The sequence below is a fragment of the Magnolia sinica genome, chromosome 19 (genome assembly GCF_029962835.1).
Source record: "Magnolia sinica isolate HGM2019 chromosome 19, MsV1, whole genome shotgun sequence".
Lineage (NCBI taxonomy): Eukaryota > Viridiplantae > Streptophyta > Magnoliopsida > Magnoliales > Magnoliaceae > Magnolia > Magnolia sinica.
In genome coordinates this window covers 53,174,852-53,246,940 of record NC_080591.1, presented here as the reverse complement: position 1 = coordinate 53,246,940, position 72,089 = coordinate 53,174,852, and the positions used below count along the sequence as shown (strand labels likewise).

The 72,089-nt window shown below is 40.9% G+C and overlaps 1 protein-coding gene across 1 annotated transcript; it reads right to left on the bottom strand.

Moving 5' to 3' along the window:
* Nucleotides 1-31,743: 31,743 nt before the first annotated feature.
* Nucleotides 31,744-67,171, bottom strand: LOC131234861 (uncharacterized). Its single transcript, XM_058231844.1, has 5 exons — nucleotides 66,999-67,171; nucleotides 49,611-49,728; nucleotides 33,460-33,530; nucleotides 33,130-33,216; nucleotides 31,744-32,153 (listed from the first exon to the last, which is right to left on the bottom strand). Exons 1-5 carry the CDS (start codon nucleotides 67,095-67,097, stop codon nucleotides 31,917-31,919), a joined length of 612 nt encoding a protein of 203 aa, XP_058087827.1. The 5' UTR covers nucleotides 67,098-67,171; the 3' UTR covers nucleotides 31,744-31,916.
* Nucleotides 67,172-72,089: the final 4,918 nt, after the last annotated feature.

Here is a 72,089-nt window from a genome sequence, read left to right as displayed (position 1 = left end):
CTTGACCGGAAACTTTTGTGGCGGTTAGAAAATTTTAATGGTGGGCATCACTCTCTTCAATGTTTTCTGTGGTGGGTCCACTGCAGATTTGGATCTGACTCATTCTTTGGTTCATGCCCGAAATTTATATCTCCAAATGGATGGATATTGTGGATACAACGAATACATCATGGTGGCTCCCACATAACTTGGTAACATCACTTCAGTAGTAAGTCTCACTACTCAACCTGTCAGTATCTAATCAGCGTCCCTCTATGGATAACACAACGGTACACCTTTTGCGTTTAAACATTGAAGTCTTAAGTTAAATTTACCTTTTCCCCAATACTCTAAAGACTAATTGCACATAAAAATGTCAAAGCTATAGTAATGATAGTTCTTGCTATAGCATTTCTCTTCTCTCTATTCCATGCAGATCATCACTTTATTTTTTTAATTTTAAATGAGCTATTTAATACTATGGCAGACTGTTGATTGATAAGCAGGCACTTGAAAATTGTACACAATTAACTGAATTGCAGAACCACTACTGCTGAATCACAATTCCAAAACCAAATCAGCTTCAAAATTCTAATATCTGTTTAGCACACTTTATTTTTTGAAATATGACCATTGTTTTTGTTTTTATTTTTTCATTTTTGACTGTCCAATAAATGTTCACTAATTTGATGGTCAGATAATAAACAAATTACAACTTCTGGTTCATAATACATCTAAGCTAAATCCATGATAAGGAAAAATTAGGATTGACTCATTTGTACACCACGTGTGCAATTTTTAAGAAATTCCATCAATCTCTGACAGAGCATTATATTAAATTATCTTTGACTTACGAAATTTGGAGCGTTTAATATCATCCAAGCAGTGGTTCTTTAATTGCCGTCATGATTTTTCAAAAGCAGAATGCAATTTACTCGGGATTTGAGAAACTGTAGGAGCAGAGGAGACATTTCCCTGTTGGATGCATGCAATATGGGCAGCACAACATTGAAATGACTATTTTACCCCTTTGTGGCCTTTTAAGGTGGATATAGGATATAGGATTAGGGGCATCACTCGACTCAACTCAAAAAAGCTCGATTTGACTCGGTTCAAAGCTGAGTTCGAGCTGAGTCAAGCTGATTTTTTGAGCTCGAAAATGAGTTCGAGCTGGCCCAGTTCGACTCGACTCAGATCGAATCTAGCTCGAATCAAACTCGGATCGAATCTAGTTTGGTGACTCGGTTACTTTGCTATTGATGTTGCTCACTAAGTGTTTGATGAAATGACTCAACGAAGTGTGGCCGGTGGCAAGGAAGGTATGTACACGAAACAAATACTCTTTTTTCTTGGTTTTTATGTTGCTTAGAAGACGTTTGATAAAATACATGTAAAACCATTGCTTCTATTTTACATACAGTGGGATTTTGAAGTTGCAGTCCAGGTGTTTGTGAAAATGCCTTAATGGTGAACTCGGCTCGATCTTGGCTCGAACTCGGCCCAAGCTAAGCTGGCCAGTCAGGCTTGAGGACCGAGCCGAGTTCGAGCTAAGGTCAGCTAGTGGCCGAGTTGAGTCGAGCTAAGGCCAGCTCGACTCGGTTCAACTTGATGTACACCCCTATATAGGATTGACCAAACCTAAGGATAAAAATGGAAAAGAAAGAAGCGGGGTCATGGGAAAGATGGTGAAAGTAGGCACATGTATGAAACATAAATGAAACATCGGAATCTTATTGCTTTTTTTTTTAGAGGGCCATGTCACCATGCCCATGTCAAAGATTTTGAATGTCCAGTCAATGCTTTCTCTCTCATCCTTTGGCCATTGTGGGTCTATGTCATTCTCCAGTTGGAAGGTTGACCTAAGGCTAGCGTCACATTTGATAAGGTTGATAATGGGCACCCGATGGACCCGACCCGATTGTAACACGCGGCTTGGGCCCTTTTTTGGACCTCTTAAACCTAATAAAAATCAAGTTTGGTAGGGTTACGGTTGTGTGTGTGTGTGTGCCGTGATGTGTGTGAAACATCTACCCCATCAGCCAGATGTACCATTCCATGATGGATCATGGTCTTAAAAATCAAGTCAATCCATAGTTGGGTGGGCCACACCACATACAATGGTTGAGAGGGGTTACCCTCCCATTAAAACATTCATAATAATTTATTGGGCCCACCGAGATGTTGTTGGCAAATCCAACCCATCCATTGTGTGTGTCCCACTTGGATGAGGGGTTAGACAAAGTTTCATCCGTATCCAAAACTCAAGTTGGCCCCCACCAAGAACTTTTATATGTTTTAGGCATGTCTTCACATGGTTTTAGATGGTATGGCCGACCTGAGTTTCGTATACGGTTGATTTTTGGGATATCTCATAATCTAAAGGGGACCCATCAAATGCATGGTGTTGATATTCGACACACATCATGGTGGGGCCCACACAGCTCAACCTCATGGGAAGTTCCCATCAGGTTGACATCATAGTACCCTTTCCCATATATGTATACACACACATATATACTATAGTAATATACAATTATTCTAGCAAAAAATGATGTTTCTTGAGTCATACCATGTATTGCGATTTTACCCTAAAAATCAATGCAGATTTTGTCCTTTGATGACTTGGATGTGTGAATGATGATCTTGACCATAGGTCATACTGATCAGGGTCCTAAAATAACATTTTCTATTGTCATAGGCAATGTGTTAGTATACTAAATCATTTATGAGTACGGGTCAAAGGAGATGAATTTCTCTTATTATCCTTACAAACTTGAGATCAGACATAACGGTAACTAACCAAGAAAGACATATGGGTCATGGATCTTAGCACTCTGTCGTTTCATGACCACAAATTGCATAATAGATTTGTGGTCATCATTTAGTATTACGTGGTCATCTTGTATGAGAAAACTAATAATGAATTAAGATAGAAGGTCTCCACCATAAAGCTCTACAACAAGTAGGTACCTTGTCCTACCACACATAAGAGTGTGAGTATGTTATAGGAATGGGTCCCTGGTGTTGGATCTATATGACAATTGTTTTGATTGACCAAATTTAAGTCTGCTAAGATATATCATGCCTGGACTACGATTGACTTGAACATTTATTAAATCTTATTAGTCCTTAGACCTAAGGGCATATGGAGAGTTTAAGGTCTTGATTGCACGTCCTTTAATTCATTGTAAGAGGTCATCATGTGGCTAACAAAAGTGGGTATAACTGGGTGTATTATGTCCCTAACATACAAACACAAAAAAAAGTGTCATATAAAATGACTTAATCAAATGACCCTTCTTAAGAAATTTCATTTGCAATAAAATCATATTTCTAAAATATAGAAGAGTGGAGATCATACTTAGATCGGATTGGTCGTGAAAAAATTGTCTATAATGAAGATTTTCCAATGTCGTTCTCCTCTGAGGAGTCCCTTCCTGATCTATCCTAGTACCAGAGATTTAAGACAGCCTAACGTCTAATCATCTAGTAGTTGTTAAGAAAGACATTCCATCCACAAACGTGGACCACACGTGAGGATCCAAAAAAAGGATGGAGTGGAACTCCTCTCTTTCTCTTAAACTTCTCTCTTTCTCTTCACATTTACACATCTCATGGGATGGGGATGTCCATAGCTAGTACTACATCTTCTCTAGGATATGATTATATGAATAAGGAGAGGCAATGATTTTAGCGATGCACCCATTATGTTGCTTGGTCATCCTATGGACTTCGGTGTAACCTATTGTGAAGGAATTCCATCAATCTACATCTATCATACACATAGACATGATCTAATCCATCTAATATTAAGGCCATTCATCTATGATCTATATCCCATGTCGATCATAACGTGGATCACCAAATTTGGGCCATCAAAACAACATTAAATGTGATCAAAATAATTTTAACGGTTAAAACAAAACTTTAACGGTTAAAAACCTTTTAAAAGCCAACTATACTTTCAAGTGTTAAGCATAATGAAATATCACTTGATGATTCCTATTCTAATCAAATCTAGCCTCAAATAATGTCTTGTGATAAAATCAATGGATCCCTTGTTGGCCCATGTAAGAAACAATGAACCTTGATGGATGTAACCTGTATCACTGTAATGCCCCGAAAATCAGCAACTGAGTACAAACACCCCGGTCCCGAGTTCCCGGGTGTGAACTAAATGAAAATGCACATGTGAACTCGTTCAGATTCACATTCATTTCACACACAAGTAATTAGAGTAGTGCAATTCAATTAACGGATTCAAAGCGAGATAGAGATAACAAAAATAAATAAATATATGGCTAATATCAAAGTACAATTAAAAAGTGATGTCCGCCCAAGTAGGGATTATACAAGATATAATATACATACCCAAGATGATTAAAGTGTAAATTTTTCAGTTTTGCTCAATCCTCTAAAACATAACAGTGGTGATACAAGCCAATCTTAGCTTACTCGTTCGAGATCTTACTAGTATACGCATCGATAATATGGTCTGGTTGATGTTTTAAAACACCATCCTAGGTGGGAGTGAGTAGCTAACTCAGTGGTTCCATTAGTTCTAAGTTACTCATATTATCGACTCAATCAGCGCAATTAATGATAAACAAGAAATCAAGTATTTCTTAATTATTCTTATTAAATACACAAATGATATTATGAAATGATGCATGCGTCTTACGATCCAACACTTCCTCACAAGCGACTTTAACACCTATTTCGCAAATGCCAACACTCCATCATCAAGCTTCAATGTGAAATCACAACATCCTATTCTAGTGCAATGCGATTGATGTGCATGATTAGTCGAGTGATTATTAATTTTAATTCATATAACAGATTGACAAAGTTAGGATATCGACGTTATATCACGAGTCTTTATCTGGATCACGTGGCTCGTTGTATCACATAGTAGCTCCTTACCAATGTCCCTTGATGCAAATTCAAGTGTCACCCATTTATCTCATAAATCAACTATTCCAAGGGTACAGCATGATACCCAAAAGTATGAGGATCAACCTGGTATGGATCGTCACCCAAATACGAAGTATGATCACTCAATTTCAAGGTATGAGCTTATTATAAAAAAATCAAATCACCACAAAGGAAAATAGGTCGTCACCCAATTTTATTCACGCCCGGGTCGTTAGAATGGTACTCTAACATGGAACCATTGGCGTGGTAATTTGACGGGGGATGTTCGAATAATGATTTATAACCTCCATTAGTATTCACTGATCACTACGGGGAGGCTCATCACCCCAGCATAGGCCAACAACTCAGACACAGTGTCCCATACTGCCATACTCGGCTCATGAGTCTTAGTGGGATTGTATCGCACTAACGGTTATAAATGGATTCATCCACTAGGAATGGGGTATCTTAGATTCAATTTAGTTGTGTCATACATTATGAACATACATAATTAGTCGGTTGTTAGACTAGTTTGATTGACTCTGGAGAATCTCAGCGCAACTGGCATTGGGTGTAAGCATTTCGTCTAGTCCAACTATTGTCAGTTGTCTGTGTTCAACCCAGGTCGATCGTACAAGCCTAGGGTGGCTGACCTAACTCGAGCCACCTCTTGGTTCGGACGATTTACCGACTCACCCAACATCATAAGCAATTCCAAACATTACTAAGGGCTAACAATTCGTTAGATAATAATGATAAGATTTCATTGAGACCTAAATATAACAACACAATCACTGAAGCATTTTATCGAACATGTAAGCATCAATAACACAACACAACCGCATATGCATTTCATCGAACATGTGAGCATCAATGATTCACACAATTATATAAGCATTTCATTAAACTTGTAAGTGTCAATAGAACAACACGTTCATTCACTTAGGCATTATATCAAACATGTGAACATCCACAAACAACCAATAATACATGTTGCGATTAAATTGAAATGTGAACATCTTAGAATATACCAAGCTATCTACAAACAAAAAATCATTAATTGAGACCTTTAAGGGTTGATAAATGGCAACCTAGAAATAATGGTCTGCACCTTGTGACAATTTACCCGATTCACGATGCTCATAGGGTTAGGGTTTTAGAGAAAATCATTGAAAGATCTAAACATGCATACAAGCTTGTGAGATTAGGGACAAACAACTATTGAAACCCAAGATTACAAGTGGGATTCAACACTTACCTCCAATTGTTACCGGGAAAGCTCCAACGATGGCTCCGGTTACAGCGAGGCGACTAAAGAGGGGATGAGAGTGTAAAGGTGCACCAACACTCACACCCCAAGCTCTCTCTTCTCCTTTATCCTCTTTCTCTTCTCCATTTCTCCATTTTTCTCTTTTTTTAGGGCATGAAATTTATATGGGAAGATGGGCATGTCCAAATTAGGCCTTTATATAGTGCAAGAAGTGGTGCAAATGGATCCAATGGCTCTTTATTTGTTATATTAACCATTGAGCGGGTTGTTTCTAACCTTTGAGGGACACAATGGGGTGTAAGGGTCGACACCCACCCTAGGATAGTTGGCCATAGTGATGATTTACGCATGCACATAATCGGTCTGCCATTTGGATGCACCGATCAATGTGTATGATCAAAAGTCAGTTCGATGGTCACCGACGATCGATCGGACCTGCAACTATACGAATTTATGTAGGACATTACTCTAGATCATTGTCATAAATTTAGTAGTGATTGAACTGCCTGAAAGCCACAACTTAGGAAAAGACCGGATGTATAGAATTAACTTAAGTTCTTGATTAATTTTAAGAATATTTGCACATCTCATGCAATGACTTTGCGAGGCCAAGTTAAGCGATTCAAGGCATGATCTCAGCTCGATATCCCCCGATGGACGTCTAGCCCACTAGGAAGAATGTCTTCTATAATCTCAAGTTTAGTAGCCCACTAATGAGTGATCTAGAGCTTATTTGGATAATCAAGGTATTTTTGGAATGAATTGGGAAGCATGATTTCTTGTGCTCAATGATTAGGGTTTGGATTAATTCAGTTCATAGTGTGACCTATTTGTAATTAGCGAAAATGATAATTCAATCCTAATAACCCTAAACTGTTGGTTCTTAAGTTAGAGTAAATGAATTAATTTGGTTTGTTAATTAAGATCTGACCCCTAGTTGTATCGGCTTTTGATATGTCTTTATTTAGATGCGGTTGTCTTAATTAGTCAGTGATAGGTCAGCTAGATTTGGGCCCTATGGGAACAAATCATGAGGTTACACTCGATGTTTAAGTGATTAGGCAAATTCTTTGGCTTTTTACAGTTGATTAATCACATTTGTGCGGGTTTTTTACGGTACCACCAGCATATAGGCTCACCTCGAGCGTTAAGAGTTAGTCAGTGACAACGTGAGTTAATTTTAGCAAAATTTTTCAAGGGTTTTAAAAAATCCAAAATAGCAAAAATCTGGGATGTTACAATCACCCACTGTCAGTGGTCTTGCATTGACCTCATAAAGTGAGCCAAAGACGCTCAGTCAATATCCTAGATCCTCGATATCCTCAGGTCTATGGATTGATCAATTAATTTTCACACCTCAAGTCCTTGATCACATGATCACAACTATTAGTCTTCCAAACCGTTGACTGAATTCGATCCACCAATGTCAGTATTCAAGGGTCCACAACCAGATCCCATATCCATGACACACACCCCTGCATAGAGTAAGGGCAAAAAGGCACATCCAATTTCAAGTTTATTCCCAATGGTGAAGATTTTCCATCCTAACCCAAGTTAATCTCCTCTCACATGATGACCGTAATCTTAAAGACAGATGTCCACAAATGTGTCCTAAGCTTTTGTAACGGTCATTGCTTATCTGGGAATTAAGATCCATGGAACATGACTTTTTCTGTTCCATGACCATAGTGTCTAATCTCAAGTTCCCTACAACTAGAGGATGTATTGTGTACTCACACGACTCAATGAATATAATATTAAATACGTATAAGGCATACATCACATGTCCAAATAAGACACATGGCCATCAAGATCAATGGTTAAGATTCACCTAATCACATCACCTAATCACATCACCTGGTCGAATTCTGACAACTCGCGACACATAAACATCATTTGCACATAACCTTGAGTCGCTTTTCGTATTCCAGAGTCGGCTTGACCCGAGACTTATACCATTGCGACCGCACCATCGTCATGGTTCCGATGCCACGTCTTACACAATGATCTGATACCCTGGCTAGGAGATGTGGGCCCGCGCTCAGTTCGAGAAAAACACCACGCGTTTGCAATCCTAAGAGAATCTCTACAACATGTCCCATCAATCAATCACCTCATGTCAAGTATAAGAGCAACCCCAAAGTCAACTCTTTCTCTCTCCCTCTCTCTCTCTCTTACACACCCATACATGTCAAGTACAACTATCACCTCAAATCTATCACCTCTATTACAACCACCCTTTCTCCCTCTCGATCTCTTCACCTCAAAAACTTACCGAATATTGGGCTTGATGGGTCTGTCTTGGGCTATAGAAACCAATGGTTGGGTTGGATTTTACTGATGCGGACCCCACCTGTAGAAAACCGTAGAAAAACATCTTTTAAATATATATATATATATATAGCAGCAGGTGCTACTACTGACGTCCAGACACGCGTAGCACTTGCTGCACTGTGATGGGTGAAGAGGCAGGGACCGTGGGTCCCAGCCGTGGGCCGTGATGTATGTAGAACATCAACACTGTTCATTTAGTAGGCCCCCCTTCTAGCAGTGGGCCCCCCAAAAATCAACCGTATGGGGAACTCAGGTGGCCCACACTATAGGAAACTGTGATGATTGAGCGTCTGCCATTGAAACCCTTTTTGGGTTGTCACAGAAGTTTTGGATCATTATGAAATTTGTTTTCTTCTCCATCCAGGTCTGTATGACCTTATTTACAAATTAGATGGCAGATAAACGTTATGGTGGGCCCCACGTGGGACCCACTAATGTAAGTTTTTTACCCCCACCATCCCTGCGTGTGGAGGTGGGACGGCTGGTGTACCTCACTCCAACTACATAGCTACTGTAGTGGCGTCACCAAGTTCTGTGGGTCCCACCTGCTCCATCCACGCCATTCATCTATGGGAGCCACCATGATGCATGTGTTGCATCCAAACCGCCCATCCATTTGGTGTACTCGTCTTAAGGCTTGAGATTAAAAATAAGATAGATCTAGGATCATATGGACCCACCAATGTGGACAGTGACATCCATCATTCAAACTTCTAAGGGCCATAGTAGTTTCCAATAAAGCCGATATTTTTTTTCACTTCATCTATCTCTATGTTAACTTATGAATTGGTTGGACCTCAAACACATCACGTTGGTCCACTCTGTGATGTATCCACCCATTGATCAGGTGGACCACACTGCAGAAAATAGTGAGATTTAAATGTCTATCATTGAAACCCATTTGGGTCACGGAAGTTCTGGATCAATGGAGAATTTGTTTTTGCCTCTTAATACAGGTCTTTATGACCTTATGATTAGATTGGTTGGAAAATAAACTTTATAGTGGGCCCTATGAATTATTTAACCGTGAAAATTATTATCTCCATTACTAATTGTGGTATGGCCCAAATGATCCTTCAAAATGATTCTTTTGGGGATATGATGAGGCCCATCTTGATGTATTTGTGGCCCGTCCGTTGAGGCCCACCTTGATATATATAAGGCCCATTTGAGGAGACCCATCTTGATTTATTTGTGACCCGTTGTTGAGGCCCACCTTGATATAAATGAGGCCTGTTGTTGAGGCCCACCTTGATATGTATAAGGCCCGTTGTTGAGGCCCACCCTGATGTATATGAGGCCCATATGATGTGGTCCATTTGATGTATCTAAGGCCCATGGGTTGAGGCCTAATGGGATGTACATAAGTCCATTGCAATGGGTGATTCTACCATGGTTTATGTAATGATATTTATGGCAGGTTATGCCTTGCGAGTAATGATGGTTTGACGTCCACATTATAAGAATAATGTTAGTTAAATGTCTGCATTATAACTCTCCCTAAGGCCCATTGATAGGCCCATACTTATTGTGTGTAGGCCGTCTAGGCCCATCTTCATTGTGATGATAGTTCATCATCATATAACATGCTTAGTATAGCTCCATGATTCACACCCTTACGCATCATATGTATGCTTGATATGAGTAGTGACTGATCATAGCATATGCCGTTGGACAGACCATTCACGGGACTCCTTATGAGACGGAGTGCCCCCACATTATCGCGCGGTATGCACAGGATTGCTGCATGACTGGACGGTGTGACTCATGCATCTCGCATATGTGTGACATGATCATTCTATACCCTAGCGACATCAATGCCGTAGCCTCTACAAGCATGTCGTGGAAGGCCAGATAGGACACCAAAAATGTTTAGTTCGAGCATCTGGGCATGTTGGATGTCCGTGGGTGAAAGTCCATAAACTTCCGAGGCCAGGGGACGCCCCAACATCTAGACCAAGTGAATATATGAGCGCCCAAGTACCGAATAGTAGGTCACGTCTCTTACTGTGTCATGGTAGGTTGGGAGGGGGTGTGGCCTTATCCGCCCAAGTAAGGGGCCTATAAGCTGGGCTGAGTTTGACCAGCTCGTAAATGTGTCCTCGATCGACAAGCCGGGTAGGTATTGGCAGACTACTAGTTAGGCGAATAGTGTGGTCTCTTCCACTCACTAGGCTGTGCGGCTAAGGAGGCGACAGTCAGTGTGGAGTGTAATAGACCCAAGTGATTCCCCAGAGTGGAATAGTACTGATATGTGGACTTGATATGAGGACTGACATGACATTATGATACCCCGTCACTGTAGCACATGTGGGTGGACGCTCGTGGGCGGACGCTGATGTGGGCGGGTGTGATATGGGAGGGGCTGAGGCCTGGGCGAGCTACCAGTGGTTGGTAGGCTACTGTGCTGGCAGGTTACTGAGTAGGAGTTGCATACTCATTCATTCATCCATTCACTATCCACTCGGGCCGGTGGTACGCAACTATTTGTTATGTGTACCTTCATAATGGCCAGGATTTCGGTTGGGGCGCGTGACTAACCTGAGATCAAGAGTTTACCACATTGTATTTGACTATCCAAATTTAGGTATGGGACTAGTTTGGATAGAATTCTCTTGTGCTGGACCCCATAGCCCACGATACTACGTACTATCATCCCGACCTCATACTCCAGCTTGGTCATTTCATTCACATCACATATTGCATCCGCAGGCATAAGGCATTCTAGGTTATTATGTTTTCTGTACTTATATGGCCTAGATGGACTTGGCAGGATTTGCATATTGCATTGCATCGGTAGTATATGATATTTGGTTCGTTATGATCTGGATTGCGTACTCTGATATTATATGACTCATGGACGTACTCGTATATTTTCGCTTACTCTAATATCGTATGATTCATAATTTTATCAGTATTTCCACTTATTCTGATGATGTATGATTTATGGGCTTTATTGTATACTTGGCACTTACCTTGCGCACACACTTACACCAACCTCTAAGCTTTCTATAAGCTTATACACGATAGATGCGTGCAAGTGGCATAAGGTTGTAGCATCGTCAAGCTTGGAGCATGCAACCATCTTCTAGAGCTTTGACTTTTGATATATGTATTTTTCTTTCAACACCGTATTCAAATGTTTATATTAGTAGATATGTGATGATGATGTTGCCTTTGTGATTTGGGTAAACTTGTGGTTATGCTTATTATGAGACAAATGTACGTTGAAAAATCCTCCTTGTAGGATCCCAGGATCGAAATCTGGTGTATGCGGCTGGGAGCCGAGAATAGGGTACTACGGAGGCTGTCGGTACCGAATTCAGTGATTGGGAATTTTGTGAGCCCGATTTTCAAGTTTGGGGCATGACAGAAGATTGTATTAGAGCATAACTTGGGAATACCTGAAGATAACATCACATATCTGCTGATAGCTACCTTTCACTCTATGATTGTTGAGAACTTAGAATGGTTAGATCCCCGAGTTCGAATAACTTAGAGATTTTCTGATATAACTCCCTACCGTTGAGATTATAAGGCTACATAGTATTCCAGTTTTGATCATTTTTAATCCGAGATCTGAGGTTCAGTGAGGTCATCGTAGTGTTGATGAAGCGTCTTGGGAGCAAGAGGCTGAGATTTGTGGGCATTATCACCATCTCTTAGGTGTTTGAGTATGTTGGGATGTCGTGTTCTGATAGAATTTTCCTCCCTTGGTGAGCTCTGTATTGGTCGTGTTCTGTTTTAAATTTTGAGAATGAAATTTTTATTAGGAAGGGAGCCGTAAGGCCCATATCCAAGCCCGTACTGTTACGTAGGCTTCCGCAGTCCTCCCGGTCGAATTTCGGTAACCCGCGACACATAGATTTCATTTGCATGTAACCTTGAGTCGCTTCCTGTATTTTAGAGTCGGTTCGACCCGAGATTTGTACCATTACGACCGCACCGTCGCCGCGGTTCCGATGTTGCGTCTTGCACATCGATCCGATACCCTGGCTAGGAGATGTGGGCCCGCGTTCAGCTCGAGAAAAACACCGCATATTTTCAATCCCAAGAGAATCTCTACAACATGTCCCATTAATCAATTACCTCATATCAAGTACAAGAGCAACCCCAAAGTCAACTCTCTCCCTCTCTCTCTTACACACCCATACATGTCAAGTACAACTATCACCTCACATCCATCACTCATATCCATCACCTCTCTTACAACCACCCTTTCTCTCTCTCTTTCTCCTCACAAATTTCAAGCAATAAAAAATGGTGGACGTCCAAGCATTTCCAAGGAGAGAAAGTGTGATGTGTGCGGCCTACTTCCCACCTCAAGATCCATCATCCTACCCCTTCCTTTCTCATCATCTTCAATCAAAGTGAAGTACAAGGAGATCGGCGTTCCATCAGACCTAGAAGATCGAACGATGGGTGTTTCTATAGGCTTAGATTTCATTTTTTTGATGATGGGCTAAGCGAGGCCTATTGATTGATGGTATGGATCTCGCTTTGGACCCTAGATGTGGCTGTTGGTCCACTATGATTCTCATGATCATTCCATGATGGGGCCATTCTCCATGGACCCCATCATGATGTTTACTTTCTAGTTTGATAAGGGTCATTTAGACCTTCCATTTTGGTGGAGAAGGATTCTCCACCGTTGATTTTGATTTAGTGGGCCCACATGTATTGGGACCCACTTGATGTATGATTGAAGCATAGAAGGGAGGGCCCATAGTATCGGGGTCCCTCCATCACACGTGTCTCTCTTTCTCTCTCTCTCTCTTTCTCTTCCTCTCTTTTCCATTTTTTTGGGTGATGATGTGGCTGTGTGGCCCACCCGGATGTACCCCACCTTGATGTATGTCTTATCTAAGCCATGTGGGCCCTACCCTCTGGATGATGGGGAAACACATATATCAGATTGATCCAATCAAGTGGGCCATGTCCACATAGGACCCACCTTGATGACATATCCACGCCGTCTGTCCATTGTCCAGGGATGCTAGACATGGTTGTTGGAGCGTGAACAGTGAGTGGGTGTACTCACGTGAAAAGCAAAACATAAATATCAGTTTGATTCCAAGCCCTTTGGGTGGGCCACTCATGTAGGTCCCACCTTGATGTATGGGTCCAATCCACGCTGTCCATCCTATTTCTCACCCCATTTTAGGCGTTGGGCCAAAAAATGAAGCCAATCGGACTATCTGGCGGGCCATAGCATAGAAAACAGTGTTTTTACCGTTGAAACTCACCCCGATATTTCTATACCCCAAAACATGTCGAATATTGGGCTTCATGGGTCTATCTTGGGCCATAGAAACTAATAGTTGGGTTGAATTTTACTAATGCGGACCCCACCTGTGAAAAATCGCAGAAAAATAACTTTTACTATATATATATAATATAGCAGCAAGTGCTGCTTCTGATGTCCAGACACGCGCAGCACCTGCTGCGCTATGACGAGTGAAGAGGGAGGGACCATGGGTCCCAGCCGTGGGCCCCACTGTGATGTGCGTAGAACATCAACACCGTGCATTTGGTAGGGCCCCCTTAGCGCCCACCCCCAAAATAAAAAATAAAAAAAATCAGCCGTATGGGGAACTCAGGTGGCCCACACAAAAAACTGTGATGATTGAGCGTCTGCAATTGAAACCCTTTTTGGGTTGCAACAGTAGTTTTTTATCAGTATGAAATTTGTTTTCCTCTCCATCCAGGTCCATGTGACCTTATTTACATATTGGATGGCAGATAAACGTTATGGTGGGCCCCACGTGGGACCCACTGATGTAAATGTTTTACCCCCACCGTCCCTGCGTGTGGAGGTGGGACGGCTGGTGTACCTCACTCCAGCTACATAGCTACTGTAGAGGCGTCACCAAGTTCTGTGGGTCCCACCTGCTCCATCCACGCCGTTCATCTATGGGAGCCACCACGATGCATGTGATGCATCCAAACTGCCCATCCATTTGGTGTACTCGTCTTAAGGCTTGAGATTAAAAATAAGATAGATCTAGGATCAGGTGGACCCACATCAATGTGGACAGTGACATCCATCGTTCAAACTTCTAAGGGCCATAGTAGTTTCCAATAAAGCCGATATTTTTTTTCACTTCATTTATCTCTATGTTAACTTATGAATTGGTTGGATCTCAAACACATCACTGTGGGCCACTCCGTGATGTGTCTAGCCATTGATCAGGTGGACCACACTGCAGAAATTAGTGAGATTTAAACGTCTATCATTGAAACCCATTTGGGTCACGGAAGTTCTGAATCAATAGGGAATTTGTTTTTAACTCTTAATCCAGGTCTTTATGACCTTATGATTAGATTGGTTGGAAAATAAACTTTATAGTGGGCCCTGTGAATTATTTAACCGTGAAAATTATTATCTTCATTACTAATTGTGGTATGATCCAAATGATCCTTCAAAATGATTCTTTTAGGGATGAGGCCCATCTTGATGTATTTGTGGCTCGTCCGTTAAGGCCCACCTTGATATATATATATATAAGACCCATTTGAGGAGACTCATCTTGATGTATTTGTGACCCGTTGTTGAGGTCCACCTTGATATATGCGAGGCCCATTGTTGAGGCACACCTTGATGTGTAAAAGGCCTGTTGTTGAGGCCCACCCTGATGTATATGAGGCCCATATGATGTGGCCCATTTGATGTATCTAAGGACCATGGGTTGAGGCCCAATGGGATGTACACAAGTCTATTGCAATGTGTGATTCTACCATGGTTTATGTAATGATATTTATTTTGGTCCATGTCTTGGGAGCAATGATGGTTTGACGTCCACATTGTAAAAATAATGTTGGTTAAATGTCCGCATTATAACTCTCCCTAAGGCCCATTGATAGGCCCATAGTTGTGTGTAGACCGTCTAGGCCCATCTTCGTTGTAAGGATAGTTCATCACCATATAACATGCTTAGTATAGCTTCATGATTCACACCCATACGCATCATATGTATGCTTGATATGAGTAGTGACTGATCATAGCATATGCCATTGGGCAGACCATTCACGGGACTCCTTATGAGACGGAGTGCCCCACATTATCGCGCAGTACGCACAGGATTGTTAAATGACTGGACGATGTGACTCATGCATCTCACATATGTATGATATGATCATTGTACGCCCTATCGACATCAGCACCGTAGCCTCCACAGGTATGTCGTAGATGGCCAGATGGGACACCGAAAATGTTTGGTTCAAGCATCTTGGCACGTTGGATGTCCGTGAGTGAAAGTCCCTAAACCTCCGAGGCCAGGAGAAGCCCCAACGTATAGACCGAGTGGATATATGAGCGCCTGAGTACCGAATACCAGTAGGCCACGTCTCCCACTGTGTCGTGGTCGATTGGGAGGGGGTGTAGCCTTATCCGCCTGAGTGATGAGGCTGTAAGCTAGGCTGAGTTTGACCAGCTCACAAATGAGTCCGCTATTGACGAACCGGGTAGGTATTGGTAGACTACTGACCAGGCAGATAGTGTAGTCTCTTCCACTCGCTAGGTTGTGAGGCTAGGGAGGCGACAGTCAGTGTGGAATGTAATAGACCCTGGTGATTCCCTAGAGAGAAACAGTACTGATATGTAGACTTGATATGAGGACTGGCATGATATTATGACACATCGTCACTGTTGCACATGTGGGTGGGCGCACGTGGGCAGACGCTGATGTGGGCAGGTGTGATGTGGGCGGGGTTGAGGCATGGGTGAGCTACCACACTGGGCGAGCTACCAGTGGTTGGTAAGCTACTGTGCTAGTAGGTTACTGAGCAGGAGTTGCATACTCATTCATTCATCCTTTCACTATCCACTCGGGCTGGTGATGCGTAACTATTTATTACGTGTACCTTCGCAATGGCCAAGATTTCGATTGGGGCGCACCACTAACCTGAGATCAGGAGTTTACGATATTGTGTTTCACTATCCAAATTTAGGTATGGGACTAGTTTGGATAGAATTTCCTTGTGATGTACCTCATGGCCCGCGATACTATGTACTATCATCCCGACTTCACACTCCAGCTTGGTCATTTCATTCGCATCCCATATTGCATCCACAGGCATATGGCATTTTGGATTGTTATGTTTTCTGTACTTATATGGCCTAGATGGACTTGGCAGGATCTGCATATTACATTACATCCGTAGTATATAATATTTGGCTCATTATGGCATTGTGTACTCTGATATTATATGACTCATGGACGTACTCGTATATTTTCGCTTACTCTGATATTGTATGATTCATGATCTTGTCAGTATTTCTACTTATTCCGATGATGTATGATTTATAGGTTTTATTGTATACTTGCCACTTACCTTGCGCACACACTTACACCACCCTCTAAGCTTTCTATAAGCTTATGCACGATAGATGCGTGTAGGTGGCATAGGGTTGCAGCAGCGTCGAGCTTGGAGCATGCAGTCGTCTTCTGGAGCTTTGACTTTTAATATATGTATTTCCCTTTCAGCACTGTATTCAAATGTTTATATTAGTGGATATGTGATGATGATGTTGCCTTTGTGATTTAGGTAAACTTGTGATTATGCTTATTACGAGACAAATATATGTTGAAAAATCCTCCTTATAGGATCCCAGGATCGAAATCTAGCGTATGCGCATTGGGAGCCGAAAATGGGATACTACGGAGGCTGTCGGCACCGAATTCGGCTATCGGAAATTTTGTGAGCCCGATTTCCAGGTTTGGGGCGTAACAGTGTCTCACATCCATTTGAATACGCTCCACCCCATCAAATATCCTGATATGGAGCAAACTAATACCAATCACCTTACAGGCAATGTCATTGCCCATAAAAACCTGTCCACCATTATTCTTATCATAACTTGTGAACAAATCTCTACGAGAAGTCGTGTGGTAAGAAGCCCTAAATTCAAAATGTAGTTGTTACTAAGGTTACCATATTTGGATTCGGTCAAGACATCACTACCATCCACCTCCTCGCTAGATTGCAATGCATTGGCCTCCTTCGTCCCATTATCAAACTTTTCTCCCTTCTGAGCCTTAAGATTCCGACAATCCTTTTTCATGTGTCATATCATCCCATAATTCCAACACTTTATGTTTCTCTTCCCTTTTGATTTGGACCGCAATCGAGAATTGTCCTTTTTCCATTCAAAATTCCTTCCCTTGGAACCACTGCATTTATACAGATACCATCACTACTGTCTTTCTTTCTCAACTGCTTCTTATGAAGGCTGAGATGACAGTTTTAATATTGATGGTATCCTTACCATGGATTAGCGTGTCTATTAGATTATCGAAAGATGGTGGAAGCGAATTCAAGAGAATCAATGCTTGATATTCTTCTTCGATCTTAACCTCCACATTTATCAGTTTATAGAGCAATTCACTAAAAGTGCTTATGTGTTCGCTGATATCAAATCCCTCTGTCATCTTAAGATTGAAAAAAATTTCTTAAGATACAGACGACTGCCTAGAGATTTCTTCATGTACAAATTGTCAAGTTTCGCCCATACCCCTATGGTGGCCTTTTGATACAGGACATTATAGAGAACATTATCTACTAGACACAATTGGATTAAAGTTGTAACCTTCTCATTGAGTTCATCACACTCGTTATCATTTATAAATGTCGAACACTTCGTCTTGCTAAGGAGAGCATGTTGTAATCTTTGTTAAACTAAAATTCTTCTCATATTCACTTTCAATAGTTTAAAATTATTTTTACCCGTGAACTTCTTTGTTTCATACTTCACATTAGATCCTTTCGTCGACATGTTTTATATTAGAAGTCGAAAATTTAATGTTCACTTTGATACCACTTGTTGGGAGTTGCGCAGAAGCAAACCTGAATTCGAATTAACAAGACAAAATCAAATTAAAGCAAAACACACAGAAAACACACAAGTTTTATGTAAAAAAAAAAAAAAACTCACGGAAAAAAATCATGGCACAAAGTGATAAACAATCCACTATGAAAGCAATATTACACAAGATTGATGGACTTACCAATCCGAACAATCCCAAAAACTTCTTTGAAATCACTATATATGCTCTTGAACCCTTAGGAACATTTTAAAAAACTATAATCATACCATAATCTCAATTACACTCAATATATATATATATATATATATATATATATATATATATATATATATATATATATATATATATATATATATATATTATCACAACCGGAATAAGAAACAAATCGCACACTTACACAGTTCTATACGTGCTTTCGATTGGACCTTCGATGGCATCACCAACCATTGAGGGCTAGTCAATAACATCAAAACCACCTTAGATGCCATTGAATAGCAACTCCAAAACTGTTTAGCAATCAGCTAGAATTTTTTCAAATTTTCTCGATGGAATCAAGTGGTCTGTCGATAACATCGACAGACTCTATTACAGACATATTTAGAATATTGACAACATGTCCCACCACATTGGGTGTCACCTACAAAGAAAAAAACAAACACAAACACAAACATAGGGAGAAAGAACTATCTCTCACTCCCTCTTCCTTCCATTACACGTTCACACGTATGAATTCACATTATGCAACTATATGAGTCTTCCTTGGCCTTATTTTAAGGGTCACATGTTGGCCCTCAACTTTTCCTTCATTTTAGATAGATTAAAGAAAGACTTAGTTGAAAGGACTAAAAAGGACAAAATATTGTTTGGCTGAATGAATCATTTCATTACTCTTTGTGATACACACACACACATGTTTACAGATTTTACAGAATCAATTAAATATTATCCTAACTAAATATAGTTACATATAAGCATGGAAGAGATTTGTTGCTAGTTGGACAGATTTGTTGTGTTGGACTGAATCTTGGATAGTATATTCTCTACATGGTCATTATCGGTGCTTCGACAATTTTTTTAAGCTTGATCAAAGTAATCTTAACTGTAAAATTTGTATTTTTTATTTCTAGAAATTTTACAATATCTAAAGGAAGATTAATGGAGCAGATAGACAAAATTAAAAATTGGAGAACTTTTATACTCTATGGATTTTCAAAAATCTTAACACCATGCATGTGTAAAAGCGCACATTTATATGTAAAATATTATCTCAGACTTAAGGGCGTTTGAAATCCAGTACTATTTGAGTCCAAGCTTCAAGAACGAAACCCAGAACCACATTTCTACCCAGTTACCCAGGCATGGTACTAGTTGACTTGACTAAACCCAACCCCTTCGTAGCCATACACCGCCGTTTAGTCTCTCTCACCCTATATCAGCATTTGTGAGTCTGTCATTCACCTTTGTCCTTGGATTTCAGTGATGCTTATGTGAAAGCCACTTGGTGGGGAAACGGATTGGCTACTCCCCCTGCCACCAGCCCGTGAGCTGGTGGTCGGTGGTGCTCTGTGGGCGCACCATGATGTATGTGTTTCATCGATTCCGTTCATCCATTTTTACAGATCATTTTAGGGCTTGATCCCAAAGATCAAAGGGATACAAGTATCAAGTGGACCACACCACAGGAAAACAATAGTGATTGGATATCCACCTTTAAAATCCTCCTAAGGCCCACTGTACCGTTTATTTGACATCTAATCTGTTTATTAGGTCATACAGACCTAGATGAAGGGAAAAAACAAATATCAGCTTGATCCAAAACTTTTGCGGCCCCCAAAAAGTTTTTAATGGCCCATGTTCATTCAACACTATTTCCTATAATGTGGTCCACTTGAGATTGGTATATATCTCATTTTTGTTCTCATATTTTAAAATGATCTAAAACAATAGATGGACGGCATGGATGAAAGACATACATCATGGTGGGGCCCACAGAGCACCGACCACCAGCCATCGGCTGGTGGGAGGGGGAGTAGCTAATCCGTTTCCAGTTGGTGGAGGACGCGGATTAGCTGCTGAATCCGACGGTAGCGAGTCTCCCCACCGAAGTGACGTCACCGCCTTATGTGTGGCCACCATGATGTATTTGTTGTATCCACACCGTCCATCCATTTGGAGAGATCATTTTAGGGTATGATTAATAGATTGAGGCAGATCCAAAGTTCAAGTCGAACCCACCACAGAGAAAACAGTAGGGACAGTGACACCCCACCTTTGAAACCTTACTAGGGCCCACCTTAATGTTTATATGAGATACAACCTGTTTATAAGTTAACACAGACATGGAATAAGGTAAAGCATAAATATTAGCTTGTTCGAAAGCTTCTGTGGCCTAAAGAAGTTTTTAATGGTAAGAGTTTAATCCTCACAGTTTTCTGTGGTGGGTCTACTTGAGCTTTGGATCTTTCTCACTCTTTGGCTCATGCCCTAATATTATCTCTCCAAATGGATGAACGGTGTAGATACAATAAATACATCATGGTGGGCCTCAGAGAATGTGGTGACGTCACTTCGGTAGGGAGACTGCTACTGTCAAGTTCAGTGGCAAATCCACGTCCGTTGGTGGAAAGTTAAGGTTTGAGGCAGTGTCACATGTGATGTGAAATATAGCACAAACATTGAAACATTGCATGGACTTCAGTGCGAGACATGTAATGCTGTGTTTCCCGATCTTCTTTAAAAAGTCAATGGCATCGTTTCCAATTTTTCAGATTTTTAATGCCTCTTCAATATCTCTCTCTCTCTCTCTCTCTCTCTCTCCAGCCCCTGCATAGTTTTGTAGTATTCATGCACATGAGTCACTGAAGTACAGATATCCAGACCATCCAAGTTGTGGGACTCATTGTAGATGGTGCATATTTTTATAAAATCACTTATCCAATTAAGGGGGTTATCAAATGAATTATTAAAAATAAATAATAAGTGGTCCATATTCAAAGAGGACAATCAGTGGTTTATATTACCTTTTCTTAGTCCAATTTTTTAGTTACAAGTCATCCATTGGTGGATTAGAGATTTGGACAGATTGGACTGTTATACAACTATGCCACCTACACATTTGATGAGTGGACCCTTATTTTTTAAATAGTGATTCATTTCTATTTTGGGAAATTATATGACAAAGGGCACCATATTTGTTCAAATCATAAAAGCTATTAATTATGCCCGAGCGTTTTTCCAAGCTTAGACTGTGTAGCATTTGCTCAGTGTCTTAAGTCATAAATGAGATAGTATTTTTCATGTGCTAAGCACCAAAGCTTATTAAAATATAAGAGAGGTAATTGTACAGAAGAACACCTTATATTTCCTTAGAGGTTTTCAAAAAACTTCTTTTCTTGGATAATCAAGACTCTTCATTCTTATATAGAGTTAAAGGAGATTGAAGTAGCTATACATATATGGTTAAGATTGTATCACATGACATTCATCCAATGACTAAAAAGTCTATACAACATTTCTAGAATATTATATACTTCTTTACGATACTGCATTAGAATTCTCCAAAAACTTTCAAAAATCTCTGCAAAACTCTAGACTATTCTACACAACTATAAATTTATTCATGCAACTTTAGAACATTTTACAATTTTCTATACCCTTTCCCATTATTTAGAACTTTCCATACACTTCCATTTTATTCTACAATCTTCTACAAAATTTGAATAGTATATAAGATGAGTATTAATTTAACCCAGTTCATGACTTAAGCTCATGGTAGTGATTGGTCTGCGACAATGCACTTTAAAAGACCTTGATTGGATATTCCAGGCCATTGGTTGTTGATTCAAACTATGGATGCATGACACAGAAATAACCCAGATGAGATGGTCCGAACAACTAACTTGTAATTGAACATGGCCATGTTGTATTTCTTTTCCATTGGGCACAAGAGACCAATGGCATAGATTAGCAAATCATGGCCCACCTACAATTGATGATTTGTCCATACCCCTTTTCTCATGGGTTGGACTGTACTTCCAAGGGCCTATTTGGAACATGGGATTAGGTGTGATAGAAATTGCAATGGAATCTTATTTGGTCCCATGCAAATTCCATTCCTAACGACAGTAAAATTGGATTAATCATATCATCCAGTGTCATCTCCAATTGCATTTAGTTCTATGCAAATTCCATCACATGTTTGGAAATGTTTGAAAGGACTAGATTAATCATATCATCCAGTACCTTCCGATATCATATCATTGTATATATGCATGGACGTGGATTTCCTGTGAAAGCCTTTCGCAGGAAATTCCTGTGCTATGAACTTAGGTGGGGCCCAACATGATATTTGTGAGAAATCAACCTCGTCCATCCATTTTGTGAGCTCATTCTAGGACATATGGAAAAAGTGAAACGAGTTTTGAATCAGGCTAATATTTTTGTTTTCAATTCATCCTAGTAGGAATGACATTATGAACAATATAGATGGCATGTAAACATCACTGTTGACCTAGGGAGGTATCAACAGTAGGAATTTTCCTACCCACCTTTTCCTTTTATGCGACCCACTTGAGTCATCGATCTTGCTCAATTTTAAGCTAAAGTCCTAAAATGAGCTCAAAAAATGAATGGACAGGGCGTATTTCTCACAAACATCATAGTGGGCCCCACCTAGGCTCCTAATACAAGAACTTTTTGCGAAAGACTTTGGCAGGAAATCCACGTCCCATTTACATATTACTACTAGCATTAGTGGTGAAATCTAGTCATTTGAATACAATTCCATAGTCCACCAAAGGTGGGTTTTACTTAATATTATGATTTTTCCTAATGAAGAATTTTGATGCCAAACATAAATGTAATGTCAAAATACCATGGTATTTATGGACATGCAATCATTGTGCAATAATGATATTAATTACATCTAATGCAATTCCACGTCATTTAATCCTACCATTCTAGGTTGGCTGGATTACATGCTACGTGTCTTAAGAGACTTTAGATGTTGGATTCATGTCTTTCTCAATGATCCAAATCGTTTATACGTTGGGCCTCACCTGTGTGGGAATACTGGGAATACTAAAACATATCTCAGATTATAATAATTTAACCCTTCGGCTTTTAGAAGATTACAAGCACAGCTGGGATAAGGAAAAAAGCCAAATGATCAGATGATTGAAATATTGCAATTTAGGAGTTGGTATTTTCGTTCTTCCCTATCCAAGGTGTGTCCCATCACATCAACGGTCTGGATCACTGAGAAATGACCTCATAACCAACTGCTAAAAGTCCCATCATACATCAATAATTTCAGATATATTCTATAAAACCTCACCTTTTATACGTAATTTGAAGGGAGGCTTGCCAGAATACAACGCAACATATTACAATAGAATACGTTGTGATCTTTTTGGGTGAACTAAACCGTTCATGTGTTGGGCCACGTAATGGATAGGGATAATCAAGAAAATTAGTAGATTGAATGATTTCAACCCTTTGATAATTCAACACTAACGAAGACCGTTCATATTCGAAGGGGAAGATTCAAATGATCAAAATATCTAACTTCTTATTTCTAAAGATCTTCTAATTTCTTATATACGATAATAAATTTGAGTCCCATCATATAAACGGTTTGGATCATTCAAATATGACTGAAATCCAACGGCTAAAATCCCTGCTTATACTAGATGGAGATGTATAGCTAAATCTTGAAAAGATTCCATTGCTTGAAGGATAATCAAGTCTACTTAAAGATTTAATGAGAGATTTGTGAAGCTTACACGCATGAAGTAGGCTAATCCAGACGCCACCACTATGCCAGCGTAGCAGACAAGTAAAATATCTAAGCCATACATCAGGTGGACCTCACCTTATAGATGCTACTGCCAAGACATAAAGATCTTCCTTCCATTCAGTAGGTAAGCCATGATATATTAGAAATAATTCCAAGCATTCACAACCGTAAATTTTGTCCGTTTATTAGGGCCCACCTGACTAATGGATCAACCTGATTTTTAGGGTTGGGAATCTATATAATGGTAACTTTCTGATGGATGGTTAAGATATTACTTCTGCCATTCTGGCATATGTGCTAGCACTTGCATTAGCTGACTTGTAGATGCGCGTGGGCTTAGCAAAGCACCTTTAATAGATTTCATATTCAAATGTTAAATCAGATGGGAATTAACATTTATGGAGGTTAGTCAAATCTAGTGATACAAAACACTATCGTGTCCGTCTCTCGTCATTTCCTAAATGATGCCAATTCATCCACTGTACCAATAACATTAATTCACATCAATCCGGACCGTCCAAATCGTTGGACACATTGTTGATGGATCATAGACGAAAAATTACACCCTAATTCCATGATCTTAACCATCAGTTTATCATCCACTGATTTCAGGAAGCAATTGTTACAATCATTTGTTCCATGTAATCTTCAGGACATTTGTGCCTTGTACAAGTCACTACCATTTAAAAAATAGTGAAAATTGCAGACAGAAAGGAAGCCAATGAGTCAGACATTAGGTGGGCCATGACAAAACATCAAGTGACCAAAAGTATATCTTTTGTGACACTGACCTATAGCCACTAAATCCGACAGACCCACATCTCCAACTTCCTTTGATCACTTCAAAAGCAACCACATTCCTTTGCTTCCATGCTACTACCTATACCTTTCAAAAGGAAAAGCTTGTGCCTCCCATTTTCAGCAACCATATGTGTGGAGATGGGCCCCACACCATGCTTTTGGTGCAATCCAGTGCAGATATCGCACAGAAGGGCTCTTGGGTTGTATGCAAAAGATAAGGATGGCCCACTTAAAAAGCCATTTAGACATATGGTGGTGGGAGGCATCCATGCTCGCTTGTTGTATCCATAGAGAACATGATCTTCCTGGCCCACTTGAAAATGGTATTGTCTTGAGAACACCTTTGGAGACCAAGGATGATAGAAGAATATAACTGAATTATAGTTTTTCAGGCCATCCAAAAGCTTCCCCGGATCACCTGATGCAAAATAAATAAATAAAATCAGGCTGTCGATTCATCAGGTGGGCTGTGCTTGTACTTTGTTTTGGACGGTGTGTCTCTCTTGATGAACGATCTGTCTGATGTTCTAATCAGGTGAATTTTCATGGTGGGGCCCACATTTTGGATCGTTCGGAGGTCACATATGCATGACGATTAGGCAGCGATGCATGAATTGGAGTACTGTGATTTAGTATGCCAATTAATTGTTTTTGAACATGTGGTAATTCAACCACAGTATAATGACATGTATGTAGAAGCCTTTCATCATTTTTTTTATAATGTATGAATGATCTAAACCATTGATTGTGTTTATTGGTCAATCTATCGATAAGATCAAATGGGTGATTAAATCCTTTTTTCTTCTATAGTAACTAGGTAGATCGCTGGATGTGGACCACTCATCTTCAACCTTGTGTAAATGTCTATAAAATTGCATAAATACCACCAAATCCTATGGCCCATCCATCCAAGCCCTTCAAACACGATATGAGTGGTAAAATCATGTCTTTTCATGTATAAAAATGTTATTCGATGTCTCTTCATCACTAAAATGTGCCTTGATAAGGTGTAAAGTTGTCTTCCAAAGATGCTCCCTATTTAAGAGAAAGAAATCATCCTTAGAAAATTCACTTCACCAAAAAGCATATACACTCGCAGTTCCATGCTCATATAGATAGGCCCATACAATCGAAATTGATTGCGTTATGAGTAACTCAATATGCTCTTATCTTACTGAGTAAACTCAGTCGGGTCCATCGTGAATGTACATGGTTTATCCATGCCGTCCATCTGTTTTCCCAGATCATTTTAGGGGTTGAGCCCAAAATTGAAGCATATCCAAATCTCAAGTGGACCACAGCACATGAAACACTTAGAATAATGATTTCCACCGTTGAAACCTTTATAGGGCTCACAGTGTTGTTTATTTGTCATCTAACCTGTTCATAAGATCACACGGGCATGGATGAAGGGAAAACACAAATATCAGCTTTATCCAAAACTTATATGGTTCCCAAGAAATTTTCAACGGTGGACATTCAATTCAAACAATTTCCTATGGTGTGGTGTACTTGAGCTGTGGATATGCTTTATCTTTAAGCCCAAACCCTAAAATTATCTGGTAAAATGGATGGACCGAGTGGATAAAATATATAAATCACGAGTGGACCCTACAAAGTTTACTCGGTACGCAATCTGCTTCCCATACCATCACTCTGAATGAGAGTATCCTTTGCATTATTTTGAAGTGATGGCATATTTGCATATTAGTCTAACTTTTTCAATGCAGTTGAGGTTATCTATAATAGTGTGGAGTTATCCTGCAACCTAGGGTTTTGATTTATTTTGGAGCCACACACAACTAGTTGTAAGTTGAATTAGCTGGTGTAGGACCCCAATCGTTGTGTTTTTATGACATCCGAACCATCCACCATGGTATCCCATCAACGAAAATAGGATGCCCTAAAAATTAGGTCCATTCAACTATTACATAAGACACACACACACACACACACACACACACATATATATATATATATATATATATATATATATATGAATGTGAAGGTGCTTGGATGGTTATTCATTGTTTTGGGCCACCTGGTAGTTGGATCAACGTGATATCTAGGGCATTCTATTATCATGGTAGGACCACCTTGATCGACGGGTTGGATGTTATACAAATACCATGAAGACAACACACTAGTTGAACGTCAAGTAAGTTGTATTTGAGCTTATCTCATTTAAGAATGTGTACTTGAACTGTCCCCCGAAAGAGGAACCAGTCTTCATGGATCACTGCAAAGAGCACTACTTGGCTGCTACCAGAAACAGCGATTAGAGTGCGACCCTAAACGTAGGACCCACATTGATTTTATGAATTGTAAATCCATGCCATCTATCTGTTTTTTCAGCTTATTTTAAGGCATGGAATAAAAAATGAAGTAGATAAAAATTTCATGTATACCACACCACCGGAAAGAGTGGTTACCTTTTGTGGGCTATAAAAGTTTTGGATCAAGCTGATATTAGCTTCTTTTTTTTCTTTTTTCTTTTTTCATTTCATCTAATTCTTTGTGACCTTATTAACAGGTTGGATGGTCAAATAGACGTTAAGTGGATCGTAGAAAGTTTTTAATGATGGGCATTCAATGACCATTATTTCTTATTGTATATTCCAACTGAAATTTCTATCTGCTTCGTTTTTTATACCATGCCTTCAAATAATCTTTTTAGGAAAAAGATGGACGGCGTGGATACACAATGCATAAATCAAGGTGGGCCCTAGGGTCAGAGTCGCACCCACATTGCTGGTTACGGCGTCGCAGCCAAGTCGCGTCTACTACAAGTGTAGCCAAAGGGTCCTCATGCATCGGTACGTGTGGAAACGATCCACCGTCCATTTTTGCTTGCACGCATATGTAAAATGCGTGCAAAGCATTTCACATATGTCAGCGTTCATATTCAGTCCCTCCATGTGTGGCACCATCCAACTTCAACCGTCTTAAACCTGTCAAAATTTGCCATCATGACACGTGTCACGCGTGCCATCATTCCGCTTCAAGCGCCCCACATGTGTGCTGACGCCAATGGTCAGTTTCATGATTGGGGGCCAGCTTGCGCCATGACGCAGATGTCCCGTCAACTTGCCAGGTTGGCACGTGTGCGGAGGAGAGAGATGGACCACGTGATTTGGGGCCAGCAAGCATGCCGATAAAAAGGACGCGGCTTCGGTGGATCCCTGACTGTGGGGCCCACGGTAATGTATGTTCCTTACATCCACACTGTCCATCTGTTTTGAAAGCTCATTTTAGTGAAATTTGCCGAAAATGAAGAGGTGGACCATATCGAAGGAAAGAGTGTAAATGTCCACTAAAAACCTTTTGTAGACTACAAAAGTTTAGGATCGAGCTGATATTTGTGTGGTCCCTTCATCCATGTCTTTGTGAGCTTATCAACAGGTTGGATGGTAAATAAACATCCTATTTCCCCGTTATTCAATATCCACTGTTAACTTTGGTGTGGTCCACCGGATATTTATATCTGCTTCGATTTTTGGATCATTTACTAAAATGGGATTTCAAAACCGATGGACGGTGTGGATTTAATGCAAATACATAAATGTGGGCCCCACGTTCAGGGATCCACCGAGGCTGTACCATAAAAAGTAGTGGCATGGAAGAAAGTACGATGCAAGAAAGACCCGAGGACGTGCATGTTATCCTCGTGTTTCAGTTTATACAGGTGGTCCCATGCTTCAGCGATCCAGGCCGTTGGTACGATGGACCCTGATCATGGATGGCGATGTCCCTAACGATGTTGAAATGGAGGCATAAATACAGCTACGATCAACATTCAACATCAAAGAAAGTCCAGTATTGGATAAAGATGATCATCTGATCTCAAACGGATTTTTTATTTTTTATTTTTGGTAGTGGTCAACCACGGTGCATTTCATCCTATCAACGGTTCGGATTACTTAATCTCACCATGGATGGGCCTCTCTGAACAGTTCAGTTGCCCAAAAGGAAACGAATTGAAAGGTTAGGCTATGGTCCAGACATGGAGTTCCCGACCAACGGCATGAATACCAACTGAAAAGCTTAGTATGTGTGCTTATGAAGACAGTATGTTTTTTGGGCCCCAGTGTGGATGGACACACCCTAAATTATCCTCAATACGTTTAATCCTAACCGGAAAAAGCCCAAGATTGGTGGGCCATGATCCATCCACTGTAGGGCTCATCAGGCCAACGGTCTGGATCATTGAACCATGGGACCCAGTTGTCCAAGCCAACGAACCGAGGATACCAGGTATATCCTGGGCATGAGAATCAAATGATTGGGAGGTTTGCTGGTCACACGGGCACCTTTATACGCGCAGACGTTGATTGTGGACCGTTGCTATCATAAGACACCTTTGTTGAACGGTTGATTGTGTATGAAGATCAATATGTAATTGGTCGTATTGAAATCCAAGATTCAAAGGTCAGGATGATCGCTGAAGCATGATTATAAGACCATAGCTTTTATATATATATATATATATATATATATATATATATATGTGATATTAAAGAGAACTTCAACGGTTCAGATCATTCCAACGATGCAATTCGGGAGTGGAATCCTACCATCCTACCATGCTGTGGTACGGTGCCATCAAAGCAACGGGCCGTGCATGCTTTTCGGGAGGAGAGTCATTTATACTCTGGCAGAGTATGACACTCTATACGCAGGTACTCGGAAATTATACAAATGGCATATAAGAACTTAAATTAAGAGACTAAATTGTGGGACCTACTCTTAAGTCACAATTCAAAAATCAGATTGGTTGAACAATTCTAACCTCTGATTTGTGGACACTGATTTGTTGAAATTTGGACCATTACATATTTTTCATTATTAACCGTCCAATAAATATCCACCAAAGCAATAGTTAGTCAAATAATCTGAATTTTTTGCTCCACGAGCAGCTTTAATGGGACCCATAATCTGAACGCTTTAATTTGAATTATTTGTATTCCACGTGTGCAAGCTCTAAGAAAACGTCCAAGGGCCTGCGTATCATCCAGCACACTCTACCAGAGCATCAAAGTTTTCCACTGGGAAACCTTGTAGCCGCAAGGTGCACTGAGGGGCGCTGCGCACATATCGGACGCGGTTTTCTGCGCAAGGATTCTCGGTGGAGCCTACTGCTATGTTTGTAAGAAATCCAACCCGTCCATCCATTTTGCGAGCTCATTTTAGAACATGCGACAAAAAATAAGGTGTATCCAAAACTCAAATGGGCCACACAAGAGGAAACAGTGGGGATTTAGTGACCACCGTTGAAACATACGTAATTGCCACACAAGTTTTGTATCGGTATGAATTTTCAGTGTTTTCGCTTCATCGCAGTGAAAATGATCTTATAAACGGTTTGGATGGCATATAAACATTAAGGTAGAGCTTACGAAGGTTTCAACGGTAGACATTCCTTTACCCACTGTTTCATCTCCTATGGCCAACTTGAGTTTTGGATCCTCCTCATTTTGATCGCATGTCCTGAAATGAGCTCGAAAAGCAAGAAATCCACGTCCGCACATATCTACTGGCATGGGCGGGAATGCCAACAGGCATATTAAAATCGTCATTTGAAAATTCACATTTTGAAAAGGATGGTTACGAAGATGTAGAATCCATATTCAACAGATGCAGCCGAGCCAGATTTTGCGGTGGAGAACATGTGATGAGCGGCTTGGATTTATCACAAGTACGATGACAAATGGCAATAGAGCTATTCAAAATCTAACCAAAAACATAATCTCCACACGCCCTGGCCCAAAAATGGAGGACCAATCATCTGGTGGGCCACGTCTGTGTACCGTCAACCGGTCTGAACTTTGTATCAGGGCTCAGATGCATCCATTGCAGGAAATAAATTAGAGACTTTTATACAATGTTCGATCAAAGAATTCGCTACATTACTTTTCGGCCCATGTTTTAGGCATCCAAAACCACTGATTCACGCCATGCCCCCAACAAAAAATATCAGAAGATCCTAGCCATCCAACTTTGGGCTTATTTCAGCTGTAAGTGGAACAACAAGCAATTGTTGTATTTTCTTTCTTGTCAATTTACTGGCCACCAATTGAAGGCTGGGATTTGCCCATCGATGAACAGTGGGGCCCATCATATCGACTCTCAATCCAGCTAAGCAGCAAAGCAATTAAAAGACAGAAAGACAGACCCACAACATACTAATAATAGTTAAAAACTCAAAACGCCAAAAAAAAAAAAAAAAAAAAAAAAAAAAAAACCAGGTTGATTTGAAGACTCATTTAGACTCGACTCAATATTTAATAATTATTAACTAATAAATAAGGTTTTCCTAACAATAGGCAGTTCTAATAGTATGAATATATTAAAATAAAATAAAAAGCCAAACATAGCTAATAAAAGTAGTGCTTGTTTTAGTAGACACAGATGCCTTTGCCTCACCAACAGCAGCTCATCCTTTTATTTAAAGATTGCATGACTCTCAAATGACTCAGTTCAAATGATGCCGAGTCATGTTTAAGAAAACCAAGTAGGTGAACTAACTCATCCAGTCATTCCGAGTCTCAACCGATTCTACCTTGCCACCAACTTTCATAGTGACCGCACTATCTGGCTAAGTGGGGTTGAGTTGGACGAGTTTTGAGTCAAGTCACCGAGTTTTAAGGCTAAGATTTGAATTGATAAGAACCACAAATGGGAGTTTTAAATTGAATTCAGATCCAAACGAATGTAAAACAAATCCCGATTTCCTTGATTTTAATGTGGGAGTGTAAAGAAAAGCTCATTTAATATATATGTGTGTGTGTGGAAAAAACTGCCCAATGTTTTTCACAGAGCGGTTGTGAGATTTTGTTGAGATTCAAGATTTATATGGCTTGAAATTACAAGTGATGACAAGGCCAACTTTTACATGGGCCATGGACTCTTTAAAGGAATTATCGATTTGTTGTATCTACTATACTACCAAAAATCAAACATAAAGCCTATGTTATTAGTGGTTGAAAATCAATTATCAGTGCCTCTTCTTACCCTTCTTCTTCCCATTACCTTTCTTCTTCTTTCCTTTGCCAAAGTTCCGCTTGTTTTCATTGTCTCTTGATGATGAAGGGGCTCTCAAAAGACGCTCCACATTCAGTACGCCCTTCTTGAAATGGCCCTCACTTGCCTTGAGAACTCTGTCCTCACCCTTGAATTTCTCCACTCTACTGTTTTTATTTCTGTGCTTCAGAGACCGTGTGAGCATCGGCGACTGAAAAAGATATCATTTGGTCAGGAGTAGACAGTATACAGATTGGAATAGGGTTGTCAACCTATTGGGTTTGGGTCGGGTCTAATAGCACTCTTACCTGGGCTAACCAGGTTCTGGTCTTGCCAGGTCAAGTCATTTTGGGTCCAATGTCTAGTTCCTGAAGACTCAGACATGGATCGGATTGGGTTTGGGTACCCACAGGGTCTTTGCATCTAGGTTTCAAGTTGGGTTTGGGACAAATAAGAGCACTTACATGGTTGGGCCACCCAATAGATGGATTAGATTGCACACACGTGCCACTCAGACACGTCCATGGTGTGCTCTCTTACATGTTTGTGGCTTAGGAAACCTTATTTCTTTGGACAGAATAATCAATCTATATTAGCTCCATTAAAATTTACTATTAAAACTAATTGTACCCAAATTGACCTTTAACTGGGTTCATCACACAGACCCAATGCAAATCCAGCCAGGCACAACTTTTTAACAAGGTCCAAAAGGTAAGGCCAGAACCGGACTAACAGGTTCAATAAATGGGACTCTTGACCCATTAAAGACAGGTCAGGCCCATCAGGTACCATGGATCGGGGTACCCATAGACAACCCTAGATTGGAAGAAGAGGAATTAAGGGGTGCAACACACCCATCCACAAATGCTCACATGGAGCCATGTGTTCAGCCATGTCCAATGATCTACACCTTGTTCTAATGGACCCCACCAGTGATGGACACCTTGTGAATCATCAAGATTGCCAGAGCTCCTAAGCCTTTGATCAAAGGCCAACATATAGATGGTTAACAAATAACAATGGTCGACATCCGATGGAAAACATTCCAAAGAATGGTTGGGATCTTCCAATCAGGAAGATATTGAGGCATCCTTGCCAGCTGTCAGGCCATCATATGAACCCCCTATGCGCAGAATTCTATATTCCTGCAAGAAGTCAGATAAAAAGCTGAGGCAGGAAACAATCACCTCTTGTAACACATTCTGTTCTCTTTCCTTCTGTTTTTTCATCATCACACTAGCGACACTCAATGGCATCCGCTGTTTCTTTGGAGGCTGTCAAGAACAGGCAAATGAAATCAACCAATTAGAATACAATCTCGCGGGACTTGCCTAGACACTCAAACCATAATGATTTGGCTGAAACGATGTTTGCTCGGTTTGACTCTTTCATAAGATGAGGTGAAGGGAGGAACACAACTTGTTTCATTCTCAAGAAAAGATGAGCTGACTAGGTTTCAAGCAATTCTTGATTCAATGCATGGAGTTAAGAAGGTAAGTTGCATCTACTGAGTTCACCTTTCCACCCAAGGTAACGACTTTCTGGTTCTCCAATGCCTTCCTCTCTTTCCAGCTCATATGTGGAGAACCTAGAGAGAGCAACATCAATATGTAAAGCAATGGAGAGACGAATTCGCGAACATGAAATAATGAATGGAACTCAAATTCATACAAGAACCCATTGTGTACTAGCAATACAAAGAGGAATTACGAATCTCAACCCAAGGAAATGTGGCCTGCTCAGGTCGTTTGTTTTTAAATGCAGAAGTCATGCTGTGGTGATCCAGGCCATTGATCTGATGGGTTCTTGGTGGACGGAAAATCGCCCAAGAATCTCCTTAATGGGACAATCTTAACCCTTCCATTTGTGGCCTGCAAATAAAAAATCACAAAAAGAAATGCAGCAACCATCCACAGTCATCTGGAAAATGGCTACGATCTTGCAATGTAGGAGAATTACGGAGCACAGTCCATCCACAATGGGACCCATAAGAGATTCAACAATCTGGATCAATGAACAGAAAATGCAGGAAACAAAGCAAATCCCCAGGTTGAAGATCATACAATTTCTCTAATGCTGATGTATGCACAAGCATGGCTAAACTGCATTTCTCTTCGTTGTTCTTTAACCTTTTGGGTGAAACCAAGCATAGTTAGAAGAACTTCCCCAAACCAAGACGGTGCATCTGTCCCCCATCTAATTCTTGCTGGGAAAAAACATCTCCAGATCCCTCAATTTCTGGTTAAATTTCTTCGTTACCTCTAAACCAAAACGTATGACAGACTTCTTCAATTACTCTTAGAACTAGGACCAAGGTAATTCAAAAGGCAGTTACATGACGGCCTTTGCTTAACAGTAATGGCGGTACCCATCATGTGATACAGAGCTGTAACATCTGGCCCTTAACAGGCCGTTGCATTTTGCCTTTAAAAAAAATGACAGTTACAAGGGTAACAGCCATTAAGATAAAATGGCCCATAAAGGGCCAATACGGAGCTGGTACATTTTTTCTTTAAAATTTTTTTGACTGTTACAGGAGTTAACAACCATTATGGGGAGCCATGATGACCATCAAGGGCCATATCTTAATGGCCCCAAAGCTAGCCATTACAGCCACCATTACCGTTAATGGATACCTTGACTAGGAACACCAGATTTGCTATATACTATCCAGCCTATGGCTGACTCACTAATTAAAATGCAACTTTGTCACCTCTCAGGAAGCAGCAGCATCTCAACTTAGCTTCATTTGAGATGCATATGGCCCAACTCAATGGTAATGGATGAAACTAAGACCTAGATGTAACTAAAAAGTATCACTCCTTACTACCCCAGATTCAAAATATTGGTATCCTTATCATTTTATTTTTTTTCCAAACAACTAATATATATCAGAATTCAACAAATATGTCACTCTAACAGTCACAGTTTTAAATCTTTTTGAGTAAAAACTGAAGAAAAAAAATAATCAGAAAAATCAGAAAAAAGGGAAATGCCTGTTGTGACATTTATGTTGCCTTGTATCTTTTTATGCAAAGGTCGATTTCAAAGTTTTTAATATCGGTATCATGGGGCATAATGGGTGGCCCCAAAAATGATACAACACAGGGTGTATCGGACCCATATCGGAGGTTTCCTTTTTTTTCTTTTTTTTTGCCCAAGAATCTTGACAAATTATTGGAAAAATAGGAAAAATGTAAAATACTAGAATCTATCTTTTTTGTGTTTTTAGCGTGCATTCAATGGCCTGTATCAAACTATTCTTTGATAAGAACGATAGCAATCGGTTTGACCTGCTGAAACTCAACCAACTTGGCCACAATCAAACACAAATCAAGCACGATTTGGTGGCCTAGGTCCCTTTACATTGAAATACAAGGAAATGAATTTTTAAAAAAAACAAAAAAACAAAAAAACAAAAAAAAAAAAAAAAAAAACAAAGTTGTTTGACACTTTCTTCACTCTGATACATCAAATTCCACCCAAATCTTATGCTTTGATTCTCAAAATAGGCACCTACTCAAAAATGATTCTCTAAGCTATGCCTACCCCATTTCTATTGTTGTCCTTTCCTATATACCAAGTTTATATCCATAAATACCACATTTGAGATATTAAAAAAAGACGAAGAAAAAAAGTTTATATCCATCAATTGCCTTAGTTTTGGCACCCATTCCACTTGCTCTCCCATACGCCTCCTTCGTATTTTAGCCCATTGATAAAGTCCCGAGGGTAGTGGACAACAAAACATGGCCGTCAATGGGATCAATGTACGTGTCAGTGTGGATCATGAAAGAGGCCATCAAGATTGCCGCCCTTCAATCTTACAACTGGGTGCATTGTGCAATTAAATTCAAGTAGATTGACCTTCACACCTTGATCATAGTCTCGATAGTCATCCTAATCATCAAAATTGGCACCTACAATAATGTCTTCTATGGCCAACAGATCTTTGACAAGTTCATAACTATTGTATCAGGCTTGATCACTTGATCTCTCAGGCTATAGATGCTAAGGAAGAGTTCTCAGATTTGTCATTTGAGGGAAAAGACAGACAAGAGGCATTCTATAGATGGAATATAAAAGGAAGGCTAATGAGGAAGAAATTGTAGTCTCGGAGATAGAAGCTGAATGGGTCAAGGAGAAATTTTCCATGGCATTGCGAACGCCAAGAGAAAACAAGTGTATCCAAAGTCTTGTGGTGAAGGGCATACGGTGGAGGACAAGCTAGATGGCTGTTAGGCTGTTGTGGATTTCTACTCAAAGCTTTTGACTGGCAATGGATGGTTACAAACATCACTCGAGAATTTGAAATTTCATTCAATCTCGGATGAACTGATGAAGAATATGCTTGATTGGAGTCTCCAATCAAACCAGAGGTCAAAAGTGTAATTTTTTTATTTGAGGACTAATAAGGCTCCTAGTCAAGGTATTCCGGAATGGTAATGGTGGCCATAACAGCTACCATTGTTACCTTTACGATACGGGTTGTAACAGCTGTTACGGTCCCCATAACGACCATTAAATTCTCTTCTATTTTTTATTGGGAAAAAAAACCGTGAAGAACTTGTATCGGCCCTGTAATGAACCATTATAAACTTTACAGGGGGCGTAATGAGCCATTACGGCGTCTGTAACGACCTTTACAGATCATTTTTCCTTTACGGCATTTACAACCCCGTAACGTGTAACAATTGCCACAATTACCTTTATATAGATTCTAATTTGTGTTTTCCATGTTTTTTAGGATGTGATGGAATGGGTAACTGCATCGGAGGCAATTCCCCAACTGTCGGCTAGAGTGTTAATCCAGAGAGAGAGAGAGAGAGAGAGAGAGAGAGATCACTCATGTGACATGTCACTCAAATAGGTGCAGAGGATCTTAGAGGCTTTAGACCTGTAAGTTTGATCAGAAGCCCTTACAAGATATTGGGCTCGAGCAATGGCTACTAGCTTAAGCACTTTGGGGGGTCACTTCCAAGTCTGAGGGGGGGGCATTTCTTCATTGTATATAAACTGTTGAATGCACACTCATTGCTCATGAGTATTTTAATGCAAGATACAAGAAGGATAAGCCAGATCTTATATTCAAATTAGATATGGAAAAGGCTCATGAGCATGCGAATTAGGAATCTCCAGTATATGTTGCACAAGATGGACTTAATGGAAAAGGTGGTTGGCAGACATCTACTCAGTATTTGGTTCTCACTAATGGCTCCCTTCAGGATTCTTTTGAGGTGATGAGGCATCCACCAAGGAGACCTACTTTCCCCATTCTTCTTTGTAGTGATTGATGAAGCTCTTAGTAGAATGGTGGATAAGACGGTTGAGGAAGGTAAATTAGACAGCTTTCAGGTCTCTGGTTCCGCATCTGCAATATGCTGATGACACCATCTTGTTCTACAATGCGAAGAGTGATCAAAATGCTAATTTGTGAATGGTCTCAAGATGTATTGAGGTTCTATTAAACCAGAAGATTAATTTGACAAAAAATGAATTTCTTCTCAGGCTGTCTTTAAGGATGGGGTCCAAGCAATGGCCTCAATTTTGGGTTGTACCCCAGACAGTCTTCCATCTTCACCTCGGGCTTCCTCTTTGTATTCACAACCCTGCCAAAAGCCTTTACGGTGATTGAAAGAATGGAAAAGTTATCAGCTTGGAAAAGTATCTATCCTCTGTAAGCTGGATAACTTTAATCAAAGCAGCCTTGTCGAATGTACCGATCTATTTCATTTCTTTGTTTAAATGTCCAGTTATGTCATCAACCACATTGAGAAGTTACAACAGAATATCCCCCGGAAAGGCATGTTAGAGGAGAAGAAATTCCATATGGCTAGGTGGAAAGTTGGAAAGTAGTGTGACATCCAAAGGAATTGGGTGGTGAGGGTATAAAGGACCTTTGAACCACAAACTGGGCTTTATTAGGCAAATGGCTTTGAAAGTTTGGAACAGAAGTACACATGTTGTGGATGCAAGTTATAAACTTATAAATATGGTCTCAAGAGAGGCTGGTCTTCACCCGTGACTTTCTTTGTACAGAGACTCATGTGATTCGAAGGCCATCTCTTTTTCTTTTTTTAAAAGATAATGCAATTTATTAAGAGCTGAAAGGCCAACAAGAGAAAAGGAAAATACAGACTGCCACAAAGGGCACCTAATCCCTAATACACAAATTAGCCCACCTGATAGCCCCTAGAGTAGAACTGTCTCTATTACAGAAATAGCAGTTATTCCTCTCACCTCAGATAGTCCAGAGAACGGTGGGCAGAGCAACCACAGACTTGGCCCTGCACTTTCTTTCGACTCGACCAGCATGCCAAGAGTGGAACAGGCCCTCAATAAAGCTTGGCATCACCCATGAAACATTAAAAGAATGCAGAACACCGTTCCATGCAACTATAGCAAAGGGGCAGTGGATGAATAGATGGTCAACAGACTCTACGTCTTTGAAGCAAACGAGACAAATATTCGGCAGCACCACATCCCTTTTGTAAAGATTGTCGATGATAAGGACCATATTCCTGCCAACAAACCAAGTGAAAGCCAAGACTTTAGAAGAGGCATCATAGGGCCAAACAAGGCCAATATGGCTGCAAGAGACCTAGATTCCTAGTCTGGGAAATGAGAAAATAGGACCTTGCCAAGAAAATTCCTGACTAATCCTTCAACCAAATCAGTGAATCTTTCACACCTGGAGAAAGCTGGATCCCCTGCAACTGAGAAAGAAGCCACACCCTATTATCGATCTCTGAATATAACAGACGCTGCCAGCAACAGAAACCCATGCACCCCCATCCCCCGAGGCTGAGAAATAAAGTGTGACGGAAAACCATCAACAGAATAGAGCCTAGCCAGACGAGGGAAATTCAAGCAAAGTGAGGACTCCCACTCTAAACATCTTAGAATCTGACTCAAACCCCATTCCCAACACCAAAACCCATACCAGTAAACACTTTCCTCACAGCCTGGCGAACAGCTTTTCAAAGATAGGACGCCCGATATAGAGACGAATCCATCATCCACCAACCCATGTTGGAGGTGCCATATTCACCAGCAATGATGTTCCTCCACATGTTGCCCTCCTCCACCCTAAATCTCCAAATTCACTTCCCAATAAAGCTGAATTTATGTCATCAAGCCGCCTAATACCCACACCTCCATCAGCACATGGTCTATACACCTTCCTCCAATTCAACAAAAGAAATATTCCCTTAGTCGCTCTACCTTGCCAAAGGAAGTCCCTCCTTAACCTATCAATCCTAGCAAGAATAGACTTCGGACACTGGAATAGTGAAATAAAATAGAGAGGAATGTTGGATAGGGCAGCCTTAATTAAAGTCATTCTACCCCCAAGGGATGGGAGTCTACTTTTCCACAATGAATGCTTGCTCTCCATTCTCCTAATCACCTTATTCCACAGATGTTTCACGGGCTTATCAACACGAAGAGGCAAGCCAAGGTAAGAAGAACAGAGAGACCCTGGCCAACAACCGAAAATACCAGCCAACCAAGATACCTCCTCCTCAAACAAATGAATCCCATTAAGCCTACTTTTAGCCAGATCATCTCTGATCCCCGACACAACTTCAAGAAATTTGATAATCTTCCTAAAATTGTCCACCATTGACTTATTAGCCTCGTAAAAAATAAGGGTATCGTAGGCAAGCTAAAGATGGTTAATGCGTTGAGGAACATTTTCGACTGCAAAGCCTCGAAAGAGGCCCGCAGATTGACCCTTGACTGGCATCTGACTCGGGACTCCAAAGACCACCACGAACAAAAAGGGAGAAAGGGGATACCTTTGGGAAGGCCCATTGAGGCTTTGAAGAAGCCAAACAGAGAGCCTTATTTATTAATGAGAATAGAGAATCACATAGATGTAACACAGGCTTAGAAACAATGTCTCCACTTAGCTCCACACCTAATATGAGCCAACATATAATACAACAAGGACCAATCAATGTGATTGTACGCCTCTTCCAGATCCAACTTACAGATGACTCCTTGCCTACCAATCTTGAGACACGAGTCAAGGCAATCATGGGAAATAAGAGCATTGTTGAGGATCTGTCTACTGAAGATGAATGTATTCTGGAACGGAGAAATAACCTTAAGAAGCACAGCCTTTAGCCTCTGGCTAAGAATCTTAGCAATAATTTTATAGAGACCACTAATAAGGTTGATGGGCCTGAAATCTTTTAAGTATTCAACAACTTCGGGATAAGGGCTATGAAAGAACAACCCATCTCAGACGGATGCGATCAAAGTATGTGTGTGTGTGTGTGTGTGTGTGTGTGTGTATATATATATATCATCAACAAAGCCCAACAAATATGCGGACGATACCCTTATTTTTTCTGAAGCGTCGAATGAGAAGGTGGCCAACCTGGGCACAACCATCCGCTATTTCCAAGCTATTTCCGGCCTAAAGGTGAATATGACAAAATCAAAGATCTTTGGGATAAACATGGAAAACGAGGAGGTCAACAGACTTGCTTTATCTCTTGGCTGCTCTGCAGAATCGCTCTCGTCTTCATTTGTGGGCTTACTGCTTTGCATCGAAAAACCTTCTATTTCTTCTTGGGACAAAGTGATTTGCAAATTTCAGTTAGTTCTCTCGAGATGGAAGAGCCGCTATTTGTCTCGTGGTGGACGTCTCACGTTAATTAAAGCCGCTCTCTCAAACCTGCCCGTTTATTACATATCTCTTCTGAAATGCCCGACTACGGTTAGAAAGTCGATCGACAAATTGACACGTGATTTCCTTTGGCAAGGCAAGGAAATAGGTAAGAAATTCCACCTTCTCAACTGGTCGGAGGTCTGCACCCAGTTATCCCATGGCGGAGCCGGGGTTAAAGACCTTAAAGCTATGAACAAAGCTCTCCTTGGAAAGTGGATCTAGAGGCTCAGGGCAGAAGAAGGCTGTCTCTGGAGCTCTATAATAAGGGGCAAATATGGCAACAGTTCTGATGGTTGGTGGGTGAAAGAGTTACCGTCAAACAAAGTCACTCACATATATGGCAGGACATTATGATAATGAAAAAGGAAGGCTTCCCTAATATTGGTTATTTTCTCGGCAATGGTGAAAAAATCCGCTTTTGGGACGATGTCTGGATAGGAGACCAACAATTAAAAATCAGATTCCCCCTCTCCTATCGGATCGCGATATCAAATAATGGGTTCGTTGTTGATTTCCTCCACGTTTCTAGGGGGAAGGTCGTCTGGAATGTTAACTGCAGAAGAAGCTTACATGACTGGGAGGTTTCGGATTACACAGGCCTTTTAGAATGTCTTTATTATTCATCTCCTTCTACTTCCTCAGAAGACGAATTATATAGGAAACCAGATAAGTTGTCCCGCTTCTCAGTCCGCTCTCTCTACAATCAGCTGCGCAAGCAAGAATCAGCGCCGCAATTCAATCACTCTTTCATTTGGAAATATGAGGCCCCTCCAAAAATTCTGGTGTTCGGATGGTTGGTTGGGAAAAAGAAAATTTTGACCATTGACAATCTCAAGAAGAAAGGTATGATTATCCAAAATATATGTCTTTGCTGTATGCAATTGGAAGAGAGTGGATCACCTTCTGCTGCACTGTCAGTTTGTCCATTCCATCTGGGCTTACTTTATGAACACTTTTAACATATTTTGGTGCTTCCCGGGAACAGCAGATCAGTTCCTCCTCGCATGGCACGGGACGTATTTAGGTAAGACGAAAACTATTATCAGGAGAAAGGTGGTCCTTCCAGTGTGGTGGTCTGTGTGGAGGAAAAGAAACAATAGATGCTTTAGAAATCTCTCCAATTCAGCTGGGTTCGTGGCGTCTTCGGCTAAGCGTCTCATCATTGATTGGGCTCTGAATGTTAAGGATCTGTCGGGTCCGGATTTCTTTTTTTTGGGCGTGTAATCTAAGGTCTGCTTTCTCAGCAGCCTCCCCTCTTATTTTCTCTTTTTCTTAATGAAATCTTCTCATCTTTCAAAAAAAAAAAACAAAGCCCAACAAATCCGACTTTATCATCTCCCAGAAAATCTAAAAGAAGGCCAAGGGAAACCCATTTGTACCAGGAGCTTTGTCCCTACCGAGATCCATGACGGCAACATTGACTTCCTCCACCCGGGCAAGCTTCTCGACCACACCCAATCAAAGGCCAGGTTATCAAGACTCGACCACACCAAATCCTCACTTGAGAGCATATTTGAGTAGAAGTTGACAATAACGTCACAAATCGAGCTCTTGTTAACTAGCCTCTTCCGATCCACCAAAAGCAAGGAGATACAATTGACTTGGGCTCTGACACTATCTCATGGAAAAACTTAGAATTCTCATCTCCTTCCTAGAGCCAGATTGTCCAAGAGTACTAGAGCCACTTGATCTCCTTTAAGTCTAGAACTGTAATTGGCAGAGAGCTTATCTTTAACAGATTTATCACCGTCGAATAGCAAGCCTCCTCTTTCCTTGACATCCAGAGCTTAAATCTAATGAAGGATAGAATCCATCTCGATCTCCCTTTGCCCAAACACATCCTTCTTCCACACCTTGAGCTTGGTTTTCAGCAACTTTAGCTTCTGATAGAGCTTAAAACCAGTACAACCTTCAACCCCAAAAGAGGACCACCATCCTTAGACCATGGCCTGATAACCCTCTGCTCCAAGCCAAGCCAACTCGAACAAAAAAGACTTAGGACCCCAGTCCACATAAAACTCCACAAGAATAAGGTAGTGATCATATACAAGCTTTAAAAGGCCCCTTTGGCACACGCCAAGGGGAATCTTTGCACCTACTCGGGAGAAACCAAAAATCTATCCAACTTCGACATGTTTGGACTTTCCTAGCCATTAGACCAAGTGAACTTAACACCTCACGAAGGAAGTCTAGCAGTTCTTGCTTGAGAACCCAATTTAAAAAGCCTTAGATGCGACGGGTGACATGATCGCCATGGAGCTCCTCTTGGGTGAGAGACTATCATGCCCCAAAAACAGAGCCTAAGCCCTCGACTTCGATCATGAGGTGCAACTCGGAAGTTTTTTTTTTTTTTTTTTGTACAGTTAGTTCAGCAGTGTTCCCTCTTAACCATGAATGATATACAACATTGCAAACAAAATGTGAGGGTAACCCAAAATGAGATGTTAAATATATACAATTGTTTAATTACATTGCTATATTCCCAAAAGAAAGACTAGACTAAACAGGATGAAGTTCCTCTTCTCACTCAACTACCTCAGTTGGCTAGGGTTTCCTGAAAAAGATAAACAATGGCTGGAATGAGCTTTACCACGTTGAGATCACCACCCAAGCACTAGGGGAGTTATCATCTATCAAACTCTTCAGACAGCTCCTCCCACAAGAGCGAGCGAAGAGTCGACTGGTTCAGATTATGCACCCCCGAGAAAACCCACCTAAAGGCAAAGGATGGCTCACAGATACCACAGAAATGGAGAACCAACTAGACTTGAATTGTCCCCCCCTAACCAAAACTCTCGAGCCCAAATGAACCGGGATGTTGCCGATAGAATCGACCTCATTAAGAGCCTCCCACTCCACACCCCTATGCTCCCAAATACACTCGACCATCCCTCGATCGATCTTCCAGAATTTAGTTTCTTGAATAACTAGTTGGCGGGCCTTGGACCCCTTGCAAATATCCTTCACTTGGATGCGCTTCTGGGGGCAACCGAGCCATTTGACATTCCAAATGAGGATCTTCATTGGATAACCAATCTAACCCCTCCCCATCCTTTCGCTTCTAGGAATGGCTTCAACCTACCCACAGGGATCGACCCCAAGACTAGCCAATTCCTGATAGGGGTATACATGAGTCGAACTGAGTCAAGCTTGGCATAGCTTGACTCAGCTTGGCCACTAACTGACCCTAGCTTGAACTCGGCTCGGCTCGGTCCTCAAGCCTGACTGGCTAGCTCGGCTAGGTTCGGTCAACAACTCGGGCCAGTTCGAGCCAAGTTCGAGCCAAGATCGAGCCTCTGCGGCATTTTCTCAAACACATGGAGTGCACCTTCAATTTCTCACGGAATGTAAAGCAGCAGCATCGGTTTACAGGTATTTCATCAAACACTCAGCATGCAACATAAAAATCAAGATACAAGGGTATTTGTTTCATATCCATACCTTCCTTGCCACCAGTCGACACTTCGTTAAGTCATTTCATTAAACACTTACTAAACAACATCAATATCAAAACAACTGAGTCACCAAACTGGTTCAATCTGAGTTCGATTTGAGTTGGGGTTCGATCCGAGTCGAGTTGAGCTCGGGCAAGCTCAAACTCGGCTCGAAATTTTTTTGAGCTCAAAAAATCAACTCAACTCGTTTCGAATTTAGTTGAATCTTTTCGAGTCGAGTCGAGTAAGCTAACCGAGCTAACTCGGTTCGTGTACACCCCTAGTTCCCGACACCTCAGGGACAATTTCATAGACAACCTTTAATACTCAGCAAAGGACATCCGAACTCTAGAGGCCACTCTCTTCAACAAGCTGAAAGAGGGCAATATAGTTGTCATCCTGGTCACCAAACACCACCTCGATAAGTCTTCCCACATGGTTGATAGCCTCCCTAATCCACCTCTAACCCCCAACAATTGCGACCAAACCCTCCATAACTCCCGAGGGAAAGTCCGGAGAACAAAGATTTCTTGCAGGAATCCGATCATCTTCCTGACACAAGACCGCCTGCAAAAGGAAAACATCCAAAGTGTCTTCAAGGAGGCATGGCTCAACCACCACAGATACCAAGGAGTCAAGGGGGAATCATCTGGAGAAACAGCAACCAGCACAAGGGCACACACGCCCGGTGACTAGAAACCTTGGGACTCAACGTCCCAGACTCAAGGCTAAACTCCAGAGGTGAATAGGGGAAAAGAAGAAGACGGAGGGATATGAAAGACCTCCAAGGGGGACGAGAATAAAGGCGGGGAGCCAGACATGGGAAAATTAAAAAGATCTCCCACATAGGGGAAATCCTCCAAAATCTCTCTCACGAGAGAAGGGGTTTCCCACAAGATCTACCCTCTGAAGAGAGTCGGATATGGCCACATGGCAAAGCCTCCCCGACCTCTTCTCCACTAGCCCCCTCTGAAAAATGAGCAGAACACGTGTCACTTATAGAATCCTCTCACCTGACAACCCCATAAGTGAGAGACATGTCTAGCCCCAAGGAAGTGCTAGCACACCAAACATTGAGCTCCGTCATAACATTGACATGATCCGACTACACCTTGTCACCCTACAAAGGCATTGGAAAGACACGTGGCGAAGTCTCTCCTTGATGGGATAATTTTCGAACAGATGTCCAGGTGCCTAAAAATGCTCTGACTTGCCGTTGACACGAAGCAATCAGAGGATAAGACGCGTGTTGTCAAACCAGCCTCTCTTGTTCCACCAAGCAGCTGGAGAATGATCTCAGGTGATGCAGGACATGAATTTAAATATGAGATGCAAGATTTCAGGCTTAGATCATACCAGTTCAGAAACAGTCCCACAAATTCCACATCCCACATGAAAATCCAAATATTCAATTAAAGGGGAATCTATGCGGGTCCAGGCCTATACACGTTAGGCTGGATCAATGAAAATTATGAACCGAACAATACTCAAAGGGAAATAAAAATCAATCACACATGGATAAGAACCAATCCCTAATCCAAGGGATTCCCCAATCTCAATTCAAGGAACCCTAGGGTGAGAAAATTGGCAAATATCTTAGAGAAAACGTAATCTAGGGCTAAGATTCATTAAAAACAGCTATGAGAGGATAAAAGATGACAAAAACCTAAGCCAAAAGGCGATCACGCGCATGGGCAGCGGGCCTGGGGCGCCCACACGTGCGCAGGTACCCGGCCGCACGTGCGAGGGGGCTTCGTTTGCAGAAAAGCTCTCCTTGGCCCTGGTCGGCCAGGGGGATGCTCCAAAACTCCGAAGTTTCGGGTCGATCCGAGCTACGGCTTGTGCGTGGTGCTCCGCCGAAGTTTCAGCTCTCCTGCGGGCCGAAATCTAGAAACCTTCTATAATGAAGAAAACTGATGCAACAAAAGAACGAATTCGAAGTACGGATAGTGGTGGAAGATGAAAAAAAAAAAAAGATGATGGAGGATGGGGGTGAATCGAGATCGATGTGGCTTCGCACCACAATAGTTAGCCCTTCGAAAAGGGAGGGCTTCACACCTACTTTTGAATTCTTCCACAACTCACGAAGAGAGCAGCAAAATAAAGCAAGAATTTTTTTATTAACTTGAATGAATCAAAAGAACTAAAAGGCGTGCCTATTTATAAGAAAAATCCTATACCCCAAAACCTTGCACCATGTGCGCAACCTATTACTTAGCGATGAAGTAAACTAAATTAAAAACCAAACAAAAAAATCTAAAGCGTTCACGATGTTCTAAATAATAACAATAAGCAAAACCTAAAATATGAAATCAATCCGACGAGTGGGCCACGATCATGAGATCTCATGATGGGCTTTTCTTGACTATCGGACCCACTTTTCTGAACCAAAACTTGTTTTCTAGATAGGAGGCCCTCCCTGGACGTCGTCATCGAGCCAGATCGATAGTGGGGTCCTCCTTCTGCGTACGTATGTGCGTAAGGGTGGTGGTATGCGGGCATGGGTATGCACGATGTACTCATCATCAAGTCTCCACGTGGCAAGGACGCAGCTCGAGGACGGCAACGAACAAAGAGGACGACATCACTCCATAAAGTGATAGGATTGGATGGCGGCTGACCATGGGATAGCTATCCCACCACAACTTCTCACGTGATAGGGCAAGGGACACATGGCACATCCCCAAGGGCAAAGACAGATGCACCACCCAAACCAGCCAACATAGTTGCAACACGTGTCAGTGTCTCAACATCGACGACGCTAGAAGGCAGGTGGGCAACAATCTCAGCCCTCCACATAAGAGCACAACTTGAGGACTGCACTGGAGAGATGTCGACACGGCTCTATGATGGTGGAAAGGACAGAAGTGGACGTGCCTCAAGACAGCAATCCTGCCATCGCCTTCCACCGAGTAGAGGGAGGGGCACATGTAGCCTCCAAAGGGACAAATGTTACCTCTCCGATCAAACCGACAATCTCCACCACACACATGGACCTCCCAAGATCAGGTAGGCCGCGGGATCCGAAACTAGAGCTCTGTCACCACCCATAAACATCGCGGTTCTCCTCGTCGGCTCTCCAGACCCTTTGCCATGGCTTTCGGTATTAGCTTCTCTGGCTAAACGGTTTGCCTCACTCTCCAACACCACCTGGACCACGAATTCTTCATCCGACAAATACCAAGATAAACCCTAGCACCGGAGCTGACTTCTTTAGCCAAATGCAAATTCTCGTCGATCGGAGATCCTCCCATCTCTCTTTAGCATGGTTGATGATGACACCTTCCTAAAGCAAGGACCCACCGCCATGATGGCCTCCCATGATTTTGCCTCAGGTATCCAATATGATATGGATGATGATGGAGGCATTTGGTTCTGAGTAGATCTATGGGGTGGCAAGAGGGCTCATTTACATGATTTCCCAAGGTTTTCCATATATCGGTTAGTTGGAAGAAATCATTAGCTGATGCTTCATTAGAAAGAGTACTTGATTATTTGGTCCCTTACCTTTAAAAGAAATTTCTTAAACGAGAAAGTAGAGGATTTTTCTCAATTGCAAGTCCAAGTGGATTGGTTGTCTCCATCTCTTGAGGATGCTAATAAATGGCATTCGGGTCCGTAGCCCTCAGGTGCTTTCTATCAGGCCCTGCCATTCCCTCAGTTGTGGGACAGTTAGGGGGCCAGAATCATGCCCCACGTGAGTGGTTACATTTACTTGGTGGTCAACAACAAAATGTTTACTATTGACCATCTCAAAAATAGGAAGATTACTAAAGGTTGTCCACTTTTTTTTTAGAGGTAACACTGCCAGGGATTGAACCCTGGATCACTTACACACTACAGTGTCTCTAACAGCTCATCTAACGCTGTTCTATGTGCTTCAAGGATGCAAAGTTGGTCATCATCACTTCATCCATTGAGGCTTTATATCGAAAATATGGGGAAGACCCTTCCTATGCTTGATACGCATTGGTCAATGACAGCTTCAATGGATTTATTATGCTCGTAATCAGTTGCATAAGTTGACCTAACCATTCCAATATTCTTTGTATAGCAGTCTCCAAATTCAAACTGCTTTTAACCTGTAGAACCACACTACTTCCCACCATCTCAAAGACCTTCCTGAATACTATATCAAATCAAACCATAAGGGTATAAGACAAGGCAACCTAGATTTATCTGTAAAATCAAAACTGAGTGTACGTCTGATTGTGGAATAAAAAAATCACTCCCCAGAGAAGGAACTTATTCTAAAACCAAACTGATGCAGTCTATCCAAAGTTTAGACTGATGCAATCTTGTTTGACAGCAATTTAGATCCAAGGGTATAAGATAGGTCCACAACATTTTTCCCAAATCCCAAAACATGACAATGTGGAAATTCTCAACATAGGCTTTGGTGAATCTCAGCCCTTGTAACCATAAGACTCCAATATAACGGAAACAATCTTACATAATGGTTGCTGAAAGTCTACTAGAACTTCATTCCGTGTAAAAAGAACCTCTGACATGAACATGCGTTACTCATAAGGCCTGTCAGCATGCTGATGAAAGCATGTTGCAGCCTTTTTGGGTCTCTAAACCATCCACTTGCAGCCCCCTTTTTGAAGCATTCCTCCAGATGCTGAATCTGGAGTGTTTTCGCCACAACTTGCAAGCAGTCAGATGAGCTGACTGACAGGTCCATTGTGGAATTGTTTTGGGCACACTTCCAGTTCCAAAAATCTATTCGACATGCTTTCTCTTCAAGTCTGAGAGTCAGGGATTTAGGATGTGGAAGGAAAATAAAACCCAGGAAATAGAACCCATTAAGAGAGCCAAGTGTTCAATTGGAACTTTGCTTGGCTAGTTAAATTCGTAACTACGAAGTGAGGGTTGGTGCAATAAAAGATTCCAATTCAACTTAAAAAATCAAGATGAACATTAATGCGAGAAGAAATTGAGATTTTTACTAAAAAATTCCTCATATTGTGGACCCACGCGGTGTTGTTATTACATCCAACCCATCCATATCGTGCATCAACAATTCCGATCATAAACACAGAGCCAAAAAAAAAAAAAACCATCACAACTATCAGGTGGGCCACACCATAAAGAACAATATACATCCACAAACCCTCCAAATTTATGTGTCCCCTATGCGATGATTGGATTAGCCTGATTGTTGGTTTATACGTATATCATGGTGGGATAAACCTGTTGGACAGGTTAGATTTCATAAAAACACAGCGTCAGTCCCACCATACTTGACTTTATCACTTTTTAGTGGATGAAAGACTCTTAGGAGTTTCTACACCTGGTTGAGGGTTCGAGTACCCACATGCGGTGAAATCCCACCATGGCGTGAGTGTGTGGTGGTGTGTGTGCGTGTGTACCAAAAAAAAAAAAAAAAGAAAGAAAGCATCAACCGGAAAGCACTCTTCAGTAATTTAGGAACGCAAAGGACTTATTCGGTAGAACCAAAAGTGCTGAGGAACAAAGGCCTTATTCAATATGAGATATATGAATGCAAGATTTGAAGTTTAATACCAAAATAGATCTTAAAGATGTTTACCCAACAACTCGATCTCCTTCAACATTTTCCTTATGTCCAATTCCTCATCCTTGGACTCCAGCTTATCCATCAATCTTGTAGATGTTGGTTTCTTGTACATATCCTCAAGGCTTGATGACTGCAAACAAAAGAGACATAACAAAAATCATTTATATTATTAAAAAAAAAAAAATTTCTTTATGTGTTTTGGATAGCCACCATAACCCACATGGGGAATCATCAATTAGAATAAACATATCTAACAAGATATAGAAATGTTTTCTTGGCACGAACATTTAAAAACAAATGTTGTCGAAGAATACTTCACGAATGAACGCCTAGAATGGTGAACACACACAAACAGATCTAACGAGAGAGATATAATAAAAAAAATAAAATGGGTTTCTTGGTATAAACATAATGTTGTTGAAGAACTTCACGAATGAATGCCTACAATGGTGAACACACACACATTATGCTAGCACATGCTTGAATGATGCGGTCTTCTGATTGTTTGATGTTTGGGTTTTAGTGTGACTGAGATTTTATTTTATTTTTTCAAGGTATATGAGAAGTTCATAAATGGATAGTCGACAATACGTAGTGTTGCTACCTACAATAAAGGTGTCAAAAGTAAAATGAGGCTCCCAATTAATCACTAGACTACTAAAGTAGTTCTTACTATCAGGAAGTGTCCATGGAAAGAGCTCGCAACCTTGCCACCTGCTCGTTTACAGAATCTTATCAAGATTGATTTCATTTAACAAAGTCTTTATATTGCCTGAGCCCTCTGAAATGAGGGCTATACCCCATGTCTGCACTTCAATTTGAGTGAAAATGTTCTGTTCAAGCTAGGGCTGTAACTTCGGTTTGGGTCAACCCGAACCAGACTGACCTAACTCAAATTCAGGTCAGGTTGGGACGGGTTGTCAAGGTCTCAGATTGGATTCGGGTTTAAAAACGCCAATCCAATTTGAATGGGTTGGATTCGGGACTGAATTGACCAAATTCGGGTCAGGTTAGGTCAGTTTGGGAATAATCACATGTATTTGGGTCGGGTTTGGTTCAGGTTGGGTTCGGGCTGGGCACCGGGTTGGAATTGGCGTCAGGTCCAGTTGCAGGTTGGGTCCTCTTGAGGTTGGGTTGGGCTCAGGTTGACCCCTCAACCCAACCCAACCTGCCTGAGTTCCACCCTTAGTTCAAGCCAGATCCATATCATATCCTGCTCATGTAGGTCTCCAAGGGTATTGATGATTTAGTTCTTATGACAAAAGAGCAAAGTTAAGCATATTACGATCAACACTTTCAATCATTGGCCAACCAACAAGTACCCATGGGTAGAAAGTACTGTTTTATGGGATGGAAGATCTGAAATTCTAAAATCAACCTGACTCGTGTATGGCAAAGAAGAAACTGCAGTCACTTTCTTCTGATAAAATTACAAATTATGTCGGAAACAAAATAGACTACCTTTTGATGAAAAAAGGAAAACCACTGGAGTCTCTTCACATCTGGATGATGTTGTGAAAGTGACTGTAGGCAAAGGAGAATACAACGCAAATTCACCTAAGAAGGCAATATCGCGAGGTATTGCCAATACTGCAAGGTAGTAAATGAAAATTCCCATAAGACTGCCACTACCAAGTGGTATCAGTACTATAGGTTTCCATATGCAATAGCGTCACTGCAGGGTACCGCCAATATTACAGATATCACAGAAAGCCCATATTGCAGTCAGATTTTCATCCTGAATGAGGGTTTCCGAAACTTCCACGTTTAGATGGTTATAAATTTATAATAACCATACCTGAGATTGTCCCTCTTAGGAGGAAATCTCAAGAGTCTCCAAGTCATGAGAAAGGAAAATTAGGTATTTGCACCCCTAAATAAATAAGGACCCGTTTGGACGCAACTACTGCAAAAGGGGTTCCCTAGCAAAAGCAAGTTTGTATTGACTTTGTTGGTCGATTTTCCAAAAACCAAACCAATTGGTTTTCGGCAAGTGTGCTTTTCAGCACCCATTTTGACATGTGAAGGATCAAAGGGGTTTTGCGAAAGTGCCCCTATCGAGGGTGAGTCCAAACAGGCCCTAAGTGGTGCAAGGCCATTTCCTCCAAGAAGGATAGAGCAGTTTAAGAAACTACCCCTTCCTGCCAACTTGAGTCTATAATACCTGGCCACTAGGACAGAAGACCTAACACATACCTAGAGGTTTTACATCTAATAAGAGATATGGATGCAACACAAAATCCATGCATCTCCTACACTCACGAAGAGAGACCATAGCAGAGAATCAACATTATCATTAGAATATCATCATCAACCTTACAACGCTATTCAAGGCCAGCTTTATAATTCTTGTTTCATCAATCAAAGCCACAGTGCATAACTGATATTCTCTAGATTCAGTGTGCCTATGGAGGAGACTGTCCCCATACTTCCAACCTCTCAAATGTGTGGGGATATATATATATATATATATATAACGGGTATTTCTACCTCTGCCTGCAGAGGAGTCTAATGTCCTATAGTGAACTCTTATGCATGGGTTTTCTCTCTCTTAAAGAGAGTTGTATCAGATTGTATTTCAATCTAAAGTGGATAGTATCAAATGTTAATCTAAAAAACCTGTTTAAAGGGGAAATGTTTAGCAGTACATTTATTTTTGCTAAAGACACTTCTTTTTTGGAAATTGGAACACACAGCGGGACTCATTTCCCCTCATTTCAGAACTCCTAATTTCAACTCCCTCTTTTTTTTCAAACAATACCAAAAGAATTTATTTAGGAAGTCCACAAAGCAAAGTGAACCACAGATCCATTAAGGAAATGGATAAGAATCCCCTGTACAAACAAAGAGAAGATCTAAGGACTCCTTCCTTCGCATGGGAACCAGTGAGACTATTAGGCTCTCCAGGAATTTTGTGATAGTTAATATCCATAGAAAAAGAGCACATCCTTGATCTATTGAAAAGTAAATGCAAGATCCCAGTGTGGAGCATATTTCCTTAACACCCAAGCAATTGCTTTACAAGAATCCCCTTCCACCATCAAGGAACTACCCACTCGACAACCAAGAATCTTCACACCTGTTTTGATGGCCGCCAACAACCCTTTTTGAAGATCCAGTACCCACCGGTCCAAAAAACATGAACTTGATAGAACCAATAATCATCTCTTCACACATCTACAATCCCTAAAGCCCTAGGGTTTCTGAATGAGCTCCCATCAATAACAGTTTCCACCAACCAGGGGAGCAATCCAAACTTCGAATTCAAGGGGCAGTCTTTCATAGTCATCAATGACCCACCTCCATTCATGGATAAGATCGGATTTAGAAGTCACATTGAATTCTTTTGAAGCAAAAGCCCCAATTAACCAGCAACACCTTGATTTGTGTGCCTACTTGAGTGTCAACATGAGTTATTCTCAAAGATTAGATTATTCCTCTCTTTCCAAATACTGCATATTACAGCAAGCAGGAGCATCCTCCATAAAATCCCACCCCTATGCTTGAAGCACCCACTATTCCATCCAATCTATAAGGTCCACTATCAAACTCGGAAGGACCCAATCAACTTCAAAAGTTCGAAGAGACCATCAAAGGTGGCCCATACTGAATTGCCCATCTCACACCAGCAAAAGAAATGGACTGCTTCTGCATCCTTCCACCAGACGAAGTAGGCGTTGGAGAGGACCAATTCCTCTTTTAAAGATTATCAGCCATAAGAATCTTGATGACAATGGCCACCCACAAAAAGACTCAACTCAGTGCGATAGCACCCATTCACCACAGTTTCGCCCATGGGGGTATGGGAACACCGTCAGACATAATGCCTTAAGAAGGCTCTTGGACAAAGTGATGAAGGTTTTCTAAGCTAATGTGATAATGAGATCAATTTCCAGATTAATACAATTAAATCAAGCATTAAAAACACGCACTCTACCACAAATCAGAAAAATCATATTTGATTAACAAGATTCTAATCAAAGTGGCCATCCTACCATCCATAATCAATATAAAACTATGAAAGAATGGTCCCTACAAGATATGGGAATCCCGTTGTAGCATAGGATAGTCCCAACACTCAACTAGATTGATGATTTCAAGTCTTGGACACAATTTGGAGCTAAGGGTTCAAAATGGGAAACATAGGATTAGGGTTAGGGTTTCAAAAGGGATGAAATAGGGTATTAGGGTTAGGGTTTTTATGAGAGAAACAAAGCAAAAGTAAGGAGAAAGTGCTTGTCCACGTGGACAGCCCTGTACGTCTGTCCATGTGGAGAGCCCTATACCCTCGTATGTGCGTGCATGCGCACAGCCACGGGAAAGAGTTCACAGCTCGGGGTTTTGGATGGGCTTGGTGTTCGGATGATTGAGGAAAAGAAATGATGAAGAAATAGAGAAAATGGATAAGATTTAGGGTTTGAATAGGAAGAGAATGAAAACAGATAAGCATTGGGACTTACCTTTGAAGAATGAGTAGATGGGGATCACCCTCGAGGCTTCGCACCTTCTCTCCAATCTTTGGAGAGTCTATATCTTCACCTGTTAATCTCATGTAAGGAAGAAGAGCGAAGAGAAAGTTTTTTCCTTCAAATCAATGGGCTAGGGTGTGGACATTTTCCCCCCATTTATAGTCTTAAAAAGAAATTTTACAATAATGCCCTTAGTACTAAAAAATGTGCAAACTCAAAAATAATAAATCTAAATCATCAAATCCCAATACAAACCATCAATCATGTCCAACATAAAATAAAAATAAAAATGGCTACAACTAGGAACCCATGTGGTCCAAAATCTAAGTGGATCAGCCATCTGATGGCCCGCTAATGATGATTTAATAGTCAGATGGGCCAACGGTCGCAATCCAACAGTCAAATACACTAATAATAGCAACCCACATGCATTTTCCTAGTATGGGGTCTTCCAAATGCATGATCTATGCATGTGGGGTCTTCAAAGTGGCCCATTGTGCTCCATATAGATGTCGTCCATCCATAATGAAATCAGGGCTACCGTCTGGGCCCTCCTCCTCTGATAGACCCTATATGAAGGTCTAATGTCCTCATCAATCCTCCCTGGCTGAGAAAGATTAGCCTTTGTGGAAGTAAAACTACGAAACTGCTCGAGATGGTCAAGATCCAATATCTAAAACTTTGCCTTTGTGATCCACGTGTTGTTTAGTGCCGGTTTGTCTCTCCATTTGATAAGGAATTTCTAGAATCCTCCTTGCCTCGTGGAAACCACGTGGTGATTCAACACATCCTCAATCTTATCTATTCTCTCAAGTAAGGATGGTTGAGATGGTAAAGGATGGGATAATAGGTCAATCAAAGGCCAAGGACTAGGGGACAAATCTAGTATATTCAAGTCTGTAGGAGGGATAGTGGGTGCAGTAACAGGTCCACCACAAGAAACCAGGTTGACGCAGGACAACTAACCACTTGCTTTAAAAGCTCGAACTGATAGAGTGTGGCAAATCAATCCCTTTATCTCATAGCCCAGCCCCCCCCTTTAGGGGCCCCACATCAAATAGGTTCCGCTTCACACTAGCCACCCACCTCACACGGGTGGGGCCCGCCTTGAGTGTGCCCCCACATCCCACAGACTACCTCACTCAAGCTCGGTGTGACAATGCCCATGCATTACAGGTCGTCTACGTTGAACATAGAACTAATGCCCATGCTAGATAAGATGTCCACCACAAATGCATTAATGCCCATTCTTTGCAAAACTTTATAGGGACCTGCACTACAGGCACGCAACTTTCTAACGGCTCCCTGGGGAAACTGCTCTGGTCGTATATGAACCATGACGTAGTCACCCACCTGAAATTCTCTGAACCTGCGGTGAGAATCAACATGAATCGTATACTTTTCATTACTTGCATTAATCCTTCTTTTGATCTCAACGTGCAAATCATAGATAAGTAGTGCGAATGCATATGCTGACTCAAATGGCCTATGTGAGATGGACATGGGGATGAGATCTATTGGTTTCCTAAGTTTATACCCATGCATGACTTCAAATGGACTTGTACCTATGGACCTATTCACTGAGCTATTGTATGCTAACTTGGCTACAGGTAAAACTGCATCCCAAGTCCTAGTATCGTCCCCACAAGACAACGCAATAGGTTTCCTAGGATCTTATTGACCACTTCCGTCTGTCCATCAATTTGAGGATGATATGCCAACAAGAACTGAAGTCTCGTGCCCATCATATGCCAAAGTGTCTTCCAAAGGTAACTCATGAAGCGTACATCCCTGTCAAACACTATGGTCTTCAGCAAACCATGCAAGTGAACCACCTCTCCAAAGAAAATATTAATTATGTTGGAGGTGTCCGACATTTTCAAACACGACAAATAGTGGGCCATTTTAGAAAAACGGTCCATCACGACAAAATGGAATCATGCTTCTTGATAGTCTTGAGAAGCCCAAGCACGAAATCCATACTAATGTCCTATCACAGAGCATGAGTTACTGGCAAAGGCGTATCTAACCCAGCATTCTGCCTTCATTGTTTTGCCAGTTGACAAGTCCTATATTGCCCAATAATTTTAGGTACATTTCTATTGAGACTTGGCCAGTAAAATATGTCCTCCACAAGGGCAATAGTCTTGTCCCTCCCAAAATGACCAACCACCCCTCCAAAATGAAGCTCCCCAAAAAAAAAAATCTCGGAGAGGTACGAGGAATGCAAAGTCTATCACTTTTGAATAAAAAATCATCAACAATGACAAACCCATGATCATTCCTCGTTTGATCACCTAATAATGACGCATACACCTCTCCAAAATCTAGGCATGATGGATATTCTTCTTTTAAACACTCAAACTGAATGGCCTCGATACTTATGGATTGGAGTAGCATTACCCTGCGGCTAAAGGCAACGACTGATTTATTTTCAACACCGACCTTGTGCTTTAATACAAACGAATACTCTTGAAGAAATTGGACCCAATTGGCATGCCTTGGGTTTAATTTCTTTTGAGAGTTAAGATAGCATAAGGCTTCATGATCAGAAAATAAGACGAATTCTTACGATAGAAGATGGTGACGCTAATGGTGCAAAGACTGTACAACCACGTAGAACTCCTTATCATAGATAGAGCATCGCTGTTTTGCTTCATTCAACTTCTCACTAAAGTAAACCACGAGGTGCCCTTCCTGAGTAAGAACTCCACCTATAACAACGCCTAAAGTATCACACGCAACTTTGAAGACTTTAGAAAAGTCAAGAAGGCACATAACAGGAGCCTGTCATCTTGCCCTTAATCTCTTTAAAAGCTTTGGAGGCCCCTTAGTCCATTTAAGCTCCCCTTTCTTTATGCAATCTGTGATGGGAGCTTCAATGGAACTAAACCCTCTAAGCCGTGAAAGTTGCACACCTCATGAATGTTCTGCGCTTCAGGCCAACTTACTATGGCCTTGACTTTCTCAGGGTCCGCAGACATGCCCTCAGACGATACAACAGACCCTAGGGAGATGAGTTTATCTAACTAGGGCTGAAAGTTGGGCGGGTTCAACCTGACTGACCGGTGACCAACCCGACATTAGGCTGGGCTTGGGCAGGATGTATCAAGTTTGGTCTCGGGCTTGGGTCATATAAACACCAACCCAATAAAACTTGGGTTCGGCTCAGGATGAGGTCTTGGGTTGCCCAACCCAACCCAAACCCGATCAATATATAAGTTCCTTATAAATTAATTAGAATTGAGTGTGGATCGTTTCTGTTGAAGGCACAGGAAATTCCAATGTCGTTGGGTTTTAATTGGTCCACGTAATTTCCGATGACTCAAGCTAACACGATACACCGGATTTCTCTCCCAAATAGATTGCTTGATACACAATACGACTTTTAAAGGAGTAGTTGTCCTATATTCTATCTTGTTTGTTTAGGAAAAATGAACTTCTTTACGATAAATAATTACATATATAATTAATAAAATTATAGGTACAAAAAATAAGACGTGTATTGAAATTATAATAGACTAATATAATAATGAAAATATTAGCATATATATGCCCGACCAACCCAGCCAACCCGACTGAGCCCGCTTAGGTTGGGCTTGGGTTGAGAATTCCCAACCCAAGGTTGGGTTGGGTTGCATTAGGGTTGAGGTATAGGAACCTTGGGTTGGGCTAGGGTTAAGCACCAACCCGACTCAACCCGCCCAACTTTCAGCCCTATATCTAACATGAGCGTACACTTCTTCAAGTTCACAAACAACTTATATGCTCTAAGGACCACGCAAACATGCCTCAAGTGGTGGGAATGTTCCTCCTTAGTGGTACTATAAATAAGAATGTCATCAAAGTATACCACTAGGAACTTCCCAATGAAGGGTCTCAACACCTGGGTCATCACCCTCGTAAACGTACTCGGAGCGTTAGTCAAACCAAAAGGCATGACCAACCACTTGTAAAGCCCATCCTTCTTCTCGAAGGCAGTCTTCCATTTATCTGCTAGGCGAATACATATTTGGAGAATTTCATGCTAAGATTCATGTTGATTCTCACCGCAGGTTTAGAGAATTTCAGGTGGGTAACTACGGCATGATTCGTTAGTCGTAGTGTAGGTCCCTATGAAATTTTGCAAAGAATGGGTGCTAATGCACATGTGGTGGACATCCCATTCAGCATGGGCATTAGTTCCATGTTCAACGTAGAAGACTTGGTTTCTTGTGATGGACCTGTTACTGCACCCACTAGCCTTCCTACAAACCCAAATATACCAGATTTGTCCCCTAGTCCTTGGCCTTTGCCCGACCCATTATCCCATCATTTACCTTCTCTACCATCATTACCTGAAGAGAAGAGATAAGATTGAGGATGCGTTGGATCACCACCCATGTTGTTATATCGCATATGCAATCGCACAATCGCATATGTGGTCACAATTCACATATAATTTAAAAATAAAAATAAAAATCAGAGAAATAAGGGAAATAAGAAAAAATGAATATATATCTAAGAAAGTAGGGAGAACTTTCCTAAGTTAATAGATAACTAATTTTATATGTTTAAAATATATTTAAGTGAAATAAAACTAATTAAACAATAAAGTAAACATCAAGTCATTGACATTCGACAATATAGTTAACAAATATCAATTAACACTTAATAAGTAAACAAAATGAAGAAGCTATTTATTTATTATTAATTGTAGAAAATCAAAATATGATTTAGAAGTTAATAAGTCATACACTAAGTCACTAACAAAATAATACTAAATGGTAAATGCTACTATATACATTGATTTAATTGCCATTGTGGCATTTGATTACCACCACCATTGTCATCAACGTCGTCGTCATCCAAGTCATCTCCTTCTTCCACATACACTTCTTCTTATACTATTTCTTCATCATCTATATGTATTAATACTTCATCAACATCCAATGGTGGATCTTCAGCTTGATCATCATCTCATCCTCCTATCTCATCAATCTCTTCCACGGATTGACTGCTAGTACTCACCTCTCTTTCCTTTGCCTTCAAGCGGAAGTAATATCTTCTCCAAGTGTTGATCTGTAAGCGACAAATTCAACTTACACCCATGTTAGGTCCTCGCTAGCATATATCGGGTCCTCCATCTCTACGAGCCACTCATTATCTGCATCCAACTCATCTAAGCAGATAGGGTCAAAGAAATCAGGCTTTTCTTTGCTAGACTGGAATCATTCTCGTAATTGCTGATGGTTTTGGACGAATTCCAATCTATTGAGCTTCTTTTACTCAAGGCGATTCATTTTCTTGGTGTGAATCTGTATAAAAGAGAGTGCATTTGGCATTAGCTATTTAGTTAATTACCTTACACTTATAAGTTGAAGTTATAATTACTAAACTGTAAATATATAACATATTAACATTTTCATTCTAAACTTCCAGCCTCGAACATGTTCCAATTTCGCTCACAGCCGCTGGCAGAATACGCGAGTCCAAGAATCCTCATAACTAGCTTCTTTAGAATTGTGGATCTTTCCTGTTTGAGTTCACTCTATAGGCAGCCCACTAGTAGTTGAGAAAAATAGTTTTAAATAGGTTAAACTTTGTAAATTAAATTGTAAAAAACTATTTATAAGAGAGTTGAGACATTCATACTACTTACTAGGTAATTTCATTGTTTGATGCCTGATAACGATATCCCTTGAGAATATGTCATTACTCTTTGTATAGAAGTCCAGTAGAGCTAAGATCTTGTCAAGTTCTTCTCTATATGGAATCATTCTTTCCAACACATTAATAAATCAAACCATATATATAGTAAGTGCTTCTGCCGAATCGGGAGAAGCGAATAAATAGTCTAAGTTAAGGATGTAAGCAGCCAAATACAATAGATATGACATTTGGCTACCCCATCTTCTATCTATAATATCTATAATGGACTTGTAATCACGCTTTCTATAGTTAAAATGGTTCACAATCTTATTCTTCGCCCTCTCCATCGCATCATATATGTAACCCAATGGAGGCTTCTCATCCTCGTACACCAATCGCAACACAGTGACTAAGTGCTTAGATACTTTTAGCGCATTTACCACTTGAGTCCAAAAACTTTACGAAAGGATTGTTTATTAAACATGTTTTCCTTCAGTTATCTTTGAATAATGCCCACTTGTAAAATCAGCTGACACTACAAAGCTTTTAAGTTCTAATCTTTTTTTCATGTAATCTTGGTAGTGTTAGTGTTAAGAAGGTTGTAGCGAAACAGGTAACTGTTAAACGTACCAAGTTACCCTCAATGTGTTTTCTCATTCGACTAAGAAGAAGGACATGTTTGTACATAAAGACAATAATTCTTTTAGTGCTTATAATCACTTTTAAAAATAACCTGCATATATCTTCTAACATCATATCAAAACAATGGGCATCTTCTTTATAAGAAGACGATCGGCGGCTACATATGAGGCTGCGTTGTCTATAATTACCTGGACAATGTATTCCTCACCTATTTCCTCAACTACACTATCTACTAATTTAAACAAGTAATCTCCAGTATGTGAATCGTCTGATTCATCCACAAACTTCAAGAACATTATCCCAGCTAGACAATTCATCAGAAAGTTAATGAGAGATCGACTAAATCTATTAGTCCATCCATCGATCATGAGCGAATACCCATGCACTTTCCACGATTCCTTATATTTGATTATAAATGATCATGTATAATCAACTTCAGCTTTAAGGCACGTTTCATGATATGGAGTTTAAGCCCAAGTCCAAATTAACATATAGCCTCAACCATAACCTGGAAGTTTCTCGATTTAATTGCTTTAAAAGCAATGCCGGTTTGGTAAAACCACTTAGCAATATATTAAATAATGGTTTTCTTATCTTTTTGTTTATACCGATTTTCTAAAGTTGTTTGAGGCGGCCCTTTGCCCCAACCCCTTTGGTCGACTACATCATCGGGGTGTGGTCTACACCATCTATCCATGGGCCCATGTCCATAGGCTCTTTTTTAGGTTGTTGGTGGTCTAGATCAACCTATTGAAGTAGGGGGTAGGGCTAGCTTCATCTGCATCAACTATGTTTATATCCTCGTATGCATCTTATTCCATATATTCCTATTGACGTAGGGCACTGTCGCATTTCTTTCTCGATTGTTTATCTATATACATCATGATCTCCCTATGGATTTTTGGAGTAATTTTGTCACATGCTTTTGCATTCGACCCAACCCGGATCATTCGACTTGGGTTTCAAAGAGGAAGATTAGGAAAAAGACATGGTGTGGGGTGTGTGTGTGTGTGTGTGTGTGTGTGTGTGTATTAATTCTTCTTATTATAATTTGTAAGTTGTAAACTTGTAAAAACTAAACTAAAGTAAAGAGTTGAGACTAAAGAGATGAGAGAGAGAGAGAGAATAGGAGATACAGAGGGGGAGAGAGAATAGAGAGAGAGAGAGGGAGAGGGGGAGAGAGAGAGTTACACTTACACTATTAGCAGTAGAAAGGGAGAGAAAAAAGAAAAGGAGAGAGAGGGAGTTCGAGTTACACTTGTAGTAGAATAGGAGAAAGGGAGATAGAGAGAGAGAGACAGAGAGAGAGAGAGAGAGAGAGAGTGTGTGTGTGTGTGTGTGTGTGTTACATAGTTACACAAACACAAATTACACAATTTAAAATTCGGAAATATATTCTTGTCTTAGCTCTTGAATGTTGTAGACTTGTAGTAGAATGTAGATTCTTCCCTTCTTTGAACTCTTGCTTAATTCTTGAAATTTGAATCTTAACTTGTAACCGTAAAATGTAAAAATAAAAAATGTCTTGCTTGACTCTTGTCTCTTGATTTAAATGTAGAGAAAGAAAGATAGAAGGAGATATAGATTCAAATTTCAATAGAAATTATCAAATGAATGTATAGATTGTAGAGAATGAGAATGAATGAATGTAGAATTGTAAGTTGAAGAAATGAGAATGAATGAATGTAGATTGTTGATTGCAGAAATGAGAATCTAGATGCAGAACTAGAAAATTAAATGAATGAGAATATGAGATAGATGTAGAAGTAGAAAATGAAATGAGAGAATGTACCTAGTTCTAGAAACTTAAAACTTAAAATGAAATGAAAGAAAATAAGTATGAAACTAATAAGAGAATGTAGAAAATGAAATGAATGAGAATAGATAGATGTAAAACTTGAAAATGAAATGAGAGAATGTATCTAAAAACTTAAAAATAGAAAATGAAATGAAACGAGAGAATGTAAATTACTAAATTGTACTAATAACTAATAGTAATTAGTAAGAGTGTAGAAAATGAAATGAATGAAATGAGAGAATGAAGAAAATGAAATGAGAGAATGTAGAACAATGTAATGTGAGACTTGGAATTCGATATCTTCCTGCTTCTTCTATCTTGAATCATGATTTTTTATTGAAACTTGAAAGAAGTTGGAGCTTGGGCCTTGAAGACTTGGAACTTGAGAGTTGAAATATGGAGAATGTAAGAGAGAATGAGAACTTTGAAAGTATGAGAGTAGAGGAGAGTTTGAGTGAATGAAACTTGCATATATAGGGGACTTGAAGGCCTTTTTATAGGCAAAAAGTCCGGATTTTGCAAAAAAAAAAAAAAACAGTTCCCAGCAGTCAGATTTTTTACCGTTAGGAGAATATGCAATCGCATACATCGCATATGCAATATATACAGTCGCATATATGCATTGATTGCATATGCCATGACCGCACATGCGATCAATGCATAAATATGCGCATATGCGATCGCATATTCGCATAAGCAACCGCACATGACAACAAAAGCAATCGCATAATACCATAATGCCATCCATATGGCATATGCAATGGTCGCATATGTCATATGGATGGTATGCGATCGCATATGCGATTATGCGAATATGCAAATATGTGATTGCATGTGCTATTATGCGATTGCATAATGCATATGCGATCGCATACTTTCCAATGTTTTCTTTTTCTATTTAAAAAAATGTGTGATTGCTTATGCGATTGTGCGATCGCATAAGCGATCAAGCATAAGCAATCACATAAGATTGCTTATGCCATTTGACAACATTAATCGCCACGTGGTTTCACGAGGCGAGGAGAATTCCATAAATTCCTTGTCAAATGGAAGGACAGACCAGCATCAGGCAGCACATGGAGGCGAAGTTTCAAAGATTGGATCCTAACCTTCTCGAGCAGTTCCCTAGTTTTGCTTCACCAAAGGCGAATCTTTCTCAAACATCGAAGATTGAAAAGGACAACATATGGGGTCTACCAGAAGAGGGCCCAGACGGTGGCCCCAGTTTCGTTATGGATGGATGACATCTATATGGGGCCCACCAGACTACTATGAAAACCCTACATGCATGGATCATGCATCTGAAAGACCCCATACTGGGAAGATGTATGTGGATTGCTATTATAGAAGCATTCGACCATTGGCCCATCTAACCGTCAGATCATCATTTGCGGGCCATCGAATGATTGGTCCACTTAGATTTTGAACCACATGGGTCCCTAGTTGAAGGCATTTTTATTTTTTTTAATATTGGACATGATTGATGGTTTGTATTGGGAATTGATGATTTAGATTCATTATTTTTTAGTTTGCATATTTTTTTTTTAATACTAAGGCCATTATTGTAAATTTGTTTTTTGAGACTATAAATAGAGGGGAGAAGTCCACACCCTAGCCCATTGATTTGAAGAAAAAAAAAAATCTTCCTTTTCTGTCTTCTTCCTTGTATGAGGTTTGCAAATGAATATCTAGACTCTCCAGGAATTAGAGAGAAGATGTGAAGCCTCAAGAGTAATCTTCATCTATCCCTTCTTCTTCTTCTTCTTCAAAGGTAAGTCTCAATCTTTCTCTCTTTTCATTCTCTTCCTGCTCAAACCCTAAACCCCATCCATTATCTCTATTTCTTCATCTTTTCTTCTCTTCAATCATACAAACACCTAACCCATCCAAAACCCGAAGCCGTACACCATTTCCCGTGCTCATACGCCCATGCACGCACGCGCACGTACAGGTGTACAGGGTTATCCACATGGACATCCATTTTTCCCTCCCTTTTGCTTTGTTTCTCCCATAAAAAACCCTAACCCTATTATTCTATTTCATCCCCTTTGAAATCCTAACTCTAATCTTCCCCTAAACCCTAGGTTTCCTATTTTGAACTCTTAGCCCCAAATTATGTCCAAGACTTGAAATCATCAATCTAGTTGAGCGTTGGGACTATCCTATGCCCCTTGGTGGATCGAAGCGATTGCAGCAAAGAATTGATCTGAAACGAAGCACTTCATCTATGGGCGCATTGTAGAAAGGATCAAATATGACCCTAATCGTTCTTCTCAGATTGCTCCAATACGATGGATCGAGGGGGTGTTGCTACGCCACCAAAGGAAATGCAACACAATAGAAGAGTTCGCTCCGCCAAGTAAGATCCTCGAACCTACAATGACCACCATCTATGGCCTATTTTTGTTCTCTTCCCTGCCCGAGAAAGTGGATCAAAGAAAGGTAGCTTGCTTCTCTCCTGGACTAATGGCGACTTATGTAGTGGTCAGCCTTCCTATAAAAACGTAACTCCAATTCCTAGCCAACTAAAATGGGATTCCCACATCTCATAGGGACCATTCTTTCATAGTTTTATATTGATTATGCATGGTGGGATGATCATTTTGGTTAGAACCTTGTTAATCAAATCTGATTTTTCTGATTTGGGGTAGAGTACGTGTTTTTAATGCTTGATTTAATTGTATTAATCTGGAAATTGATCCCATTATCACATTAGCTTAGAAAACTTTCATCCTGCATCACAAAGAGCATCCTTTCGCATACAAAGAAAACAAAACAATCATCCTCCTCAAACAAGTAAATAGCATCCCCACTAAGGTGCCTCTTATCATGCGCAGTGTTGTAGGAGGTGTGGCGAGAACAAAATAACAATATGTTCTAAAACAAAAGTTGTGATTCTGAGGTGCCCTTTCTTAAAGTTAAGAGCCTTATTCTCAAATAGTCCATGATGGCTAATGCAAATGGGGATGGGGTTGTCTGTTTGTAAGGGATTCGGTCTTTTTTAAGGGCTTTCAGGTTGTTGTGTTTGTAGATGACACCTTGTCATCCTTTTTTGTTCGTGTAAAATGCAATGATCCTTTAAAGAATCATCTTATGGAAACAGTGCATAAGGAATTTATTCTATTCCTAACTCAAACACCATTTGTGACCTTGGTCACTGCTTGGGAAAAAGATCAACCCTTCCAAGGGCTCCAACTTCAACCATCACCTTCATTTAAGGAGGTGTAATTGAAGGCTTTCATAGCTTCCCAAAGGACAACTATATCCTCTAAAAGGAGGGCTCTTCCCATATGAAGGCCTAGTCATTGAGCTCGAGCACCAAGTAGGAGCAACCACAGCCAAGGCTGCTGTGAACTCCCAAACTAAGGCTCCTATGGGCCTTTCATTCCAAGGCCTTCATGGCAACTTCAACCAAGGCCTCTACAACTTCTCAAACGAAGGCCTTCACAACATCCCAAAGGCAAGCCATCTTAACCTGTCCTCCACAACCTCAAAGCCCCCATGCAATAAATCAGCCATCAACACCAAAGTGATGGCTTAGCCCATCTCAAATATTTTGGTCATAAAGATTATAGCCATTTAGGCCAACAAGGAGGTTCCACCATCTCTTCATGAATGGTCATTAGGAACCAACTAGCCTCCAAACCATGGGCTAAAGCCATCACCCACAGCATGACAAGTCAGGTCATAGGCCTTGGAAGAATATACGGGTTTACACCAGTCCCAAATGACCCTATATAGGAATAAGACAACTCATTTTTCTTCTTCATCGAGATATCCTCTTTCAAGTCATCAAACAAGTCAACACTTAGGACTTCTCCTGGTTGCTCACCGCCTCTTCAGCCAAAAATAAATAGCCTTTTTTTCAGCTCAAGGGGCTACAGTTGTAATGATGACAGTGTCTCATTAATCCTTACCAATACCCAAGAGAAACTCACCAAGCTTAGGCATCAACTAGCAGTTTGCAAAATATCAGTATCAATACCCATATCGGCCGTCCAATAATCCATAAAAAATAGAGCATGTCGGCCATATCCATGGCCATATCATCTGAATCAGTTTGATCTTATGAGTAAAGAAAAACATTAAAAGATAAGAGAGAACTCTATCAGCTGAATAAGTTTGATCTTTTGTGTAAGAAACATTAAAAATATAAGATATTCATATAAGAGAAAACTCTTTAAAAAATGGGGGGGGGAAAAAATCCTATTTTGATATCTATTTGTGTTTTCAGGATAATATATGTATCAGTTCACTTTGTGGTATAGCTGCCTTGTTTGTTGACTGGTGTAGATCAATTCTGAATCTTGATTTTCCCATGAACCTAATAGCTTTTGCTTTATAATTTTAATGTTTTCAGTATTTAATAAAGCAGTTAATGCAAAGAACAGTGTATTTGTACATTGCAGAAATGAAACGCACATAGTCTACAACTATGCAAGTGGGGTCGTTTGACAACCTGGACCAATTTGCAAGTTGGGCAGCCTGGAATTTGGCTGGAATTCAATTTCTGATCTTAAGCCATTCATAATTCTTTCTGAAAAGCTGGGTTGCAAATTCCTGGGAATCCAGTTCCAATTCCCAGGTCGCCAAACAAGATTGAGATAATGAAATTCGTAATTTTCGAATCCCAGTTGCCAAACGAGACCATGTGGCTTAGGTCTTGCCAGAGTTGGACCCCCGACGATGATGTCAAGTCATCAGCCCATGCAAGAAAGTTGTACAGGTGAGCAACGGAGCAAATGCCTCCACAGTCGAGCCCTACCAAAACCAGAGGATATCGACACAAAGAAAGAAGGGACGCACAGAGAGAGAGAGAGAGAGAGAGAGAGAGAGAGAGAGAGAGATTGAAAGAGTTACCATGAAGTTACGCCATTCGCGAGCAGATGCACCGGAAGAGGGTCGCCGAGCAAAAGCGGCCGACGTGTCGTATACAATTTCAGGCCCAGATTTCACCATCTCTCTCTGCCTCCTGCTGCTGCTACTGTAAGAACGGGCTCTCTCTCTCTCTCTCTCTCTGCTGCTGCTGCTCCTAGAAGGGGCAGCAAGAAGAGATGAGAAGTGAAAAGGGTAAACTTCTCCCCGAATCTGCGTGGGCCGATCTATGACAGACGTGGCCAAATAAGAACCCGCCACGTCGCTTCACCATGGAGGTGAGTGGTGTCAGAGTCTCCAATTCGGACGTTAATTGCCTAATCACGCTGTCAATACCTACTGGACAATGCTGTGTGTTCCCAGCAGAAAGTATTCGTTATATCCACTCCGTACATCCAATTTTAAAGATTAGTTTACGTGATGACACTAAAAATGAGGCAAATCCAAATCTCATGTTAACCACATTACACGAAACAGTGTTAATTGAACGTCCACCATTTAAAACTTATCTAGATGCTACGAAAGTTTTGTATAACCTTCATCCTTCGAACAGGTTTTTTTTTTTTCTTTTAATCAACGGGTGGGATGGAAGATAAAAAAATTACAGTAGGCTCAGGAATTTTTTAAGGGTGAGCGTTCAATCACCACTGTTTTCTCATGGACTGTTTTCTCATGGTGTAGTTGCTGGAGAGTTTTTAAGACCGTGACATAAAATGATACGAAGAAATAAATGGATAGAATTGATAAAATACATACATTACATTGGAACCACGTATTGCCATTCAGTAGCCACCTCACTACTGGCAGGGTGTGGAAAACTGCATCCTCCGTAGCCGTAATCCACACCTCGCCCGTATAACTCCCGGACGGTGCTGGAAAAGCTATGTGAGCCCACTATGTTTTTATTCATTCTGTCCATCCTTTTTTTTTTATGCATGCATGAGCTTGAAAATATCACGAAAGAAGTGGAGACTGAATGATGAATATGAAAAACTTATTAGGGCAACAAAAGTTTTAGATCAAGCTGATATTTATCTTTTTTACTTTATACAAGTCTGTGTCTCCAAATCAATAGGTTTGATGGCAAATAAAAATTATTATTGATCTAGGAAGTTCTTAATGGCATGCATTCAATCAAGGATATTTCATGTGGAGATCAGTTTCATTTTTTAGCTGATTTTATAAAATAGATTTTTCAAAACGAATGGCCGTTGTGGATATGCAACACAAGCTCCACCTAATACTTTGATGAGCTTTATTTTTTAACTTATTTTCTTAAAAGATCTATCAAAACAGATGGATATGCAACACAAACATCAAAGTGGGCCCATCATTATGGCCTTTGTTTCCTATAGTAACTTGACACAACATAGCTACCCAGTATAGTATCAGGATTATATGAAGCCCACTGTGATGTATATGCTTTATCCACGCAATGTATCCATTACTTCATGTTATTTTAGGACATGAAGCCGAAACTAAAGCATATCCAAAACCTCAATTCACTCACATGGGTAAACCCATTTTTTGACCGATTCTAAAATAGTCAATCAAATAATGATATGTGTCATTGCATGGAAGAAATAGGATTAAAAAGGTCTATGAAAATATTTAGAGCGCTTTTCATAGAAATACAATTGGCGTTGAGCTAGATAGTACACGTAATTTGTTGACAAGGCACAGCCGAGAAGTTAAATGGATAGAAAGCGGTCGAGAGAAGATGAACAATTAGAAGAATACTGTCACGCCTCAAACTCGGAAACCGGTCTTACAAAATTTTCGATCGCTAAATTCGGCGCCAACAGTCTCCGTAGTACCCTATTCTCGGCTCCCAGCGCCTATTCGCCAGGTTCTGATCCTGGGATGCTGTGATGAGGATTTTCAGCACAGTTTGATTCGTAATAAGCATTACCAAAGGCATAATCCACAAATAACAACCAAAAACTTCATCACTTTTCCATTATGATCAAAAACGTATAAGTATAACGAGCATAAAGGAAAATACAATAATAATGGACAAAAAGCTCCAAAATGATCTGTTAAGCGCTCCTGCTTCAGCGCTGCTGCAGTCCAACGTCACCTGCACGCAACGGTTGTGCATAAGCTTATAAAAAGCTTAGAGGGTGCTGAAAGTGTGTGCGCAATGTAGTAATACAATTATGCAATATCAGAGTAATGCGGAATATGCTGATGAATCCATGAAAACTATAGACCGTACCAAGGCCATGCGATGCAAGGCATGAATGATGTCGGTCATACCAAGGCCATGCAATGCGAGATGCAACTCAAGCATATGAATCCTCATCTAAATCCACATATCAATACAGCTCAACTCTATAATATCATCGGGGTCTAATACACTCCAAGCCAGACTGCCGCCCCATCGCGCGCAACAAGGTGAGTGGAAGAGACCTCACTATCTGTCTGCCACTATTGGGCCCGACTCGTCGATAGCAGACCCATTCCTCGAGCTGGTCAAACTCAGCCTAGCTTTGCCCCCTCATCTCGGGCGGGTAAGGCCACACCCCTTTCCAACCGACCACGACATAGTGAAAAGTGCGGCCTTCTGATAATCGGCACTCGGCGCTCATACATCCACTCGGTCTAGACGTTGAAGCAACCTCCTAGTACCATAGGAGTTTAGGGACTTTCACCCAGGGATATCTATATTACCCCATGTAGAACAAAATTTTCGGTATCTAATCCTTCCAACCACGATATGCCTGTGGAGGCTATGGCCCTGATGTCGCTAGGGTGTGCAGTATACATGTCACACAATGCGAGATGCATGAATCACACAATCCAGTCATACATCAATCATGCACGTACCGCGCGCTCATGTGAGCATCTCCTTTCACCAGGGAGTCCCATAACACTCTGCCCAATGGCATGTGCTATAATTAGTCACTCATCTCATCATAAGCATACAAATGATGCACATGGGCTTGTATCATGATGTTATATTGTCACATACTCATAATCGATATCAATAACCGGTGTCGGTCTCGATAATCGGCACCGATAATCAGCATCTATAATTGGCACCGACAATCAGGGTCGATAAACAAGGCGGGGTCCATAGATGATCAGCCGATCAACCATATTATAAAGATCGGCATTCGGCCGTGGTTATATCAAATCCGATAACATGGAGTCATCCATCCACGGTGAATGGGGCCCACTTATTTGGGTTAACCCACAAAGAGAATGGGCCCAACAAGGATTAAGGGAAGGTCACAATGAGGACATCTAACCATCATTACCCCTCAATGTGGACATCTAACTAACACTGCTCCCAAGGAGTGGCCCATATAAGGAATTCAGAAACAATGTAATGGTCACACACATACATTAGATTGGGCCTCGCTCATGGGCCTCACACACATCGTAACGGACTTCATATACATCAAATGGGCTGATCGAATGGGCCGATTCAAATGGGCCGATCAAATGGGCCGAAGGTATATCAAATCGGGCCCACCCTTATGTATTTGAGATCCGACCTATTCATAAGTTATCATAGAGATAGATGAAATGAAAACAATTATCAACTTAATTGGAAACTACCGTGGCCCTTAGGAATTTGAACGGTGGATGTCACGGTCCACTATTTAAATGGTGGGGTCCGCTTGAACTTTAGATCTGGCTCACCACTATTTTCCCATGCTGTAAAATGGTCTCACAAATGGTTAGACGACATGGATACAACACATGCATCATAGTGGGTGTAAGACCCGTATCCTAGCGTATACCATTCCGTAGGCTTTCGCGGTCCTCCCGATCGAATTCCGGTGACCCGTGGTCTATTATCGGCATTTGCACGCAATCTTGAGTCACGTCCCGTCGATCTGAGTCTGCTCAACCCGAGACCTATACCATTGCGACCGCGCCAACGCCGCGATTCCAACACCGCGTCTCATGCGTCAATGCGACGCTTAAATCATGAAATGTAGCTCACGCATTGTAATAGCTGTGGACCGCACATTTGCAGGACCCAGTATCACAATGGCACCATTTCCTAGGTTATCATGGGGTGATGTCATCATCCCATGCCAAGTAATAAATACTTACAAGCCTTTATGGCATTTATTTCTCCATGAGTCAACACCCTCCCTTACCAAGCAATTAATGAAGGCCTTACATCATTAATTCAAGCCATGATTTTACCTCTCTCTCCTATTTCCCTCTCTCTCTCTCTCCTTCCTCATTTTCATCTCCCCTAGCAACTAAGAAGCTATGGACGTCCCAACCCATCTCCATGGCCAACCCTCTCACCTTAGATCCCCTTCAATCCTGCCATTAGAAGCTCATCTCCACCGTTGAAAAAGATCCTAAAAGGCTTGAGGACCCGAGGAATTGAGGAAGGAGTCAATTTAGAAGTGGGTGCTTCTTTCTCACCCCCACCCCCCCCCCCCCACCCCCTCTTTCAATATTTTGGTGTGATGATGTGGCCGTGTAGCCCACCCGGATGTACCCCACCTTGATGTATGTAATGTCCAAGCTGTCCATCAAATGGACCCCACTGGCCGTCCAAGCCATGTGGGCCCTACTTAACAGTGATGGGTAAACACAAATCAATTGACCAAGTGGGCCACTTCCATGTGGGACCCACCTTGAAGAACATTCCAACCGTCCAGCGTCCAGGGACGCTGGACGTATTTTGTAAAGTGTGAGCGGACAGTGAGGTGCTCACGTTGAGTTTTTTATTTTTTTTTGGCTTTTGGTTGGGCCAGTCATACAGGTCCCACCTTGATGTATGGAGTAAATCCGCGCCGTCCATTTCATTCCCCAACTCATTTTAGGCATTGAGCCGAAAAAATGAGGCTGATTCGATTTTCTGGCGGGCCATAGCATAGAAACCAGTGGTTTTCACCGTTAAAACGCACTCTGATCTTCCTACACACCGAAGCATGCCCAATATTGGGCTTGTTTGGCTTGTCTCAGGCCACAGGAACCAGTGGATGAGGTGAATTTTACTGATGCGGGCCCCACCTGGGAAAAACCCCGAAAAAATACATTTCTTTAAAAAAAAAATTAAAACAAGGCAGGGACGCTGCTGCTGATGTCCTCAGCAGC

Coding starts and splice junctions, on each gene's coding strand:
- LOC131234861 (XM_058231844.1), bottom strand. CDS start 67,097: ATGGTGAAATCTGGGCCTGAAATTGTATACGACACGTCGGCCGCTTTT. Junction 33,531..49,610: donor GAAGGAGATCGAGTTGTTGG/GTAAACATCTTT, acceptor TGCTCTCTCTAG/GTTCTCCACATATGAGCTGG. Junction 33,217..33,459: donor TCGTTACCTTGGGTGGAAAG/GTGAACTCAGTA, acceptor TGTTCTTGACAG/CCTCCAAAGAAACAGCGGAT.